Source organism: Lissotriton helveticus, chromosome 6 (assembly GCF_964261635.1).
Source record: "Lissotriton helveticus chromosome 6, aLisHel1.1, whole genome shotgun sequence".
Taxonomy (NCBI): domain Eukaryota; kingdom Metazoa; phylum Chordata; class Amphibia; order Caudata; family Salamandridae; genus Lissotriton; species Lissotriton helveticus.
The window spans coordinates 243,705,339-243,777,427 of NC_136067.1; the positions used below are offsets into that span (position 1 = coordinate 243,705,339).

Consider the following 72,089-nt stretch of genomic DNA (forward strand, 5'->3'; position numbering starts at 1 on the left):
AACCTCTGATCTACTCTGTCAACACCACCCATGTGCCTATTATAGTCTAAAATGCACACAGGTTTACGCACTTCAGCAGTCTCACCCCGAACTGGCAGAGCTTCAGTGCTTTCGTCATGGATAGTAGTCAGCATGTAAACATCTCTCCTGTCTGAAAACTTCACAGCTAGAAGCTTCCCACATCGCAATGCAGTAGACTGTCCCCGCACAAGCCTTTTGCAAACAAGTTCTATTGGAAAACCTTTCCGGTTACTGCGCATCGTGCCACATGCAACAGTGCCCACTTTGGCCAACTCCTTGAACAAACGCACACTAGTGTAGAAGTTATCTACATATAAATGGTGGCCTTTGTTAAATAATCGTCTACCTAGTTCCCACACAATTTTCTCAGTCACTCCAAAAGTGGACGGACAAGCAGAAGTGTTAATGCTGGAATCCTTACCGGTGTACACCCTGAAATTATAAACATATCCAGTCTCACTGTCACACAGCATATACAGTTTGATGCCATAGCGTGCCCTCTTACTAGGAATGTATTGCCTAAAAACCAAGCGGCCCTTGAACAATACCAAAGACTCGTCCACAGCTATTTCTCTTCCAGGTGCAAACATCTCAGGAAAACGATCAACAAAGTGATCAAGGACAGGCCGAATCTTAAAAAGACGGTCACAATCAGGGTGATCGCGTGGCAACGCTAAATCATTATCAACAAAATGCATCATGCGAAGAAGAAGCATATATCGATCACGAGTCATAACTGCTGGAAATATAGATGTTGCCATCAAGGGACTAGTGGACCAATAAGAAGACATTGATGGCTTCCTTAGCAAGCCCATCAAAAAAGTTAATCCCAAAAACTTCTTCATCTCTTCAACATATGTGGGAGACCAATGGGTAGCTCTGGAATGGGGCTTAAGGCTGGCACTGTGGTCCCTCAAATACTACTCTGCATACAAATTAGTTTGCTCCACAATCTCCTGCAAAAACTCATCGTCAAAAAACAACTGAAAATATTGAATTGGCAAAAAATTGTCAGTATCCACTCTACACCCTGGAACACCAGTGAAGTCTGGCAATTCCGGCTGCACCATGCCAGGGGCAACCCAGACGTCATCACTAACATGAGGAGAAGAAGCCACCCTAGCCTGCAGGCCAGATGCCTCTTGCTGCACTACATCAACGGGAACACTAGCATCCCCAGATGCCTCTTGCCTCACTACACCAACAGGAATACTAGCATCCCCAGATACATTTTGCATCTCTTCACCAACAGAAGAACTCACATCCCCAGCTGCCTCTTGCATCTCAACATCAACAGAAGAACTCGCATCCCTAGATGCCACTTGCTGCTCAACAACAACAGAAAGACTAGCAGCACCAGATGCCTCATGCTGCTCAACAACAGGAAGACTAGCAGCACCAGATAACCTTTGGCGCACCACAGCAATGTGAAACCTTTTGGGCGCAGCCTTTACCACACTTGCCTGTTCCCGACGAGAAAAAAAGGGAAACCTTGAGGACCTAGGCTGCCGCTCACATGGCTCTTCCCTCTCTACCGGCACATCAATGTCCCTCTCTACCACAGGCACTTCATCAGCACTAGAAGAAGAATCATCATCCGATGATACCATGCGAAGAGAAAACTCACTGCCTGAATCTTCTGCACCTACCTCATGCTCCGAATCGGAGTCAGTGTCTGGACCATGGTCAGAGGAAGACTCAAAAAGCAAACTAACAACCTGCTTAGCAGTAATCCTGCGAGCAGCCATTATCCTTACAAATCAAGAAGACTACACACACAAGTGAACAACAACCTACACTGTGCAAAGGAAGAAGTAAACAAGGTAGAGTCTTCACACAAAAATCAATACACTCAAAAACAATTCAAATCTAACCAAAAATAAAAAGACTCACCAGCACCTACTCTGCTGAAACACAGCAAAAAGAAAGGAAATCCCACTGGAAAGAAAAAAAAAAGTATAGATTAGACAAAGTACACATCAAGCAGCAATACAAAAAAAAAGTTAACAATCAAGAAACACAAAGCCACACAAACAGCAATAACTTCACTTTTCATAACAACACATTTATCTAGGAAAAATAGTACAAAAAACATTTACTTACCAAGCACATGCAACTACACAAGCTGCAAAACCAACATTAACCGAACCACAACCTACACCAATACAAACAGCAAAAGCCTGGATCAAAAACAAAGAAGAAAAAAAATAATTTAATACTACATTTCACAAACAACATAACAAATGAATAAACAATACACAAATTTACCCCCAAAATCACATCCACACAGATGGGCCATCAAAAAGGGCAAAACGGACAAAAGTACGGGTTGATTTGCCCACCGGGGGGGGGAGGCCAGAAAATATAAATTTAAAATCCGACCCACCTGAAAGCGACCCTTGCACAATGGGTCACTTCCTACAATCTAAAATAAAATCCCTGGTGCTAGTGGGGGCATTTCCACCGCACAATCGCAATGCTGTGCGCGACCGTGAGCCAGATATGCCCTGCAAAGAGACATCAGAAGAGAGGAAAATCACTTACCTCTCCCCTGATGCCTCTTTGCAAACCCCCCCAAATATCTCAAAACCAACCTAACACCTCCAGGCACAGGAAGCAAATGGCTTCCCGACCGCCTGGGAATCCCTGAAGATGTTGGCGCGTGCTGTGCGCGCTGACATCATCAGGGATTCTCATGGGGAGGGGGACAACAGAATTACTGTGGTTAACTGCGATGCTGGACAGAGGCACTTGCATCCTTGATTTTCACAAGCGCAATCCTAAAACAGTTCCTATGACCAGGAGCTTCTTTCTCCCCATCTGCTGCTCTCAACAGTCTCTGACCATTTATACACATAAGAGGCATGTGAACTCACACAGAAGATCCCCTATTGGCAACGCCCACCAACTAGCGGAGTGCACCATCTTTCCTAAATTTACCCACTTAGATGGACAGCTCACTCAAGGGACCTGTGCACACATTGGTGCGATGGCATAGTAACACACACGGACACTGGAGACAAAGCAAGCGCTCGAGTTGCAGCACAAATTCAGGAAAACATTCATCAGCCCAAAAACATTTGTGACCTTCCCACTATGATTCACAGCTCACACAAGGGACCCCTGCGCACATCTGTGCAATTGCATAGTAACACACACATGGACACTGGAGACAAAGATGGGGCTCGAGTTGCAGCACAAACTCAGGAAAGCAATCATCAGCCCAAAAACATTTGTGAACTTCCCACTATGATGAACAAATGGTCTCTGTTTCCAGATACCTAAGAGCCTTGCTAGTTTATTCAGATAACAACCAACACACACTGGGGTCGATTGTGAAAATATGGTATTGTGTACAAAAAAGGGGAGAAATGCTCCTCTTTTAGGTGTCCCCTCACTCACCAGGGTTGCCCCACGGTGACATGCTTCATCATTGGGGCCATCCCAGTCCTCTACGGGCTGGGGCGTGCTGCGACTTGCGAAAGTTACGTAGGAGCACTTTATTAGACTATGTGTGGTGCATGTGTATTTGAGGAGTGGACTATGTGATGTGTGAAATACCTGCCCAGTAGGTTTACAATAAACTTTATTCTTGCCTCTAGGTGGTAATAAACGGGGTGGAAAGATAGGCTGCCCTAAACGTAATGTGTCCAGATGTACCTATCAACTCCTATCGTCGACATGTTTCGTGCATACCCCAAGCACTATGATGGACAGCTCACACAAGGGACCCCTGCGCACATCTGTGCAATTGCATAGTAACGCACACATGGACACTGGAGATGGCGCTCGAGTTGCGGCACAAACTCAGGAAAACAATCATCAACACAAAAACATTTGTGAGCTTCCCACTATGATGGACAGCTCACTCAAGGGACCCCTGCGCACATTTGTGCAGTTGCATAGTAACGCACACATGGTCAATGGAGACAAAGATGGCGCTAGAGTTGCAGCACAAATTCAGGTAACAATCAACAGCCCAAAAACATTTGTGAGCTTCCCACTATGATGGACAGCTCACTCAAGGGACCCCTTCGCACATGGCATAGTAACACACACATGGTCACTGGAGACAAAGCATGTGTTTGAAAAGCAGCACACAAAAAAAAACATTCATCAGGCCAAAAACACTAGTGAGCTTTGCCTAGGCAGCACAGGTGTGTTTTTTAGCCACTTCAGAAACACACATCAGTATAAGTAATGAAGGACAGAGGCACTTGCATCCTTCATTACAATGAGCACTATCATTTTACTTTATAAATGACCCCCATCAGCATTTTTGTAGAAAAAACGGCCTTTCCACAACATTGCAGCCAAGAGAAGACTTCATAGATAATGTTCCCCCAACAAGGGGAGCGACCCTTCCCCAAGGGGCCGCTCCCCGAACTAAGAAACTGATCACAAAACCCAAAAAAAATCCCTAACATTCCTGCTGCACGATCGCACGATCGTGCAGCAGGAAACCTCTAAAATGCCACCGAGGGAAAGGAAAAGCCTTTCCTTTCCCTCGATGCAAGTTGCATCACAATCCCCCCCGCCCCAGCCGCAAAACGAACCTCTTTGTCCAACGACGCGCAGGAAGCAAATGGCTTCCCTGCGCGTCTGTACACAAAGGAAGCCTCCGGTGACGTCAGCGCGCCTCGCGCGCTGACGTCATTGATGACGTGGGCGGGGGAGGGCGGGGGGAGGCAGGGGAAGGTCTTCCCCTGCCATCCCCGCAGAAACGAAAAAAATCAGGCAGACTCGGAGGGAGCGCTGGCGCTTCCCCCGAGGGTGGGGCTCATGACGAGCTGGGCTCGTCATGAGCGTGCGAGGAGGCTACGCCATGACGAGCCCAGCTCGTCATCAGCCCCGAAGGGGTTAATATATACGTGATTCCACTGGAAAAATTCATAAGGACTTTTTGTTTTTCCACCATCTCCTATGCTGGGGATACTCAAATAGCAGTATCTATTACAAACAGCATGGAGGAAGTGGAAGACCACTTTGTTAACTGTATGAGAGCAGTAGTTGGCTGGATTTGTAGCTATTGTCTCAAGCTAAACTCAGAGAAGATGAAGGTGCTTCTTTTTTAAAGTGATACATCTTTCTGAGAAAATGCTTGGTAGCCACAGACCCTTGACCCATTGCCTTCTCCTGTATCGAAAGTGAGAATTTTGGGAATTATATTTGATTCAAAATTTACTTTCATCAATCCTGACTAATCAGTTTCTGTCTTCTTTCTTTCTTATGTTTCTTTCTTCTAAAGACACTGAAGAAAATTATGTCTTTCATACCATACGTTCCTCTGAAAATAGTCATCATCTCTCTGGTGTTGTCGAGGCTGGATTATTGCAATGCCCTTTATTTGGGCATGCACCAAGAGATGCTGAAAAAACTTCAGAGGTTACAGAATGCAGCAGCTATCTGCTCAAAAACATCAAGAAGTTTGATTCTGTCTCGAAAATTTCAGAGGAATCACAATGGCTCTCAAGTAGAGGGTTACGTTAAGGCTTTGTTTACAGCTTACAAAGCTCTCAATTTGTCTGGCCCTGCGTACTACAGGAGAAAGTTCCCTTGGTTCTCACAGAGTAAACATTTATGCTCGGCAGGCTCCAAGGAAGTGGCGCAGCCAATTACCTACAGTACCTCCTGGGGAGGCAGATGCTTTGTTTACTCTACTTCCCAGCTCTGGAACTAGTTGCCTGAGTTTTTCAGAGGCCAGTCTTATCTGCAGATTTTCAGAAAACATCTAAAAACAAGCATTGGCATAGCCAATAGGTCTCGCTGTTGGGACCTTATATGTGTTTAGCTATGCAGCACATTATCCTGTGTGCTGTGCACCAAGGATTGACGAGGTAGAAAATTGCTGCATACTGTGTACCCTTTATAAGCAGTAGCCATATGCAAATTGGCTGATTTAGCAAGGACATTATTTGAATGTTGAGTTGTAGACTCCTTGTCAGTGCCGGCTTTAGGGAGGTGCGACTGGTTCAGTTACACCTGCTACTTTCCTGTTTCCCAAATAGTTCATCCTCTCTCCCCCCTCTCCTGGTCTCCATAGATTTATAGCGCGGGGATGCCTACGGGTCACCAGGCGCTTTAGGAATCGCAAAAATAAAAAAATAAAAAAATTTAGAAATAACAGGTTTAAAATTCACATGTTGCAGAGTTCCTTGTCTGTCCAACAGTTTTCAGGCAACAATAAAAATGTCAAGATAACTCTAATGATTAATGTTATTGCTGGGGAGAGATCAGAGTTTAGTCTATTGGCAGTTTCCACTTATGACAAAGTAGCGCAGAGAGTTAATCTGTTTGCTGTAAAGAACGTGTACCATGAAAATTACTGAACTGTATTACATGTGTATCACACAGAAGGTTACTGTTTTTGGAAAAGAGATCCTTTTGTTCCTTCAATTTTATATGTTAGATCCTGAATACAGCAAAATAAGCTATGAACTGTCATCAAGGATCTGTATGCAAGCTGCATGCTATAGGTAGACTCTTGCCCAAGAGGGCTATATAAAAACAACAAAGCAAACCATGAATAACTAAACTCAAGTCACGCAAAACCATATGGGACAGTACAGCGCCTGCTTTTACGGTGTCACTATAGTAGCAGGCACTCAAAGACAATAGAATAATCTACAGAGGGAAGGCAAAAACCAGATGGTACTATCTGACTTACACCTCTTGTATTCACTCAATTCTAAAGTGCACTTAGAAATTGCGACAACATGTTTGAAGCACCCCTCCCAACCTCATGAATGATACCAAACTGTTTACCAGAGATTATTATTTAAACCCACAGCCTACCAACAATGCATTACAAATTAATTGCCTCCCACTTGATTACCCAGAATACTAAGGGGTATGATGCACTGTGCCCATGATGCTATAAAATGCAGTGGATTAAAGGCGGCTCAAAATTGTAGGTCTTAATTTAAGCAATGAATTGCTTGATCACCAGTGAGAAACTCCCTTTTTCCAGACAATTTGTATGCATTGAAGAACCCTAGTGGTATCTACTACAAATAGTGCTCAAAACAAATATAAACTGTGCTGAAGGATATCAGTTTCAGAAGTTAGAACTAGTAGTTTGGTTGCAGCATTAGGAAATGATGGGTGTAGACGGAGACCAGACAAAAAATACACCAAATAAGCTATGTCTATTAATTATCCAAGAGGGTGGAGGCAATGTGGAAAAACAGGGACGGCGGCACAGTGAGAAAGGACATTGTGGACTTCAAGTTAGACAAGGTACGCTTTCAGGGAGATATTGAGCAAGGCTTGCAAGGTGAAAGTTAGAAGGTTAGGAAGCAGTGAGTTTTAGAGGAGGCAGAACATCTGGACGTGGCAAATAGCTGCCTATGTACGGCAATGAGGTTTTGATTGGCAAAGAGGACGTTTTCATTGGCCAAGAGTATGTTGTGGGTTGGAATTAATTGGCTAAGGGTTTTGGATAGCTATGTGGGAGCAAGACTACAGAATAACCTTAAGAACTAGTAGAGATGTTTGAACAGAACCTTGTTTTGGCCAATAACCAGGCAGAATGTATGTGCTTGAATGGCTAGGTTAATGAGGGTGGCAACATTTTTAACTTTCTTTGGTGGAGAAAGGGACTAGAGGTAGGCTGTTTATTCGATGTGTTGTAATTGATGTTACTAATGACTGATTAAGGCTTTGGCTGTGTGGAGGAGGGTGATTTCTACTTAGAGCTAGTAGCTGCTGCCCTGGTGGATATAAGCACTTTTTTTTTTAAACTGGCCTATAGGGGAAATGTTTGGAAGATTTCTCAAGGACAAAGCTACACTGGCAAATTTATAAAACGGGGTCAATGTTTCTCAATTCCATGGGCCTTCAGAAAGGAGTATGAACCCTCTTCAGGGTTTAATGACTTGCTCCATAAGTGCAAACCAAGTTCAGCAAAATTACCGAAGATTCTTGAGACAGCAAACAAGACTCTTCCAAATTAAAAGCATTTAGCCCAGATGCTGGGCTAAACATAATTTTTTTTTTTTTTTTTTAAACCTTTATTGTGCAGATATAGCTTACAAATACGGGCCTACAACCCATCGGGCCGGCCACCACACTGTATTAGCACGTAGGCCAGGAAAAAAGCTCCAGCGGGTCTCCGATATAACAGATGCAATAAGGCGAGGCAGAAAGCCACAAGGAAACCACCATGAGAAGGAAAAGTGAAGGTTAATTTTATAATACAATAGGGTGAATAGCAGGAATAGTGCAGTTATTAGGGTCCAAAAGTCCGTGGCGGGCTGTCAGCAAGCAGTAAAACAATACACAGCGAATTTCAAAAAGAACAGCTATATTATAGCAAAAGCAAAACGTAAGTCCCACATCTGCAAGCAAGTCCAACCACTGCCCAACGCCCACCCGTTACTACGAAAATACGCAGCAATACATAAAAAGGAAGTCAGGATTGCAATACAAAGAGCCATCCGCTACATCAACCCAAAGAAAGGGAGAAAGAAGGGGAAAAAAAAGGGGAAAGGACGTCAAGAAAAAGGGTAGAAAAAACAGGGAAAAGAGAACGCGGCACCACATCATGCGCCCCTTGGCAAGCAAAGCATACAAAAGAAAGGTCAGCCAATGGAACCGAAGGAAATAGGAGTAGTGGATGCACAATGAACATCGGTGGCAGGGAGGTCATGAGGCCCACGCTGGCAAAAACACCCCAAGAGGCCTACATGTAGACGCAGCGTCCAGAAAATAGGATACATAAGAGCCATAGAACCAAGAACAAAGAAAAAACAAAAAGACAGACCCCCCCACACCCACCCCACCCTGCACCCCTGCAGAAGGCTACGGCCTACCCCCCCAGCAGCGTGCCTGTCGCCCTAACAGGAAACCCGAAATATAGAAGATTCAAAAAGTAAGGAGGAAACCACATAGGCAAAAAGAGAGGAAGGGGAAAGGAAGGGAAGAAAAAAAAAATCTCTAGTGGGAGAGGAGACACATAATCAAAACTATCAGCTCCCAACCCCCCGTTCGAACACATTTTAGATCCCACGAGAAGCTAAAAGTCAATTAAAAAAACAGGCACCAGGAATATGAAGAGGAATCGATCATACACGTACAGCTGCAAGGTGGTCATCGGCCATGCCACGAAGCAATAGTCCGGCGGTACAAGTGTAACTCATCCCTGTCCTCGTCTGTCCAGTGCCGTGGGCACAGAGTGCACAAAAAACCAGAACATGAGGGGCCAGAGGTGAAAAGCAGGGATTCCAATCGTCGATACACCACACAAGTCATAACGGCTTCGGACCGGATGAACAAGAAAGGACAGCAACAGCAGCAAGCAACTCAAGCCTAGCTCCACCGACCAAGGGGAAAAAATCGCCCCGGTGAGACAGTTACAGGATCTCCGTTCGGCAGGGCGAGGCAAAAAACACCGGGAGACCCGGCTAGACAGACCCAGACAGATCTCGGCTGGAGGCCCTCCAGTACATCCACCACAGGGAAGAACTCCTGACGATACAAGGCAGTAGGCATCTGTACGTCCAAACAAGCAGTGGCCCCGGTGTCTTCAATTTCCAGGAAGGACCCCGCAGCACACTGAAGCGGTGGAACCGCACACGCAGGGGACGGCCCAACGAGCCCGGTACCAAGACCACCATCCGGCCCAGCGACAGGTACAGTCATGGAAGCACGCCAGGAACACAAGGCGGCGAAGACGTCGCAAACTGTAGGCTCACCTTTACGGTATTCAGCAAACGTGCCGTGCGGCCAGCCGATGTCGACATCTCCAACTGGGCGTAGATACAGGGCGCAGGCCGCCATCTTTTTAGCCCGGCGAGGCCTCGGTAATCTCCGACCCCAATCCGGCCACCGGCGGGGCTCGATGAAATCCAGCCGGCGACAAGCAATGGAACCTCCAGGGCAGAAAGGCGGGCCACCAGAATATTGAGGCAGCCGGCGCCACCGACCCACAGGCGCCGCCCGCCAAGACCGGGCGGAGGGTTTCAAGATGGCCGGACAGGAGAACAAAGGGGAGACGAGTCGCCCATGCGGTCAACCCCCGTCCGCGGAAGGCAGCGCTCCACCACCAGGTCCCCGGAGAGCCAGACCAGGCCCGGTCAGTCGCCACCGGTCCAACCGCACAGTGGCCGCTCCGGCCGACCCCACTCTTCCACCAAGGGGTGGCCCCGGCGCTCCGCCCCACCCGGGCGCCGCAGACGAGTCCCAGGCCCGCCCGCCCCGGAGGCTCCGAAGCGAACAAGGGCACAGCTCAAGATCCGCGGCACCTAGGCTCATCCGGAGCAGACGGTAAGTGCCAGCAAAACGTCATAATTCCATATTCCATCAAATAAGACTTCTCGGGGCAGGAGAAGGCGCAAGATAGATAGTTCAAGCAGGAAGGCTGACGGAGCCAAGCTACAACGCGGCCATCACGGTCGCGATCTTGGCTCCTCCCCATCTAAACATAATTTTTAAACAGAAAACAGATAATTGGAATATGCAAAATGTTAAGCCATTAAATGTTATAAAATGAAGCTAATAAAGAACATCTCTTTTTGTAAAGATGTCTTGGGCGATATGGACCCTATGCAATCCATAGTCCTACATATGTTTTGGTTCTCTTGCTTACCCCATATTAACTTCAAACACTGAAATGATTAAAGTGCACAAGCAGCGCATAAAATATTTTAGGACTTTGTAACCAGCTGTTTTAAATAACACTCGAAACGCTGGACATACGTGACATGTTTATTACTGTGTTTCAGGGTAATAGTTTGAAAGGCAATACTGAATATAACGGATGAAGACAACAAGGACCCCCTGGGTAGTATATAGACTCCTAGGGCAGGGTAGCAACAGGTGTGAAAAAATTCCTAGGACGTCTAAGTGGACAGTGTGAACAATCAGGTAAGGTCAGTGGTCAAGAAGGAATAATCGAAAGATTAACAATGTTTATATAAAATATATATTTTTAATAAGTATTCTTTAAAAATCATATTGTGTATGACCAGAAGGTCAAACCATATGATAAAGGTAAAAAGTATTTCAGTTACATACAGTTAAATCAACATCTAATATCAAACTTAAATACAATGAAATTCATACACAAGAAATATATACAGTAAATCCAATAATAAAAAAAGCATAAAAACTCGACGCGCGTTTCGGCAGTGAACCGCCTTCTTCAGGAGACACAGAATAGATCCTGAAAATATAAATATAAACAAGAGAGAAAAATACATATTAAAATATATCCTATATATATATGTTCTTTTTTATTTTTGTTTTCTACCATCTCGTATACAATTGTTACTCACAGGCTAAAAAACATGTTAGACACTATTAATTTATCAGTAACGACATTCCTAACTGGCTATCTGACCTTATGCCACAATTTGTTCACTCGGTGCCAATAGTTGGCATAATGAACTTTAGCGACTGTACAGTATCTGACTAAGCGGGAACTTATCACGGATTGATCATATGACATAAGCCCTTTTATTTATTACAAAAGAACAGAACTGATAACCTCTTTATTGATAATCATATATGTATTATAATCAAAAAATAATCATTTCGTCATCTCATTGGTGGAGATTATAAAAAGTTGGTGGATCAACTCATTATACAATATTAAAGAGAAAACGGTTAAAAAGACTCTCACTACATGGTGAATTACTTACAACATTAGACGCTCTATCCATGCAGTAACAATGATGGAAGGTGAAATCCTCTGTAATGTTTGATAAGACTAAAATAGATAAAGGATGTGGGTAAACCTGATAATGAAAAAGGGGGGGGGAAACCATTACTAACAGGGAAATAATAAATAGGATAAATGCATTCAAAGTGAAACAAAATGGGTCGTATGTACTGTGCAAGACATATGGATAGCCCTGCAGTTTCATAGGGTAAATACTAGTCTGTCTGGCAGGGAGAAAAGGGGAAATTAAGCTGTGGGAGCGCTTGTAGGTAATGACACATTTCGTTACCGATCGTTTAGATGGCTACGGTTATATAATTACCTGATCTCCACAATGATATTCTATAAGTAGAAACTGTTGTTAGGGTTAAACGATTTCTTGGTTTCAAAAAAGAGAGGGTACCCCACTTTCACCAGGGAACAGGGTAGGAAGACAGTTAGTCAAAGGGGAAATCCCTGGAGTCGAATAGTCTACTTATCACAAAAGGCCTTTCTTGTTGTACAAAGAGAGGTCACAGTATGCCATAGGTATTCGGACAAACATAGGAATGGGTTTCCACAAAGAAATAGTCTTGTTTACAATCTAGATTTATTCAAGTTGCATATAAAAAACAATAAAGACAAGATAAAATCATACAATTCTTCCAAAACAATTAAAATCCAAGATTAAGTATAATAAAAATACTTATTCAACAGTGTTACATAAACATAATATTACGGTACACAATAAATGGAAAAGCAATCAAAATATATTCATATTAAACGATTTCTTGGACAGAGGCAGCAAGCTCATTCCTGTTCCAGATGTAGCTGTTGTATAATTTCCATGTATATTCTAATGGCTGATAGATGGGTGAAAGCAGGCGATACGGGAAGAGAGAAGAGAATGTCGGGCGGAAACTGATTAATGTTAGGCTCATATTTATACATATGGTAAAAAATGCATATTACTTGAACTCAACCTGGTTATGGTATAATAATTGAGAATACAATGTCAATACCTGAATATTTCCAAATTGAGCCGGTAATGCGTATAGCGTAGGGATAGATTGCTCTAAAAACGTTGCTAGCAGTGTGGCTGGTAAAATAAAATAAAAAGGAACACAAAAAATATATATCTAATATGAGATAAAGAGACATACATATGCCAATTGCTACAAACGGTTTAGTTGTTGCAAGTTTATATCCTTTCACTAAAATTCTATAGCGGAGAAAAACGCTAGATTTCTATGTTACCTGTAATCTCCACATGGAGAATGGTATCAATCTTGGCACATATCGCCCGGTGTTTATGGATTCAAAACAAAGGAAAAGGACGTCTCTGAAAATTAGAGACACAATTAGGGGTCAGTTCAGTATGAATCTGATTCTGTAGTAAACAAATCTACAAGCACCCAGCAAACCGGGATTCTTACCTAAAATGAGAAGACACTATGCGGACAGCAGGGTGATGCTGCTCCGACGTTAAGGACTCAGAACAAATACAAACGACGTCTCTGAAAGATAGAGACACAGTTGGAAATCAGTTCAGTATGAATCTGATTCCATGATAAACAAAACTGCAAGCGCCCAGTCAAACCGGGATTCTTACCTAGAATCGGGAGACGATATGCGGACAGCAAGGTGGTGCTGCTCCGGCGCTGAGGACTCAAAACAAAGATAAACGACGTCTCTGAAAAATAGAGACACAGTTGGAGGTCAGTTCAGAATGAATCTGGTTCCGTAGTTAACAAATCTCCAAGCGCCCAGTAACCCGGGATTCTTACCTAGAATCAGAGGACGATATGCGGACAGCAGGGTGGTGCTGCTCCGACGCTCGTAGTGTGGGGACCCGACCTCCACACAAAAAGAAGATCACTGTCAGGTGATAGGTATCCCATTTAAAGGGAAATCTTGGCGCGAAAATACCGGCATCGTTGCCGATGTCCATAGACTTAAAGGAGGGACTACTGGAAAGATAGAAGTTACCAGCGTGTCCCAATCTAAGATGGCGCCCGAACTTTTCCGATTTTTAATCATTATCGAGTAAGCCGATATGTCTTAAATGAAAACGTTTCCCTATTTGATGGATAGTGTAGCTGTTGCAAGGCCAGATATTAACAGGCACAACAGGGAGATATTTACGATGATCATACAGAACTTTAATTTGTCTGGATCGTGCTGTAATGTTGATCATTATTATCATCAGATATATGTCCATAGTATATACATATAACCATCTATAAAGAGTGGGGAACTGGTTCAAAAGAGAAATAGATTGTTGCATAAATTTATCATCACTTAAGATGGATATCTATATATCCCTTTTAAAGATGGCGCTAAAAAGCGCTCAAGTGATCATTATAAAGAGGAGGTCGTCTCCATATAAGACGCCTAGGTGTTGAAGGAGACTGTTATAGGGAAAATTCAGCCTTCCCAACAGTTACAGGAGTTCATACTTTGCTGGCACATACGTATGATAGTGCTATCGCCAACTAACCTAAAGGTGACTCACAGTCCGGCATTAAATGATGGCATTCTCCCAGGGAATTTCGGCATTAAGGCCCTTCTTGAAAGTTCCCAGGGAGAAAATCCAGAAAACCTCCCTTTTCTTTCTAACTTGATCACCACCTTTGTTATTAGGGAGTCTAATTTTTTCTAAGATTCGCCATTTAAAATCATCTGGGGCGTGGCTATTTTCATTAAAATGTTTCACTAAAGGGGCTAGTTGTTTATTCGTACGAATGGCTGACCTGTGTTCAGTAAGTCTGGTTTGGACCGCTCTTGATGTTTCACCTACATAGCCAAGCTGGCATGGGCACAAAATAAAATAAATACAGTTCATGGTTTTGCAGTTCCACATGTCTTGGGCAGTAGTGTGACAACCATTATGTTCAAAAGACTCACCTTCAATGATGTTACTGCAGGATTTACATGATGAGCATTTGACAGTGCCTCTAACAGGGAAGTTGTTACTAATAGATCTTTGTACGAATTCTGATGGAACATTATTTGTCATGAAACGAGAATGTACTATAAGATCCTTGAGGTTCTTGTTTCTTCTATGGGCAAAGATAGGCTTATCTAGTTTATCACTGGTGGGATTTGAATTGAGAATATGCCAGTTCGAGTTGACAATGTGTCTAACTGTATTGTCAAGAGTGGAGTGTTTTGTGATACACACCAGTTGATCATTGGTTGCTGGTGGTTTTGTTCTCAACAGGTGGTCGCGATCGTAAAATCTTGCTCGTTTATACGAGTCTCTTATCAGCCTATGTGGGTAACCCCTATTTAGGAACTTCTGCCTCATCTTGTTAGCCTGGATATCAAAGTCAGCTAAATTCGAACAATTTCTCCTGACTCGGAGAAATTGGGAGAATGGAATACTCTCTCTTTGGCTCCGCGGGTGAAAACTTTTGAAATGCAGCAAAGTATTTCTCGCTGTCGATTTGATAAACAGGTCAACAATAAGTTTATTATTTTGATTCTTAATGATTATATCTAAGAATTCGACCTGTTTTTCACTATATTGAGCGGTGAACCTAAGGTTCACATCTGTCAGGTTGATCCATTCGAGAAATTCATTGAGTGAATCACTCCCATTGGTCCAGATAAAAAAGATGTCATCTATATATCTGGACCAATGGGAAATGGATTCGTAGAACGGGGCTACCTCATTATGAATAAATCTAGTCTCGAAAGCCGCCATATAGATATTGGCAATAGATGGGGCCACAGATGCCCCCATACTAACGCCTTTGATTTGACGGAATAGGGAATCTCCAAACTCCACAATATTCTCAGAGAGAACAATCTTTAGTAAGTCTAGGAGAAAGTCTTTGGGACATGGGATGTCAAAGGTGTCGATAAACCAACTCGTCGCTGACACTGCTTCCTGCTGTGGGATGTTACTGTACAGTGCCTCAATGTCCATTGTGACTAGCAGGTCTCTATTAGGATCAAATGGTAAGTTTTCTATTTTTGAAATCATTGAGCCTGTATCTCTAATGTAAGAAGTGATTTTGGGCACATGAGGACGTAGGTAGGAGTCAACAAATTTAGAGAGTGGTTCTATGTTGGTGCCTATCGTAGACACGATGGGTCTATAGGGTGGATCTGTTTGATTTTTGTGAATTTTAGGCATGCCATAAATGCATGCTGTTTTATGTTGATGGCTATTGAGGTAGTCAAACTCTTTTTGGTTGATGTCTCCCGAGGCAAGTGCTGTTAGTGTCAGGTTTTGAATCCTTTTTGTTGACTCCTACCTACGTCCTCATGTGCCCAAAATCACTTCTTACATTAGAGATACAGGCTCAATGATTTCAAAAATAGAAAACTTACCATTTGATCCTAATAGAGACCTGCTAGTCACAATGGACATTGAGGCACTGTACAGTAACATCCCACAGCAGGAAGCAGTGTCAGCGACGAGTTGGTTTATCGACACCTTTGACATCCCATGTCCCAAAGACTTTCTCCTAGACTTACTAAAGATTGTTCTCTCTGAGAATATTGTGGAGTTTGGAGATTCCCTATTCCGTCAAATCAAAGGCGTTAGTATGGGGGCATCTGTGGCCCCATCTATTGCCAATATCTATATGGCGGCTTTCGAGACTAGATTTATTCATAATGAGGTAGCCCCGTTCTACGAATCCATTTCCCATTGGTCCAGATATATAGATGACATCTTTTTTATCTGGACCAATGGGAGTGATTCACTCAATGAATTTCTCGAATGGATCAACCTGACAGATGTGAACCTTAGGTTCACCGCTCAATATAGTGAAAAACAGGTCGAATTCTTAGATATAATCATTAAGAATCAAAATAATAAACTTATTGTTGACCTGTTTATCAAATCGACAGCGAGAAATACTTTGCTGCATTTCAAAAGTTTTCACCCGCGGAGCCAAAGAGAGAGTATTCCATTCTCCCAATTTCTCCGAGTCAGGAGAAATTGTTCGAATTTAGCTGACTTTGATATCCAGGCTAACAAGATGAGGCAGAAGTTCCTAAATAGGGGTTACCCACATAGGCTGATAAGAGACTCGTATAAACGAGCAAGATTTTACGATCGCGACCACCTGTTGAGAACAAAACCACCAGCAACCAATGATCAACTGGTGTGTATCACAAAACACTCCACTCTTGACAATACAGTTAGACACATTGTCAACTCGAACTGGCATATTCTCAATTCAAATCCCACCAGTGATAAACTAGATAAGCCTATCTTTGCCCATAGAAGAAACAAGAACCTCAAGGATCTTATAGTACATTCTCGTTTCATGACAAATAATGTTCCATCAGAATTCGTACAAAGATCTATTAGTAACAACTTCCCTGTTAGAGGCACTGTCAAATGCTCATCATGTAAATCCTGCAGTAACATCATTGAAGGTGAGTCTTTTGAACATAATGGTTGTCACACTACTGCCCAAGACATGTGGAACTGCAAAACCATGAACTGTATTTATTTTATTTTGTGCCCATGCCAGCTTGGCTATGTAGGTGAAACATCAAGAGCGGTCCAAACCAGACTTACTGAACACAGGTCAGCCATTCGTACGAATAAACAACTAGCCCCTTTAGTGAAACATTTTAATGAAAATAGCCACGCCCCAGATGATTTTAAATGGCGAATCTTAGAAAAAATTAGACTCCCTAATAACAAAGGTGGTGATCAAGTTAGAAAGAAAAGGGAGGTTTTCTGGATTTTCTCCCTGGGAACTTTCAAGAAGGGCCTTAATGCCGAAATTCCCTGGGAGAATGCCATCATTTAATGCCGGACTGTGAGTCACCTTTAGGTTAGTTGGCGATAGCACTATCATACGTATGTGCCAGCAAAGTATGAACTCCTGTAACTGTTGGGAAGGCTGAATTTTCCCTATAACAGTCTCCTTCAACACCTAGGCGTCTTATATGGAGACGACCTCCTCTTTATAATGATCACTTGAGCGCTTTTTAGCGCCATCTTTAAAAGGGATATATAGATATCCATCTTAAGTGATGATAAATTTATGCAACAATCTATTTCTCTTTTGAACCAGTTCCCCACTCTTTATAGATGGTTATATGTATATACTATGGACATATATCTGATGATAATAATGATCAACATTACAGCACGATCCAGACAAATTAAAGTTCTGTATGATCATCGTAAATATCTCCCTGTTGTGCCTGTTAATATCTGGCCTTGCAACAGCTACACTATCCATCAAATAGGGAAACGTTTTCATTTAAGACATATCGGCTTACTCGATAATGATTAAAAATCGGAAAAGTTCGGGCGCCATCTTAGATTGGGACACGCTGGTAACTTCTATCTTTCCAGTAGTCCCTCCTTTAAGTCTATGGACATCTGCAACGATGCCGGTACTTTCGCGCCAAGATTTCCCTTTAAATGGGATACCTATCACCTGACAGTGATCTTCTTTTTGTGTGGAGGTCGGGTCCCCACACTACGAGCGTCGGAGCAGCACCACCCTGCTGTCCGCATATCGTCCTCTGATTCTAGGTAAGAATCCCGGGTTACTGGGCGCTTGGAGATTTGTTAACTACGGAACCAGATTCATTCTGAACTGACCTCCAACTGTGTCTCTATTTTTCAGAGACGTCGTTTATCTTTGTTTTGAGTCCTCAGCGCCGGAGCAGCACCACCTTGCTGTCCGCATATCGTCTCCCGATTCTAGGTAAGAATCCCGGTTTGACTGGGCGCTTGCAGTTTTGTTTATCATGGAATCAGATTCATACTGAACTGATTTCCAACTGTGTCTCTATCTTTCAGAGACGTCGTTTGTATTTGTTCTGAGTCCTTAACGTCGGAGCAGCATCACCCTGCTGTCCGCATAGTGTCTTCTCATTTTAGGTAAGAATCCCGGTTTGCTGGGTGCTTGTAGATTTGTTTACTACAGAATCAGATTCATACTGAACTGACCCCTAATTGTGTCTCTAATTTTCAGAGACGTCCTTTTCCTTTGTTTTGAATCCATAAACACCGGGCGATATGTGCCAAGATTGATACCATTCTCCATGTGGAGATTACAGGTAACATAGAAATCTAGCGTTTTTCTCCGCTATAGAATTTTAGTGAAAGGATATAAACTTGCAACAACTAAACCGTTTGTAGCAATTGGCATATGTATGTCTCTTTATCTCATATTAGATATATATTTTTTGTGTTCCTTTTTATTTTATTTTACCAGCCACACTGCTAGCAACGTTTTTAGAGCAATCTATCCCTACGCTATACGCATTACCGGCTCAATTTGGAAATATTCAGGTATTGACATTGTATTCTCAATTATTATACCATAACCAGGTTGAGTTCAAGTAATATGCATTTTTTACCATATGTATAAATATGAGCCTAACATTAATCAGTTTCCGCCCGACATTCTCTTCTCTCTTCCCGTATCGCCTGCTTTCACCCATCTATCAGCCATTAGAATATACATGGAAATTATACAACAGCTACATCTGGAACAGGAATGAGCTTGCTGCCTCTGTCCAAGAAATCGTTTAACCCTAACAACAGTTTCTACTTATAGAATATCATTGTGGAGATCAGGTAATTATATAACCGTAGCCATCTAAACGATCGGTAACGAAATGTGTCATTACCTACAAGCGCTCCCACAGCTTAATTTCCCCTTTTCTCCCTGCCAGACAGACTAGTATTTACCCTATGAAACTGCAGGGCTATCCATATGTCTTGCACAGTACATACGACCCATTTTGTTTCACTTTGAATGCATTTATCCTATTTATTATTTCCCTGTTAGTAATGGTTCCCCCCCCCCTTTTTCATTATCAGGTTTACCCACATCCTTTATCTATTTTAGTCTTATCAAACATTACAGAGGATTTCACCTTCCATCATTGTTACTGCATGGATAGAGCGTCTAATGTTGTAAGTAATTCACCATGTAGTGAGAGTCTTTTTAACCGTTTTCTCTTTAATATTGTATAATGAGTTGATCCACCAACTTTTTATAATCTCCACCAATGAGATGACGAAATGATTATTTTTTGATTATAATACATATATGATTATCAATAAAGAGGTTATCAGTTCTGTTCTTTTGTAATAAATAAAAGGGCTTATGTCATATGATCAATCCGTGATAAGTTCCCGCTTAGTCAGATACTGTACAGTCGCTAAAGTTCATTATGCCAACTATTGGCACCGAGTGAACAAATTGTGGCATAAGGTCAGATAGCCAGTTAGGAATGTCGTTACTGATAAATTAATAGTGTCTAACATGTTTTTTAGCCTGTGAGTAACAATTGTATACGAGATGGTAGAAAACAAAAATAAAAAAGAACATATATATATAGGATATATTTTAATATGTATTTTTCTCTCTTGTTTATATTTATATTTTCAGGATCTATTCTGTGTCTCCTGAAGAAGGCGGTTCACTGCCGAAACGCGCGTCGAGTTTTTATGCTTTTTTTATTATTGGATTTACTGTATATATTTCTTGTGTATGAATTTTATTGTATTTAAGTTTGATATTAGATGTTGATTTAACTGTATGTAACTGAAATACTTTTTACCTTTATCATATGGTTTGACCTTCTGGTCATACACAATATGATTTTTAAAGAATACTTATTAAAAATATATATTTTATATAAACATTGTTAATCTTTCGATTATTCCTTCTTGACCACTGACCTTACCTGATTGTTCACACTGTCCACTTAGACGTCCTAGGAATTTTTTCACACCTAATACTGAATATAACCCCAGTGTATACAATGAATGCAATAGTTTTAAACCTAGTTACCTACTATAGCAGTACATTCAACACCTTAAGGTTTTGGTGCAGTTTAGGAAACCTATTTGACACCATATATAAATCACACATATAATGTAAACATGTTATATATGACACCCACCACCCTAAAATATAACAATGCAGCTGATAAACACATATCAGCAATACAAATGAAATGCATGTTTATGTGAAACATTTATTACCTGGGCTACTATGAGGGATAGAGAGGGCTACTGGGAGGACATGATGAGCATCGCAGAGGGCTATTGAGGGGGACATGAGGCATAGAGTGGGCTACTGGGTGATATCAGTGGGACAGAGAGGGCTAAGAGAAACATGATGAGGGTCAGTGAGGGCTCGTGTATAAATAGATGGTTATAGAACGGGGTATGTGGATCACTAGAGGGTGTGAAAAGGAAACAAAGATATGATGAGCAGCAAAGAGGGCTACTGTGGGTGGCGTATGGGATAGAGAGGGCTTTTAGTTGACATGAGAAGGATATAGAGGACTGCCGGGAGACATGATGAGCGTCAGAGAAGGGTACTGAGGGTGAAAGTAGGGTATGGAGGGAGTATGTTGATGACATGAGGGTGAGAAAAGTACACTGGAAGACTTGGAGCAGAGAGAGTGCTACTGTGAGTGACATAAGCAGCATTCGTAGTACTGCTCTGGTAGGAAAGCTTAGGGGGTGAATCACAGAAGTAACTTAAGACAAAATCCTAAACTTACTACTTTTGGTATTCACAGAAGGCATTTAGTAGTAGTAAAGTTAGGATTGTGTTTTAAGTTTGACTTAAGACAAACTTAAGACAGACTTAAGACAGACTTAAGACAGACTTAAGACAAACTTAAGACAAAATCCTAACTTAAGTCTGTCTTAAGTCTGTCATAAGTCTGTCTTAAGTACGCTCACTAATACTACAAATAAAGGGAAACGCAAAGCAGCACTAGGTCAAGGGCCAAAAAATAAAAAACATTGTGCAAATAACCAGGCGGACCAGATGAACCAGTAAAATCAAGGGATAAAACTCAAATAGACAATACAGCTGTAGAACGTACAATGTGGGTAGGCAATCTAATGGCTGACCTTTTAATTAAACTAAGAGCCACCATTCAAGAAGAATTAGCACCCTTAGCAGCCCGTTTAAACAGAATGGAGAGAGCTTGGGAGGGTTTTGGTGCCCGAGTACGAAGAGACCCCGGGCCTAGCAAATTTGGAGGAGGAGCCAAAACTGGCAGACATGATGTTACTCAGTGTTCAGCCCATGTACAAGGAGGGGGGACTCACACAACCGAGACACACACAACCAGTGGTTCTCAGAGGGAAGTGAACACCAAAACCACAACAGCTACCCAAGAGTCCAGTCGCAGAAGGAGTACCATGGAAGCAGGTGGAGGGGCTAAGGTTAAGACAGCGAGTAGGGAGGTTACTAGTAAACAGACTGCACTATCAACTCAGGTTTCCGCTAGCGAGATCAAGGTGACTTCCCTCCCCAGTGTAAATCTCCCCCCAGCTTGTGCTCCATATGTCGCTATTATAACAGGTATCCCCTTAATTGCACACAACTCTAAGGAATCCCAGCTTGAATTAAGGAACAAATGTTTATTCTGGTTCGCAAGGGTTAAGCACTTTGAGTATGCTAGGGCGGGGGAGAAAATCATGGTCCGCAGAGTGAGTTGGTTGGGAGATGCCCGAAAGACCGAAGCTGGGGAGTGTGTTATCAATTTCAACAACCCCAACACTGTTAACAGACTGCTATACACTCCTAATGCAGATCATCACCCACCCACAGGAATAAGCCTCCGTGCGTTGGAGTACTTTTATCCCCAACCTAGCTCTGATCAGAGAGGTAGTGCATTTTCGTCACTCCTCACTGTGGGCCCTGGTCCTCTCATGGAAGGAAGGTGGAGCAAACCTTGAAGGCGCCCTCTGTATAATATTCCAACAAGTAATAGATATGAAAATCTTGAGGAGGTTGACTGACTGGGGGTCGGTCATCTCACGGGCGACACTCGGAAGAAACAGCCACCCGATCATTCCATTAAAGAAGGCTGCGCTGTCAGCAGTGTGAACGGAACTTGCGGTCTGGCACTGGATCACTGGCACGGCATTCAAGCAGTGGACAGCCACCTAAGCGAGGAGGCTGTACTTATCTCTCCTGATTCCCATTCGGAACGCACTGACAGGGGTGGACCTAGTGTAGCACCTGCAAGACCAGATAGGGTCCATCAGGCTGTATATCCCCCTCCTCATTCGTCTTCCAGGGAGGCACCACCGGGGGCAGGATTGGGGAACAGGGAGCTACGAATTCTTTCTTGGAATTTAGCAGGTCTAAAAAACAAATTACCATGTCCTAAATGGGGGTCTTTTGTGGGTAAATAAGCTATTTGCTTATTCCAAGAAACCTGGGCCTGCGAAGAAAATCACAGGGTAGGATTCGCCCCCTTTAACATCCTGGCTACAAAGGGCAGGAGAGGGCGCCCGTCTGGTTGACTCACGATCTGGGTGGGGACACATCTTGGGTGCAAGGCAGAGCAGATGATAACTCCCAACAACAACATTCAATGTGTCTTGCTGTCATTTCCCGACAAGACGAAAATTGCCCTTATTAATGTCTATTCTAGACCTGTAGCTAGTAGACTAGAATCTGACACTATAGACCACCTTAGCCAATACCTCCCAACTTTGGATCCAGCAATTCTGTTGATTGTGGGAGGTGACTTTAATTGTCAATTCGAACTTTTAACTGACAATTCCCATGAAGACCCCTCAGAAGAAGACCTCTTTTGGTCAATCCCTGAACCACAGATCACCCCTATCAAAGTCTGGTCACCTTTAGCCGTACAAATCTATTAATTTACGCTGTCCAATTCATTAAGGGCATGCAATGGGTGGACCAATTCTGACCTCCCGGGCAAATTCACATTTAATCGCGATGGTCACCCATCGTTAATCGATTATATCATGGTGGAAACAAGAACTTGGGAGAAAGTCGTAGACTTCAAGGTACAACAGAGGCAGGACAGTGACCATAATGCTCTGATCGTAACATTGAAGCTGAGGAATCTGGGCGCATATGCCATCTGCACAAACCCGGCGACCAGCGCTGATGATCTATTAATCACTAACAACCGGAGGAAAATTAGATGGAACCATGTCCGGCATTCTCCCCGCAAATTGGCAAAGGTGTAGCAGCTTGCAATACCTAGAATAGACAGAATGAGAGTGTTGGGACAGGTGGAGACACCTGAAGAGGACATAGACAAGGCTAGAATAATTCATGAAGAACTAGTAGCAAACCTTACAGATGTATTCTACCCAAAAACTTCTAAGAGGGAAATAAAGCGACCTAAATGGTCTTTGGTCAACAGCAAATGCCGTAAAGCAAAACAAGAGCTTCTAATTGTGTTGAAAGCCAAAGATAGGCTAAGCATCAAGTTAGCCAGACTAAACCATAGGAAAACCTAGCATCAGGAAAAGAAAGAGTGGGAAATAGATAGGTGGGAGGCCTTGGGGACTGCCCTTAAGGCTAACGATTTTAAATCATTTTGGAGGCTTGTTACCTCTGGCGAGGAGGGGGGACGAACAGCTTTAGAGCCCAATATAGAGCCAGAAGTTTGAGAGTCACATTTTGGGGCTCTGTATGACTGCGAGGCAGAAGGCAAATCAAGCCCAGAAATTTTGAGTCACATCATGGAGGTTTGTCAGGAGAGGGGTGGGGACATCACGTTAATGGAGGTTCGAAATGCCTTAACCAGCTTACTCCCCAATAAAGCCCCGGGTCTTGACAAACTCCCGGGGCATCTCTTTCGGGAAGAGCCTACTGTTTGGGCCCCATACCTGTGTGCCTTATTCAACGCAATCCTGAAGGGCATGAACCCCCCAGATACTTGGAAGGGTGCGGAGATAGTACCCATATTGAAAAAGGGTTGCCCTCTCCACCAATTATAGACCCATCGGCTTAATTGATAACACCCAAAAGCTGATGGGCAGGGTTTTATTGTTCCGCTTACAGGGGTGGATGGAGGAGAAGGGAATTATGAGCCCCTATCAGGCTGGCTTCAGATCAAATATGTCCACCATGGACCAGATATTTCGACTTCAGCTACTCTTCTGGAAAACGGTGAAGATGGAGGGTGGCAGCCTCTATCTCATATTTGTCGATCTGAAGTCCGCCTTTGATCTCATCCTGAGAAAGAAGCTGTGGGAGGTGCTTGACAATCTTGGGTGTCCATCATACCTTCTTAATGTGCTGGTGAGGCTACACGTAGACAATTATGCACAGGTTAGATGTGGCAAATTTGGTGAACTTTCCTCACGCTTCCCTGTCAGAAAGGGGGTTAGACAGGGCTGTGTTCTAGCCCCCACATTATTTTGCCTGTACATTAATGGGCTTATTGCCTTCCTAAATATTATAAAGGATACTGATGCACCCAAACTGGCCACTGGGAAAATACCTGCGTTGATGTTCGCAGACGATACCTTGTTATTGTCTAAGTCACCTTTAGGTATACAACGCATCCTGGATGGGTTTGCCCAGTTTTGCAATTTGAGAGGTCTAGAGATAAATGTATCCAAGACCAAATTCATGGTCTTTAACCCTCCAAAGAGTATGCGCCCAAAGCCCTCTCTAAACTGTATTCTCCTTGATAAAGTAAGGACATTTGACTATCTGGGCATAACATTGTCCGAACAATTTGGGTGGGGCCCCCAGATGACTAAAGCACGTCTTAAGCTCACCCAGACATCAGGGGGGATATTGAAAATGCTCAGAACATTCACTTGGAAGCCAGCTGCCCCTGTGGTGGAGATATACAAGGCTCAAGCAAGAGGGGCCACCTTGAATGGGGCTGAGCTTTGGGGGCACAGTTGTACCATAGAACTCATGAAGCTAGAAAACAATTTCATGAGACAGGTCATAGGCCTACCACGCAGCACTCCACTGGTTCCACTCCGCATGGACTTGGGTATGAGGCCAATTGATCAAGGGATCACAGCCCCTTGTCATTTTGGAGGAGGTTATGGGTAACTCCTGAGCTGAGTGCGTTTAAAGAAGAGCTGAAAGAGCTACTCTCGAGACTCAATCCCAGTAAAACCCCATGGCTGGCCCATATTAGAAGCCTTGCGAATAGGCTTGGGAGACCGGAACTCTGGTATTCTCTTGAGCTATCCTGTCCCACGAAATCCAGGGTGGATCTCGTGGAACAGTTTAGGCAATCCAATCTGCTACTACTACAGGAGAGCACTAAAGGGGGTAGGTTGACCAGGGAGTTTCTAAAAGTAAAGGAGATGTATATGAAGGAACCGTACCTGGATCCAATTCAGCCACCTATGGCGAGGAAACTGTATGCGCAATTTAGATGGGGGAGCTTACCCATGGCAGACTACACTAGTTCATGGGCCCCGGAGAATTCGAGTATGTGCCCTAGTTGCAAATTAACGGCTGAAACAGATATGCACGTCCCTTTTTTTTGCCCGGCATATGAGCTACCCCGTAAACGCTGGGTAACGCAATTATGTAAAAACGTAGGGTTTACCCGCTGTGCCGAGGCTTTCAGAGTTTTAAAATATGATACCGATCCTCCAATTGTATTCACGGTATCACGGTTCTTAAACGCCATGTGGCACATTAGGAGAAGTCTTTTAAAGTATGCATAGGGGAGGATTAAATAGAGACACCCACTTTGCTTTTTATTTTCAAAGTGTATTTTAATGATTGTCCGGTTTATTGTGTTTTTTTAGAAAATGGTATCTGTAGTAAGTGTTTTTTATCCATGCATATACTATGACAATGTAATTGCTGTATAAATTGTGTATATATGTGGGATTGGTTTATTATGCACTTTTATGGCCTGATCGGCCAAAATAAAGTTTTTAGAAACAAGCTTTTGTTAGTTGTGGAATTGTGTGTGGTGGAATTGTGTGGTGTGGAGTGGATTTGTGTTGTGGAATTATGTGGCATGGTGCGCAGTGGATTTTTGTGATAGTAATGATGTGGTATTGAGTGTCCTGGAATGATGCAAAGTGGGATTGTGCGTTATTGAGTGCAATTATGTGAAATTGTATTATGTATTGTGGAGAGGTATGCAGTGGAGTTTAATTATGCGGTGTGCTGTTGAATTTTGTGGCATGATGTAGGGTTTTGTGATATGGATTGGATGTATGTGGTGTGTTGTGTAATTGTGTTGTTGAGTTGAATTATGTGGTTTCTTGTCGAATTATGTGGTGTGGAATGGAAATGTGAAGATTTGAATTGTGTGGTGTGGAAGTGTGTGGCGTTGAGTGAAATTATGCTGATTGTATAGGGAAGAGAAGGGGATGAGCATGTAGATGTGAGGTAATAAGCGATGGAGATGTGAGGGAAAAGAAAAGAATGATGGTAGAGAAGTAGAAATGATGCAGATTGCAGAAGGGGGTGCAAATAAATAAAAGAAAGACAGAACTTGTAAGGGGACTGGTAGAGCTAAAGGGTGAGGGAGTAGGAGAGTCAAAGGTAACAAAGAAAGGTGGGAGATGGTGGAGAGAATCTGCAGGACACAGACGTGGGATGGCGACCGGAAGAAGATGAGGAGAAACGCAGGACAGTGGAGCTTGGAGACGGAGAAACAGCTAAGAAATGTGGAGAAGCAGAAGTCAGAAACTCAGGTGCAAGAAAAAGGGAATCTGGAAAATATGAGCCCACAGTGGAAGAGTGGAGGTGGGAGAAAACCAGAGCATGAAAGTGAAGCAGAGGGAAATGGGGGAAGAGGGGTAATGGCCAGACCTGAAGTGAGAGCGAACAGTGAAGCTTACCTGTTTGTTTTTTTATGGGTGATTTGCTTCCCCTGTTGTTTGTGTGCGGAGTAAGTCACTGAGGAATGTGAATGAGAAGGAACGACAGGGGAGAGCGAGGTAGGGAAGAGAGGGGTAGAGTTAGTGGAGAGAAAGTGAACTGGTAAAGATAGAGATGAAGAATGAGTGGTGCAGGTGGTGGTAAGAGAGAACTAGAGACGAGGGTGAGAAAAAGAGTGGCAGAAGTCAGCAAAATTGTGAAAGGGAAGTATGAGAGAACAGTGAAAAGGGAACTGGGACGCAGCACCGAAATGAAGTGCGGCGCCGAATAAATGTGCATCCCCGAACGTATGTTCCGTGGTTAGTACAGAGCTGGGCAACTGTGTGTGGGCTCAATATGCCCAGATAGAAAGCATGCCTGGCAAAGAGAATACGCACAATCTAAATTATGTCCGTCACAACATATAGTAAATGCCTGCTGTAACAAGTGTCTGAAGGCCATGTCCCAAAGACCGTGGAACAACGGGTGGCAATGGTACTTAGTATAAATGAGATTACAAAACTCAACACAAGCCCTAGCAAAAACATGAAAGCGCGCGCTACAAGGCTGCTATACAAATCATGAAACCATCAAGCTACAATTCTTTGCTCGTTTGTGTGCACCTGAACAAAAAAAATACCAGGAAAAAAAGTGCCGCAAAAAGATCCACACTGTACAGCGGCACAATGAGATAAGTGAAATATTATTGCGGCACGGCGAAAAGCTACGCACTAACGCACTAACCGGAGAACAAAGCTCTGAGATATCGCCGCACAGATGCCGGTACCAGATAAAGCCCAGCATGTGATGCCGCTAGTACACAATTCAGTCCACATGGGCATGCCAACAAAGAGACAGGGCTTAAACAAACAAGTGTGAGCAGACGAAAACTGTAGTTAGGCGCTGCTGCTTCGGGTCTACACGGAAGTTCTTAACGGATCAACAGCCAATAGAAAGCAAGATAAGAACAGCAGTGCTACAGTTTAATACATCGCAAGCGGCATGACAAATTACATGGACCTAAAAAACACAAAGAGCGCGTGGCAGGGTAAGGAACTCTGCTATGAAATTAAGTAAACAAGCCAGTTATGCGTGTGGAAATATAAAGCAGCCCCGTGGTGAAAAAATAAGCACAAAGATATACTCGTTATGCGTGTGGCAGTGGTAAAGCGGCCCGTGGTGAAAAAATAAACAGCACAAAGACATACTAGTTATTCATGTGGCAGCGGTATAGCGGCCCATGGTGAAAAAATGTAACAGCACAAGGAACACTGCTATGGACTGACAAAGTAGGCCATTAAAAAAAAATAAAACACTTACCAGTGTTAGGAGACTGTAGTTGGCCGGTGATCTTAGTCTAAACCAGAAGTGAGGTATCGGAGAAAAAACCAATGAGGAGCCTGGAAATGGGGGGCTTGGGGGGGGGCAGCCGACCGCAGGGAGGTCCCCACCCCCGGGCTGATTGGGAGGGGCTAGTGGGGGGGGGTTGCATCAGGGCACCGGCCTTGGGCTGGTTTTGGGCTGGTTTTGGGCTCCCTCGGTTCCTACTGGGGGAGCCCAGCTATATATCCCTCTGGCCCCTCCTCCCGGCCACCATTTTAGGTTGAATGACCTGGTGGCCGGGAGCTCATTAGATATTGGAAATTTTGAATTTTGTTATCTGAAATATTTGAATTTTGTGTTTTCTTTGTCATGTCTGGCGAGGATTACCGTGTTCTTGAGGCGATCCGCCTTCTTAGTGAGGCTGGACGCCTGGACCTTGTGCTAGGTGACGTGCCTGGAGCGGCGCGTCCTCGGCGGCAGGCCTCGGCGCGTGTGGCGGCGGCGGTCGCGGCTTGCGCGTCGCCGAAGAAATCTCGCCGGGAGGGGGTAAGTGAGAGGGGCCGCCCGCGCTCTAGAAGAGCGGCCCCTGGTACCGTGCCGCATGCGGGGGGGGAAACTGATGCGCCGCGTGAGGCAGGATTGGGGGAGGGTGTGGTGCCGGCTCCCCTGGTGTCTGTGGGGCTGCCAGTGCGTTCGCTTTCGGTCCCCGCTGCCAGAGGCAAGCGGGCCGGTAAGCGCGGAGGCAGGAAGCGCTCGGCTTCTGCCTCCGTGTTTCCTGACACAGAGCAGTTGAGTGTCGGGCTGGCGGTTGGTGCGCATGCGCACGTTGACGTTTTCGCGCCTCGCGCTGACAGTGAGGTTGTGTTGCCGGCTTCTAGGCTGGATGGCCCGTTTATTGATGTGATGGAATTCGGGGCTTGTAAGTCTGGTGGACAGGTGGCACTTCAAGTTGGGAGTGAAGGGTCTGGCGGTGCACGTTTTTCGACGCCGGCCCGTGATGGTGGGGGTTTTGTACCTGCTGATGATGTTGCATGTGGTGCAGTGCAGTCTGGGCAAATGGTGTATGGGCCTGCTTTTGTGCCTTATAGCCCCCTGTTGTTTTCCCCCCCTGTCTCAACCCGGGGGGAGGTACTGTCGGTGCTCAGTGGTTCTGTGGGGGAGGGGGAGTGGGCGCAGATGGAAAGGAGGGCGGGGGCAGGTTTGCTGGGACAGCAGTCTGGTGGTGTTTTGTTGGGTGATCCACAGGATGTTTCTGGGTCTGGCAGGGGGTTCATTGAGCCTTGTGAGGGTGGTGCTGTTACTTTTCCTCGGCAGGGGAGTTGCGATAGGCAGGTGGGTGTTAGATCTTGGGAGGGCCTAGATGTTTTTCCTTCTTGGGCTGAGGGGGTTCGTGATGCGGGCAGGGTTACACCCAGCCAGGGCACTGATATGCGGAGTGGTTTTGGGGGCACTTTGAGTTTTCCGGGTTTGCCTGTTGGGGTCAGATCACTTGGGAGGTTGGAGCAGCCCCGCGCTGATATCCAGCAGAAAGGGCAGGGTGGACTGGCATCGGGTCCTGCGTCCAAGATTGTTCAAGAGTTGCTGGACTGGAGTAGTGGAGATGAGGTGGTGGAGCCTTCCCCTCCTCGGAGGGGCTTATCGGTTCAATATAGGGGGTCTGTTGCTAGGGAGGTTGGTAGGGTGCAGTTTCAGGATTCTGGTTTTTGTATGGCTAGTGGTGTTGATAGCTTTGGCCGTTCTGGTAGTAAGGGTCCCGGCACATCAGTTCAGCCTTTTGCTTTGCAGGTCAGGGAGCGTCGTGGAGAGGCAGACTTGGTAGGGTGGAGTGCGGCCCAGTTGCACCGAGGAGAAGGGAGGGTGGAGCCTGGCGCGGCATACCCCGTACCGGCGAGGGACCCCGGCGCGGTCAACATAAGCAGGTCAGGCGCGACCTCGTTGGCCCCAACGTCTTCATTACAGGATCTCGGCGCGGTCAGCAGAAGCAGGTCGGGCGCGGCCTCGCTGGCCCCAACTTCTCTTTCTACAGGTATCGGCGGGGTCGGCAGAAGCGGACCCGGCGCGTCCTCGCTGGCCCCATTGTCAGGTTCTTTGGATATCGGCGGGGTTGGCAGAAGCGGGACCGGCGCGTCCTCGCTGGCCCCACATGTTTCTTTTCATCAGCAAAGGGATTCATCGTTGGTTCAGTTGCACAAATCTGGTCAACGTTTGGGGGAGTACAGACGGGTCCAGTCGGCTCCCCCGCCTCAAATGTCAGTACGGGCTGGTAAGGCCCGGGTTGGTTTCAGAAGTCCGTCAAAAGAGTTGGCCCCTCCGAGGTTGGAGGAATCTTTGGTTTTAGATTATGATGAGGAGAGCCCCGAGGAGGGCGAGATACCTGCTAAGGGTGCAAGGGGGGGCTTTTTCACGCTTCTGATGATGTTTTACAGGCACCGGTGGTGGTGCGTCCGAGAGCTACAGTTTCCAGACCAACTCGAGAGAGCGGCCCCGTGGTGAGGGTTCCTCGGTCAGGCGTTGATGTTGAACAGATGGCATGGAGAGAGAGGCCGGCCCAACTGCCTTTATTGAATCCAGGTGAGCTTGCTGGGCCGCGGAACAAGCCTTTGATGGTTTCTGTTGGAACGGGGGGGGGATCCTCCTTCAGAGGGTGTGGATTTTAAGCTCCAGAAGGGTCGTTATGTTAAGGATCAAGGAGTGGGTACGAGTGACGGGGGGGTGGGTTCTAAGGTGGATTCCGGGACTGTTACGGAGCCCATGGAGGTAGGTAAGGACCCCCCACACAGCAAGGAGCTTAAAATAAAGAAATTGCCTTACATGGGCGTCACAAAACCTTTGGGCGCTCATTTAATGCTGTCTACTAAGGAAAGGATTTGGAAAGGGGAGTACGTTGAATTATTGAAGCTTTTACACAGGGAGGTTAGGTCTAAGGAGGGGTCTAAGGAGGAAGAGTATGAGTTGGCCAAGCGCCCAAAGGTTCCTTTGACCATAGAAAACTGGACAGCGGCATTTCTTATATACGCTAGTGTGTATTGTGAGAAATTCCCTGAGCGCTGTGTGGCACTTTTTAAGTATATGGATGTGATCAGGAAAGCGCAGATTACTGGTAGTGGTTATGCCTGGTCACAGTATGATGAGGAATTCCGGGCTCGGATGGCTTGGGATCCTGCAGCGAAATGGGGGGAGTTGGATAATGACTTGTGGCAACACACTATGGGTGCCTCGGCGGGTGGTAAGACAATTTTCACAGCTAGTGGGTATCCATTACCTTCACGGCCCTTTCAGGGTAGGCCCACTCGGGGAGGGGTGGGTGCAGCTGTGTCAGTACAATCTGCCAATGGGACATGTTGGGATTTTAACAGAGGATATTGCCCAAGAGACTATTGCAAATTTCGACACGAATGCTCCCAATGTGGTAAACCGCACCCACTGTCCAAGTGTTGGGGGCCTCGGGTTACAGGGGGTAGACAGTGGTCACAACAGACAGCCAATGCCCCTGCTCCTGCACAGCAGCCTCAATCTTACAGGGGGGGGAAGAACACTTCTGGAACTGGGCCCAAAGGCTCATACGCCAGTTAATCCTTTTCACTTGGCTGTGGCTCTGAGGGGCTACGGGAATGTCGAGGCTGCTAAGTTGTTGTTGGATGGTTTTCAGGAAGGTTTTCGTTTGGGTTACACAGGGCCGCGGTTGCGGCGTTGGTCAAAGAATCTAATGTCGGCCAATGAACATCCAGAGGTGGTGCAAGACAAATTGGATAAGGAAGTGCGGGAGGGAAGGATGGCGGGTCCTTTTGATGATTGGCCCTTGGAAAATCTTATTGTCTCCCCAATTGGTGTGGTGCCTAAGAAAGAGCCTGGGCAATTTCGTTTGATTCAACATTTGTCATGGCCGGAGGGCTCATCAGTTAACGATTTCATTGATGGTGAGGCTGCTTCAGTGTCTTATTCTTCAGTGGATGTGGCCATGGCCCTGGTTGTATCTGCCGGCACTGGTGCGGCGATGGCAAAATGTGACATCAAATCGGAATTCCGTTTATTGCCTGTACATCCTGGGGATTGGGATCTTTTGGGGATTCAATTTCAGGGGAAGTGGTATGTGGATAAGGCTCTACCAATGGGTTGTTCCATATCCTGTGCGTTATTTGAGACCTTTAGCACATTTCTCCAATGGTTTTTCACCGACACGTCAGGACATCAGCTTGTGACTCACTACCTGGATGATTTCTTTTTTGTAGGTGCTCCCAATTCCTCAGCATGCCAGAATGCTTTGCGAACATTCCAAACTCTGATGGAATTTTTAGGTGTGCCGTTGGCACCGGAAAAGACAATGGGCCCCTGCGCGACCATGTCTTTTTTGGGAATCGAGATTGATTCTAATGTTATGGAGGCACGTTTACCTGTGGATAAAAAAGAAAAAATGTTGGACCTCTTACATGTCATGTTGAACAAGGCAAAGGTGACAGTGAAGGAAGTTCAGGTGCTGCTGGGCCATCTTAACTTTGCTTGTAGGGTGGTCAGGGCAGGTAGAACTTTTTGCAGGCGTTTGGGTAGAGCTCTGTCTGGTCAGTTTTTACCTCACCATAACGTTCGCTTGTCAGCAGGTGTTAAGGAGGATCTGCGGATGTGGGTAGCCTTTCTGCACTCTTTCAATGGCATTCCTCTGTACAGAGAAGAGAATTGGATTTGGGACGTCCAAATTTTTTCAGATGCTGCAGGCAGTGATGGTTTCGGTCTTTACTGGCAGGGCAGATGGTGTGCTGAACAGTGGCCTGCTGCGTGGAAGAACGGAGGCAGGAGTATTGCCTTCCTGGAGCTTTTCCCTGTGGTGGTGGCGTTGACTTTGTGGGGTCAGGAGCTTTCTCACAAAAAAGTGCTGTTTCGAATTGATAATAAGGCTGTAGTGGACATTATCAATCGGCAGTCGGCCAGGGATGCTCACATCTTGAAGCTCTTGCGAGTCTTTGTGTTGGGGTGCTTGACGTATGACATCAGTTTTAAGGCCTTACACATTCCTGGGGTGGACAATGACATTGCGGATGCTTTGTCTCGTTCACAGTGGGAGAGATTCCATGGGCTAGCCTCGGAGGCGGACAGGACGCCGACCCGCATGCCGGAACATCTGTGGACTGTAGGCGAGACAGGGTTTTGCAGCTGGTGGTAGGTTCGCTTGCAGTTTCCACTAGGACAGCGTATGAATTGGCCTGGAAAGAGTTTTTAGAATCTGGGGCCGGCTGGCGCGCTCCGGGCTGGAGACGATCTGAAGATGTGGTACAGTTCATTCTTCACTTGATAGACAGGGGGCTGACACGTGTGACGATTGCTGGAAAATTGGCTGGTATTGCGTTCATGGGCAAATTGCTGTGGGGCTATTCTCCTTCGGCAGGGGAGGTGGGTAAGCGCATGCTAGAAGGTTGGTCTAGGGAGAGGGGTAGGGAACATATGGTTCGCCGACCTTTGTCCTGGCAGACGTTAGCCCGAGTTTTGCAGGTTTTGCCCTCTGTTTGTCTGAATGGGTTTGAGGTTTGTCTGTTTTCTACTCTTATGGTTTGGATGTTTTTTGGTGCTTTCAGAGTTTCTGAGTTACTGGGGTCGAAAGTTACGTTTGGGGTGGGGTGGGAGAATGTTCGATTTTTGGAAGCGGGGTTGCACATTTGGTTGGCTCGAGCAAAAACTGATCAACACAGCAAAGGGAGGGGCATCTGGCTGGAAGCTTCTTCCCCTCCTGAGACGTGTCCTTTGGGGTGGGCCAGGCGTCTGCGGGACTGTTCGGGGGCCGCCTTGGAGGGCCCTGTTTTTCGACATGTGGATGGTTCCAGGGTGACGGAGTACCAACTGCGCATGGTTTTGCGTAAAGCGCTGCGCTTCCTGGGCTTGGATGAGACACAGTATGGTACACATTCTTTCAGGATTGGGGCAGCTACAGAAGCCCATAACAGGGGTTGGTCGCAGCAAGACATTATGTCTCTGGGGCGTTGGTCCTCCAACTGTTTTAGGCGCTATGTGCGTACTGATCCTGTTATGGCGCCTGCGGATGATAGTTTTTCTTGAGTTTGATGCTGCTTTTCTTTTTCAGGTTCAGTGGCCGGCCCCCGTTCTACTGTCATGACGATCTGGATAGTGGGACATTCCTTCATTAGGCGCGCGGAAGATCAAGCTATAAGAAGCTATTTTGGTTCCACACTTGGTTTTAATTCTCGTCTTTTTCATGTTGTATGGAAGGGGAAGGGAGGTATGATCTGGAGGGAGCTTATCCCGGCCTTGAATTCTTGGTTGGTGGGAGGTGTTTGTCCTGACGTGCTGCTCTTACACCTTGGGGAGAATGACCTTTGTGGGGTGAAAGGGGTGGTTTTATTGAGAGCGATGAAGAAGGATCTTTCTCTTATTCGTCAACAATGGGCGGGTTGCCATGTTTTATGGACAGAATTGGTCCCTAGAAGAACCTGGAGGGGTGCGATCAAGCCTAGGGCGGTTGATAAGGCGCGAAGGAAGTTGAATCTGGAGGTTTCCCGTTTTTGTAGAGATCTGGGTTTTGGGCGGGTGTCCCATAAGGACATCCGTTATGACAATGTGGAATTCTTTCGCGGCGATGGTGTTCACTTATCTCGTATAGGGATGGATTTATATCTATTGGAATTGCGAGAGGTGCTCTCCAGGTGTTTGAAGATTCAACATTTCTTGGGTTGAGATTCTAGTTCCTTGGTTGGTCGGTTTTGGGGGGCAGAAAGAGAGGAGGGTAATTCCTTCCCCCTCTTTTCTGGGTGGCGGAAATTGGGCGTTCTTGGTCAGCAGGGACATGAAGCTTGTTGGGTTTTTGCTAAAGTTGGGCTATGGCTGGAAAAGTTTAAATAGTTGTTTCGCGGGGTGGTTACAAGGTTTTGGGTAATGTAAGTTGTTGGTGGGTAAGTTTTGCAATGTGATGTTTTGCCGTGGGTTGGGATGATATTTAAATGATTATCAGGTTTTGGTATTGTTTGAATTGTAATTATGCTGTGCTGGGTGGGGGCGGGGTTTGTGACGTTTGGGGTTGTAAGGTAACATCTTATTTAGTGAGGACTAGTTTTGTGAGGCGGTTGCCAGGTTGGTATTTTGTAAATATGCACCTGTTTCAATAAAAGCGGCCTTTTGCACACTTTCAATTTGTCTGGTGTCTGCTCACCCCCCCTCACCCCTCCCTCCCAAGGGGGGCTTGGGGGGGGGCAGCCGACCGCAGGGAGGTCCCCACCCCCGGGCTGATTGGGAGGGGCTAGTGGGGGGGGGTTGCATCAGGGCACCGGCCTTGGGCTGGTTTTGGGCTGGTTTTGGGCTCCCTCGGTTCCTACTGGGGGAGCCCAGCTATATATCCCTCTGGCCCCTCCTCCCGGCCACCATTTTAGGTTGAATGACCTGGTGGCCGGGAGCTCATTAGATATTGGAAATTTTCCCTCCCTCCCTCCCTATTCTCAGTTAGGTTTTTCTCTTACTTTCCCCGGGTCTTTTATTTATTCATTTATTTATTTATTTTCATTATTTATTTGTTTATCTTCCATAATTTTAGGGTCTTTTGTCGGAACAGGTGGATATGGGGTAACAAAACATGTTGTTCATTGTCGCTTGGAACAGGTGCCGTGCGGAAATTGGGCGTTCTTGGTCAGCAGGGACATGAAGCTTGTTGGGTTTTTGCTAAAGTTGGGCTATGGCTGGAAAAGTTTAAATAGTTGTTTCGCGGGGTGGTTACAAGGTTTTGGGTAATGTAAGTTGTTGGTGGGTAAGTTTTGCAATGTGATGTTTTGCCGTGGGTTGGGATGATATTTAAATGATTATCAGGTTTTGGTATTGTTTGAATTGTAATTATGTTGTGCTGGGTGGGGGCGGGGTTTGTGACGTGGTAGGGGCGGGCCTGACGTTTGGGGTTGTAAGGTAACATCTTATTTAGTGAGGACTAGTTTTGTGAGGCGGTTGCCAGGTTGGTATTTTGTAAATATGCACCTGTTTCAATAAAAGCGGCCTTTTGCACACTTTCAATTTGTCTGGTGTCTGCTCACCCCCCCTCACCCCTCCCTCCCAAACAATGGATGGAGGAGCCAACCAATTGCAGGCAGCAAGTGGGATTACACTCAGTTGAGGGATTACATCAGGTCTTGCAGATAGTGCATGCGCTGATGCTCGACCTAAAAGTGGCGTTTTGCTCTCTCTTTGTAGATTCTGATAGCAGACACTAGTGTGGAGACGCCTTCGGACATTTGTCACACTCTTTAAAATTAAAATTAAATCAAAATTTAGAATTGTTTGAGAGTGAACAAATCATCCAATATCAGGACAAAGCGCTTAAAGTGGGGGGGAAAGTCAGCATAAATCTGTTTCACCACAGGTATAAATTGATGGTGGAAGCCCACATGTGAATTTTCCTTTGCGTTGCCTTTGGATTTCGTGCTTCCTTCAGAAGTTGAAGCAGTTTCTAATACAACCCAACTTTAAATGAGGACCTTCAATAGGAGTGCAACATTACGACATGTGCACATTTAGGCACCAGAAGATTAACACAATCAAGTATGTTACCATGCACTTAATATCCACATGCTAAATACTGACATGGGGCTTTTATCAAATATTCCAAAGCCTCAGAAATTAAACTGTATTTATCGTTTAATGAGATGATAATAAGTAACTGTCGAAGTGGTCGCATCCCAGATCTGTGTTTATGTTCATGTCATGGTGTGGCTTATGAGCAGAGACATTGACACTGAGTGCTCAGATTCGCGAAACATGAACATTTAAATGGGTGATTTGACAGAATCCTTGGATGGATGTGCAAGGGACGCAGGAAAGGATCAGGAAGAGATTAATTTGTCATACGTGTGGGGGATGAGGGTGTACGACAGTAGCACCCATGCTCCCCAAATCAATGTCGATCAGAATTGAAAAATAGAATAATATTAATTTTCCCTATTTCTGGTCAAGCAAGCTATATGTGGTTACTTTTTTCAGTATTAGCTCTCCATAGTCTTATTATCACTTTAGAAATGCTCTTCTGATTATGGCTTCTAAACCTGAATCTACTTTTAGTTTGTGCAGAACACCAATAGCTCTTTTGTTTCCTGAAGTGAAGCATTTCAGTGATGAATTGGCAATCATATGCAGAAACTTACCCAAGGATATGTAACACTTTGTACTTTGACTACAGTGATACCGAAATGACTTGTTATCTTATCAACACACACATTGAAGAAAGAAAGAAAGGCAGAGGGGTATTAATGAAAAGAAGTGGAGAGCACACATTACAGACACAGACATTCAGGTCTTTCTGGGAGGATGTCAAGGTGCCAACTTCCTTGTTGTGAAGATTCTTAAGTAGTTTCTTACTTATGCTAAAACATACTAAAACGAAATAGAACGTTGTATTTTTGATCCTTAATGTGGAATAGAATAAGGCCTTTGTTTGATGTCAAAATAAGATGCCTGTCCTCTGGGCCGGTCACCCCCACGCACCTCGCACACTCCTCGTGAGTGCGACCAGGCTGCCCCTTGTTCCCGCCTAGTGCCGCCGCTGCCCGCAGCTGTGACCCTGTGACACCGCTGATTGCTGCTCCTGCCCTGCCTGCGCCGCGTTGATATTGCATTTCCATTTGTTTCCCCCTTGTGTTCTCTGCTCTCTGCTCCTTGTTACGTTGTACCTCTGTGACTCCGTTTGTTGTATCCCCCGGTGTATTTTCAGCCCCCTGTTTATTTTTTGTATCCCCGTTCTGTTTAGTATTGCACCCCTGTGATTTTGGCGCCCCCGGCCCCTGCCGCGCTTCCCGTCACCTCCCCACTCCCCGCCCCTCACCTCTGCAGCCCTTCCCATTCGCCGCCCCGCTTCCCGCCTCCCAGCTGCCCCTCCCTCCCACAGGACCATATAGGACGAGGTGGTGAGCAGTGACCTCTGTCTCTCTGGGCTGGTCACCCCCACGCACCTCGCACACTCCTCGTGAGTGCGACCAGGCTGCCCCTTGTTCCCGCCTAGTGCCGCCGCTGCCCGCAGCTGTGACCCTGTGATACCGCAGATTGCTGCTCCTGCCCCGCCTGCGCCGCGTTGATATTGCGTTTCCATTTGTTTCCCCCTTGTGTTCTTTGCTCTCTGCTCCTTGTTACGTTGTACCTCTGTGACTCCGTTTGTTGTATCCCCCGGTGTATTTTCAGCCCCCTGTTTATTTTTTGTATCCCCGTTCTGTTTAGTATTGCACCCCTGTGATTTTGGCGCCCCCGGCCCCTGCCGCGCTTCCCGCCACCTCCCCGCTCCCCGCCCCTCACCTCTGCAGCCCTTTCCATTCACCGCCCCGCTCCCCGCCTCCCAGCTGCCCCTCCCTCGCTCCGCCCCCCACTCTCCACATATGGCAGAGTGGCCAACGCGCAGCCTGCATGCGCAGCGGGGGCGCCGATTGTGCGCCGAAGGCGCGCCAAAGGTAAGCCAGTCTGCGCCCGTCCGCGCCTGGACCGCGCCCAGTGCCAGGACCCCTGGCCCCCACCGACGGAAGCCGACCCGACGGACCTACGACGCCACCGAACTCAACGCACTCAACACCGGCCGAACCCCGGGCTGCTATCGAGCCTCACCGAGACGCACCCACGGACCCTTCAGCTGCCACTCCTGCAAGTTCTCCTGCAACCGGACCCACGACACACCAGCACCCACCAAGCCGAACACCAGCAGCACCCACCTGAAGTGCATCCTGCACAACACCCGCTCCGTCCACAGACACGCCGTCGAGCTCTGGAACCTGCTCGACACCACAGCCCCAGACGTCGCCTTCCTCACGGAAACCTGGATGAACGCCTCCTCAGCGCCCGACATCGCCATCGCCATCCCGGACGGCTACAAGATCATCCGGAGTGACCGCGTCAACCAGACAGGAGGAGGCATCGCCATCATCCACAGGAACACCATCCGCATCACGACCAACCCCGACGACACCCTCGCACCCGCCGAACACCTGCACTTCCAGATCCACGTCAACCCCAAGACCACCCTCAGAGGCACCCTCATCTACAGACCCCCGGGACCACGCACACAAATCAGCGAAGACATTGCCGACTTCATCAGCCCACACGTCCTCCTCTCCGCCGACTACATCCTCCTCGGGGACCTCAACTTCCACCTGGAGAACAACAACGACCGCAACACCACCACCCTGCTGGACAACCTCGCCAACCTCGGACTCAAGCAACTGGTGACCACCCCACCCACTACGCCGGACACACACTCGACCCGGTCTTCTCTTCCAGCAAGGACATCGCCTTCAGCCACGCCACGGGACTCCACTGGACGGACCACAGCTGCGGCCACTTCAGCTTCAGAAGGACCACGCTACACCATCACCAGCAACAGGCTCCCCGCAGAAGCTGGAACAAGATCACTGCAGACCAGCTCACTACTTCCCTGAGCAAGAACCCTCCCACCAGCACAACGAACCCCAGCCAAGCAGCCACCAACCTCACGAAATGGATCAGCGACTGCGCAGACGACCTCGCCCCTCTGAAGACCCAACCGAGCAGACCCGGCAGCAAGAAAGCCCCATGGTTTAACGACGAACTCAAGAGCTCCAAGAAGAACTGCAGAGCACTCGAGAAAACCTGGCGCAGAGACCCAACACCGGACAACATGACTGCCCTCAAGCTCGCCACCCGAAAACACCACCAACTGATCCACGCCACCAAGAAAACCGCATTCAAGGAACGACTGGACAACAACGCACACAACAGCAAGGAACTCTTCAACATCGTGAAAGAGCTCTCCAACCCCAACGCCAGAAACAACTATATCACCCCTTCGCAAGACCTCTGCAACTCCCTCGCCACCTACTTCCACAACAAGATCGCGGACATACACAACAGCTTCAGCACTCAACCGACGCACGCCACGACCGAACCACCGCCCCCCCACCACCACCCTCCGCGCCTGGACTCCGATCAGCACCGAAGACACCGTCCGCACGATGAACTCCATCCACTCCGGATCTCCGACAGACCTCTGCCCTCACCACGTCTTCAACAAGGCCGACGCTGTCATCGCACCCCACCTGCGGGACATCATCAACACCTCCTTCGACACGGCCACCTTCCCGGAGAGCTGGAAGCACGCCGAACTCAGCGCTCTACTAAAGAAGCCATCAGCCGACCCCACCGACCTCAAGAACTACCGCCCCATCTCGCTGCTCCCGTTTCCGGCAAAAGTCGTCAAGAAGACCGTCAACAAGCAACTGGCCGCCTTCCTCAAGACGAACGGTTCCCTCGACCTCTCGCAGTCTGGCTTCCGGGCCAACCACAGCACCGAGACCGCCCTGATCGCAGCTACCGATGACATCCGAGACCTGCTCGACAACGGAGAAACAGCGGCCCTCATCCTCCTGGACCTCTCCGCGGCCTTCGACACTGTCTGCCACCGTACCCTAGTACAGCGCCTCAGCAACGTCGGAATCTAGGAGAAGGCACTGGAGTGGATCACCTCCTTCCTCGCCGGAAGGACACAGAGAGTCTGCCTCCCCCCGTTCAGATCAGAGGCCACCGAAGTCATCTGCGGCGTTCCTCAAGGCTCCTCGCTCAGCCCAACTCTCTTCAACGTCTACATGAGCCCCCTCGCAGCCATCGCACGCCAGCACAACCTCAACATCATCACCTACGCCGACGACACCCAGCTGATCCTCTCCCTCACCAACGACCCCGCCACCGCCAGAGCCAACCTGCACGAAGGGATGAAAGACGTAGCCAAATGGATGTCGAACAGCCGCCTGAAACTGAACTCAGACAAGACGGAAGTTCTCATCCTGGGATCCTCACCCTCCGCCTGGGACGACTCCTGGTGGCCCCCCGCCCTGGGCAGCGCACCCAAACCAACAGACCACGCACGCAACCTGGGCTTCATCCTGGACTCCTCCCTCTCCATGACCAGACAAGTCAACGCCGTCTCCTTGTCGTGCTTCAACATCCTGCGCATGCTACGTAAGATCTTCCGATGGATCCCCACCGAGACCAGGAAGACGGTCACCCAGGCCCTCGTCACCAGCCGTCTGGACTACGGCAACTCCCTCTACGCCGGAACCACCGCCAAACTCCAGAAGAGACTCCAACGGATCCAGAACACCTCAGCACGACTCATCCTGGACATCCCCCGCCGCAGCCACATCTCCGGACACCTGAGAGACCTGCACTGGCTCCCGGTCAACAAGAGAATCACCTTCCGGCTCCTCACCCACGCACACAAAGCCCTACACAACCAAGGCCCAGGATACCTCAACAGCCGCCTCATCTTCTACGCTCCCAAACGCCAGCTTCGATCGACCAGCCACGCCCTCGCCACCGTCCCCCGCATCCGAAGAGCCACCACAGGAGGAAGGTCCTTCTCCTACCTGGCCGCCAAGACTTGGAACTCCCTCCCGACCCACCTCCGCCTGACCCAGGACCACCTTGCCTTCAGGAAGCAGCTCAAGACCTGGCTGTTCGAGCAGTAGCGGACCCCCTCCCCCCAGCGCCTTGAGACCCTCCGGGTGAGTAGTGCGCTATATAAATGCTTTGATTGATTGATTGATTGATTGTCTTGGAGTTTTTCCTTCTGAGGAGCTGCCGGAGAGGTCTAGCCTTGGAAGCAGAAGTAGCAACACTGAAGTCACAGCAATACCAAGTATAAAAGTGTTCTTTTGAGTGGAGTGTGGGCATTGAGTGAGTGTGCCCTCTCCATCCTGGGAAAATAAGTAGAGATGTTATGGAATAATGAAGTGCTCCGGTCCTAGCTGTATGACCATTCATCTGTGGGTACAGTGCAATAACGGGGCTGGGAGGATATTGACTTAAAAAGGAGGCAGGTCCTGGTGACCCATAACATAACTCCATTCATGTGGAGTGGTGTGGCTCACTGGTTAGAGGCGGCAGAGGACGGACGGCCCGGGACGAGGGTTCTATTCCCGACGCGGCAGGGTCGAGGACCAGGGTCAGTGGACTCGATAATTCTCGCCTCGGTGCCTACTCTAACCAGGGATCACACTCGGCAACTCTGGGCATTATTTATTTCTTTATTTTATTTAGGAATTTTATAAAGCGCATGGAATTACGCACACCGGCATGTCCCCGCGCTGAGAGAGAGAGTGAGGAGACCAAACATGGAGTTTACATCAGAGCTGAGCGAAAAAGATAAGTTTTTAGAGCTCTGCGGAATTTTGCTTCAGAAGGTTCGAGACGCATCTCCATCGGAAGCGTATTCCAGCTCTTAGCCGCCAGTAGCCTGAAGGATCTACCTCCCATTCGGGTTTTATGAATTTTGGGGACTACAAGTAGCCCGGTACCATAGGATCTAAGCCTGCGACCTGGACTATAGGGAGTGCATTAGCTTGCCTCATCTCCACAACGGCCCCCCACACACGCCGGGGATGCCTGGTTTCACCTTGGAGATACCCAGTAGGGACCATCTCACAGGGAAAGCCAGGACGGGTTCCCCAGCGGTCTACAGCGCAGAGATACTCCTTCGGGAGTCAATTCTAGCGCTTTAGAAACCCACAATTAATTAAATGTGGGAGGAAGGCAGTGGTGAGGTGGCTGCAGTGCAACCCTGCCACTGGTGGAACCTTGGAGTCTAAGGTGGGGCACATTGATTGATTTTGGCAAAAATTTCCACAGCAGGGTTTGGGTATTGGGCAGGGAGCAGGTCAACCCAGGAAGCAATGTTATGTCATGTTATTCGTATTTATAGGTCACGGCTATCACTAGTGAGGGTATCCTTGCACCTGGATGTTCACCTCAACTTGGAATGGTAGCACATCAAGTGGGGGTTATTTTATCTATTCTACCCTGGTACACAGTATATATAGGGAATCGTAATGCTTAGGTGAAATAGTGTAGTGTCACTTGAGTTCTCCTTAACAAGAAAAACATTAATTGGTGAGCATTGGGTGACCTGAATGAGTCTGCGGCATAGAGAATAGCTGCACAAAACGACAAGGCAGCAACACAGATAATGATACGCCAATCACAGCACATATAAAGAAACAACTCTACCTGAAGACACACACGAAAATCCTGTAAAGGGAGAGAGCTCGGAGAATGTTAGCCACAGAGGCACTGAAAACAGATCAATCCAAGCTCGGAAAGTGTTAGGAATGGTGAAGTAGAGGAAAAGGTGTCTGAAAACAAACATACTAAAGAAGAGAGACACGCTGGAGGCTCCGACTGAAGATGCCGATGGCTGTTTTCCGGTAGGACTAATATCAGGGTGCTTGTAAGTTAAATGAAGGGTGTGAACTGACAAGCTGTAAGTGGTCCAATAACATCACCCTCAGGCTACACCTCTGTTCATTGATTAGTCAAACCTAAGTTGCTATAATTGAAAAACATCAATTCAGGGCTGGACAGAGCTTGCATAGTTTTCATAGAAAGAGATATAGTACTATGGTGGATGCAGTCGCGGCCGGCATAACTCACGGGTCCGGTGGCGGGTGGTCATGCGGGGAGGGGGCCGCGCGGGCACGGGCGGGTTAATTTAATTTAAAAAATCAAAATGAAAACTTACCTTCACCCACGGTCCTGCGTTGTGTCTCCTCTCTCTGCTCACAGGAATCAGAAGCAGGCTCCTTCCCTAAGCCAATCATAACGCTGCAATGGCAGCGTTGTGATTGGCTGGGATGCCGACCACACAGGCGTGTATGGGAAGGCCGTTTTCTCCATACAGGTTGCATGCAGCCTACATGGAGAAAATGGGAGATTGTCCATGACTGGTTTGGTCGGCCCTGGGGCGGACCAAACAGTCTGCGCCCACAACATTGGGCTAGCCACTCCTTCCAGGACCCGAACCCGCACCCAGCCAAACCCTTCTTCTGCCTTCGTGCGGTGCGAGAAGCAGAAACATAAAATTATATTTATACCATTTTATGTTTCTGCTTCTCGCACTGCGAGAAAGCAGTGGGGAGATGCTCCTCGGCCCATGTGTAGGAGCCACCCCTGGGCACATGAGAAGGGATGTTAAGGCTGGGTGTCTTCTGGTGTGCCATGAAAGAAGGTTTACAAGAATAATTAACTGGTCTGATGGTCGATGGCGTGCACACAAAGGGATGTCCATGATGCATTTCATGGCTAATTGAAGGCCCTCTGTGCCCAGCCATGATAAAATAACTGACCAATCCCTTGCCCCGACAGAGAGGGACAGAGCATCCTGGCATACCCTGCCCTGGTGTCCTGCAACTCCCGCTTCAGGCTCGGGCAATATTACTGCGGTATCTTCATTTCTTTGCCACATATTCTCCCCTCAGTGCTATGTCCCCTGCTGCTCAGCCAGAGTGACTGTGATGTAATTAGGATGCTGGTGTGTGCCTGGTTGAGTGAATATCAGCTGGAGTGCGTGGGCTGAGCAGCAAGGATGCTGCTCCCAGTGGGGCTTCCTACATCCATCCATACCTGTAACCTGTGACGACTAAAGAATAAACTCAATCAGGTTTTACCTATACTACTAGCTACCCTGTATCTTTATTTACCAAAATTACACACTGCATAGGGCTTACCTCACCCCGAACAAGATCAACAGCTACCTCCACCTCATGGATGCCGCAGCAACTGCTGCTACTTGCCTGGCACTGATTTCCTACACATGTTCTAGACATGGCTTCCGCTTGTCCAGTGCTGGGAGTCACCATCTATTTAGCGAGCTGCACGGGGATGCTTTGTCAGACCAAAAGAAATAGGGTCACTAAACACACGGTTCATTGACCTGGCTCTTCTCCTTGCTCAGCGCTGGATCACTGTTATAATTGACTTGTGTCTTTCCTTACTCTGACTGTGTCTTCCCTGTTGCTCAGCTAGTATGTGTGTTGGACTGCCTGATGACCTCATGGAATGTTTGAGTGCCTGGCTTGAGTGTAGAGTGTCAGGCAGGGTGAGCAGCAGTGAGGCTGCTCCTGGTGGGGTTTATTCCATCTACCTTACTTCCTCTAATGAACCTAACCTGGACCTAAGCTTTGAATAAATCTAACCTATTTCATACACCTGGCTCCAAGGACTTTCAATTACCACAATCACTTATGGATGGAAATCATACAGTCCGCATGCGATCTCTGCCTGGGTGCACTCCATGGGTGCTTGGGCCCAGGCTCAGAGTGTGGTCTTGCACAGAAAGGCCATCAGGAGCCAGCAGGGTCGCTTCACTGGCTGAATTCCAGTCTGTCTTGTGGGATGGTGCCCTCCCTCCCCAGGACATGCCTCCGACCACTGCCTAACTGTGATCCTTCCCTCCGTCTGCTAACAGGTAATACATTGTGTGAATCTCCCTTGATCCCCCTTCAAGGAATCAAACAGGATAAACATTTCCGTGCTCTGTAGCTGAGTTGTCCTTTTCTTGCATAATATGTGTGTGCAGGCTCGTTCCATTCTTTGATGTTCTGAAAAATATCATCTTTTTGTTGCACATGTAATGGCATGCTTTTCTAAGCTTTGTCAGATTAACACATCTATACCTGCTTTTGGCCAATACAAAATGTTCAATAAAAAGATTAGAAAAAAATATAAACAAACTGACGAAATGGCAGACCTACTGTACCAAGAAACATCAGACTAGGTTTGCAAGCCGCTGGCAGCACCGGAATAAAGGTGTAAAGCCGATTCATGGCAAGGGGAACTCTCAGAGTGGGCTGGGGTCTCAAGATGGTCCTAGGAGGAGTGTATCAAACTATTAAATAATAGGTTATTTTGGTAAGGCACCAGTCGGGTACACGCGGATAGACTGTATCTACGCACTCTTTTCACAGGGTGGACAGCAATTGGGGCCCCACTGAAATATGCTGAACTCGCCCTAGTGTAGTTTGCAGACATTGGGACACATTCAGCGCAACATGCAGACTGAGTGTGTGTGGGGAGGGGGCAGTTGTTATTTTAAATTTCAGCGGGGCTCAAACCAATGACCGTCAGGTCTCCATTTGCCCTATTATCCTGGCTGGGAACTACCTGGACCCTCACACCTAGATGTAAATGCAGTGGAGGGGAAACAAAGGCACACATCTTGTTATAAATTCACAAGTACTTAAGTAAGGCATGCTTTTGATTTTGCTCAGTCCCTGTATACAAGAGAAGTGCAAGCACAGCAAGAATATCAGACGTCCCAGGGTTTGCGCAAATCACAATTTAAATACCACTATTTTGTCTTATTTCTTTCATAGTGCTACTCATCCCAATGCAGGGTGCCAGAGCGCTTTACATCACATGTACACTAAATACATTGACAAAAATCATATGAGTATGCACATCAATGTACAGGACGTGTTACATAAGACAGTGATGGTTAAAAGATGTATAAGTCACATGTCCTTCATAGTTCACTGTGCAACATTAGAAGGATTACAATTTATTAAGTGCGAGTAACAAAAGGCTCTCTGTGTTAAAAGCAGCAGCCCACTTACCGATCCAGAGAAAATAAAAATATGTCATCTTCATGTAACAATGGGCTTTGTAGGAGACATATTATACTCTCTGCTACTTTGATTCAAAACCGGGACTGAAAAAAACACAGATCTCGCCAGAAAAAAAAGTTAACCTCCAGAGCTATTGTACCATCATTGTTATTCCCTGAGATTTACTGTGTAGATAAAGATCTCTGCAACAGGTACCTTGAACCCATATAATATTTTGAAAGGCACACTTTGCAAACAATTAAGCAGAACAGATTTACTGCCACATTTCTGCTTGTTGACAATTTCTTTGTGGTATAGTTCCAAATTTTGAGTCCGGGTGCGTCACTTTTTTGACTGAGCAATATCTGATTTTTGGAATTATTGTAATGTCCCCAAATGTACTCATGATAGACCTGCTAAACATTTGTGTGCGGTCTTCCTGTGATGCCACATGTGATGTCACACACTGTGATGTGATGTGCTGTGATGTCACGTGCAGTCATGTTGGAGCTTACATGCTGCCTAATTTAATTAGTCCAGCCACTTTTTTTTTTAGGACCTGTGTCCTGAATGTTGCTGTTAGAGGACAGTGAACACGTGGGGAGGGTCTGATATCGATGGGGGAGCTGGAGTGGAACTATTGGTAGAGCCAGATAATGACCCAAAAGAATGCATAGGATGCCGACCACTCTCTTTTGTTAACCGCATCCACGCTAAGCGTTTTACCGCTGTGCGCTGAAGATTGCGGAATCCCGCGGTTCATGACGGGCTCAGCTCGTCATGAGCGTACGAGAGGTGTACCTCGTGACGAGCTGAGCTCGTCATCAGCGTCGAAGTGGTTAAAGCAGACTCAGGAGGGCATCATTTATGAGGCTGTGCGTCACTTTCACGCCGCCGGTGCGTCACTTTTTGTGACGCACCAGTGGCGTAAAAAATGCGCCTTGTTGTGCCATCTTTACAAAGTGACGCATCTAGGTAGATGCGTCACTTTGTAAACCCCTGCGCCACATTATACCTGCGCCAGGTATAATGTAGGCAAGGGGGGCGTATTGACGCAAGAAAGGGTCATGGAAGTGACGCAGTAAAATCTATGAGATTTCACTGCGCCACTTCTAGGACTCAAATGCGTCAAAATCTTGCGCCTGCCTCACAGCAGGCGTAAGACTGATGCAAGCCCTTTCACATGGGGCTTGCCCCATGTGAAAGGACACATTGCTGGAGTTGCGTCACTTTTGTGACACACTCCAGCAATGCGTCACTACGTATCTGTAACTTCTTGCGACATGATGCGTCATACTGTAAATATGACGCATCATTGGTGTCGCAAGGAGGGCGCAATGAAAAGTGATGCATCGCTGTTTTCACGCAGTTATGCCTCACTTTTCATAAATGAGGCCCAGGGCCTCATTTATGAAAAGTGACGCTCTCCCCTCTTTGTTACCACTGGTGGCAGTCAGGAGACTGCATTAAAGACATAGCATCATAGTCATAACAGCACAAACCCACATTTATGTGTGTTGTTGAAAACAGAGTACTCTGTCTAACGGGGTACATTTTTGTATTATAAATACTGCTTTTTGGAACTTCAACTAAGCTGTAGTGACCATTCCTTGTGGCCCTGACGTTTACTTCAGTTATACAATACAGAACTCTATAAAGCATTCTCTGGCGTGCTTTTTTCTAAAGTACTTTATCCGAGTTGCAAATGCATTTGATTTATTTATTTGACTTATTTATTTGTAAAGCGCCTGAATCACCCCCCAAGGGTTATCTCCGCGCTGTCTAATTGCTACTGCCAGTCACAAATAGAAACGGATTAGAACAGCAGGGTTTTAAGGAGTCTTCTAACCTGTAAATGATCCGAATAGTGACTCAGGTATACAGGGAGGGCATTCCAGAGGTATTCCTAATCAACGCAAAAAATCGAATTGTATTCTCGAAGCATAAAGACCAAACTAGGCTGACTTTTAAAAAACTTCCATATTTATATAAGCAGGTCAGCACCATAAACATAGAGTGGAAATGAGTAAATCAACCAACTTACAACATTAAATTAGGAAGAGCACGTACACATAGTCCTGTTAAACCTGAGCTCAGTCTGGAATTCTTATACAAGTCCAGCACCGAAGTCCATTCCTTCATCGCCATCCTATACTTATTGTATACTTAGCCTGATACCACCTTCTAAAGTTGCTTTAATGATTGGCCAAGATCTTGAGCACTCAATAGCTGAGGTCCTCAAGGGTACAGGTGGCAGTAAAGCTATTTCAATATAATTGTCACAGATTTTCGATAATTTAGTTTCTAAATATTTGACATTCTCACTGGAGACCCTGACATTAAAAGTAATGGTGAAACCTGTGAGAATCTCCTTGAAGGTGGGTTGGTCAGTCAGCTACATACCTTTAGATACAGCGATGTCATTCTTTGGAGGACTATCTCATGTATAATGCGGCATGGGTGCGGTAAAAGTAAATTACTTAATAAAATTCCAAGGTGGTCTTCCCCATTCAGCAAAAAATAGAAAGATGTAAACAAGATAGACGTGTGTAAGTTCTTCGTGGTGTTCCATATTCAGGAAATAGAAAAAATTGATCACTGGACTGGCATGAGGACCAGCCCAAAGAGAGCCATTTTTCAAATGTGAAGTCTTTCTGCTGCTAGGCATGATTGTGTCCTGAAGATGCCTCTTCTTTTGGGAGACATGCAGGACTGTACGCAGACTGGATAAAAGGTTCTACAAAATCATCAGTGGTACCCCAGTTGTTCGGCAACTGATAGTGGTTTCAGAGCAATTTCAGCCAGATGGTTGAGGATGTCACTATCACTCACTGGAAAGATAGTCGAACTTGTTCCACCTATATTAGTTTCATAAGTGTTAGAAATTGGGTGTTTGATTGAGGGGTGAAAACCTTTCTCGAACAACCATCATACTTGTCAGGGTGAACCACAAAAGTCACTACATTAACATGTGCTTAACCCACTGGTAGCTTGTCACAAAAGCAGTCAAGCTTAATTTAGAGGCACTGTGCTAAGTATTTTTGAAGCACACAAATGGTAACAAAGGTCAAACACAACACAAGAAAAATCCCAAATTAATTTAGAAAAATAGAGTACAATTTATTAAATAAATAATTTGACAATGAAACAGCAAAAATCTGTAGAACTGAAGTTATGAATTTTTAAAGATTTTAGTAAACTAGCACCGAAAAGATCAAAGTAGCAACCGCTGACATCTAGTTACATGAGACCGGGACAAAGTTATGGCCATCCGTGGTGGAGTGTGGTTCGGATACACAATGAGAATTGGGCCCAGTCACACTTACCTTCAGACTTAGAAGAATTTGGAAGACAAATGTCTGAGATGGTAAAGTTCATCTGGGTAAGGCAGCTAGCGGTGTCTGAGGAGGAGGCATCATTGTCCGGGAGGTGCTTGACGAAGTAACTATGATGTTTTCTACATTTGGATTTAGTAATTTGTTTGGCATTTGAAAGGCTCCAGCGGGACAAAGCTGCAAGCTGTGGCAGACAAGGGCTCCATGAGGCAGGATACCCCTTCTGTGAGGGACCACTCTACAGGATCTGCTTTTGGGAGAAGAACGTAGTGGGAGCTACTCTGAAGTCAGGAAGACCAGCGATATAACTTGGGCAGATCGGCGAGCAGTTTGGTCCAGGTCTTCTGTCGATTCTCAAGGCATATTCTGGCCCAAGTTTCGATTTTAGGCTGTTCGAGGACCTTTGACACCACTTCCATAGGTCCAGGGCACCACTTGGAGGGTAGGACTCACTTCAGGCAATGTCCAGGTGCAGAGTTCAAGTTGGTGGAGCTTATTGGAAGTTTGTGTCCCTGTAGCTCAAAAGAGGATGCCAGCAAACTGGCCCTTGGAATCACTCTGGTAACCCTGGGAAAAAGCAGCAGGGCAGTTGTCTGAGGGTTAAAGGCAGGCGCCCAGCACCAAGGCAGTCCTCTGAAGTACAAAGCAGGCCTCAAGAAGCAAGACAGTCCTCTTATTTGCAGGGCAGGCTTTCTGATTGTCCTCCGCAGGACCAGATGTGAAGGTCCTATTTTTATAGCTGGTGCCAGCTTTTAAGTGGAAGAAACTTCTGAAGATTTTCCTCTACAGCTGTTTCTGGAATTTCCTTCCTCCCTGCCCAGTCTCCAAGGGGTCAGGGTTCACAAAAGGCTAGTGTGAAGTTCTTTGTGTGTACTCTGGACAACTCCTTTGAAATGAAATTAGGCAGGAAACAACTTTGTACCTCCATCCTGACAGCATGGCTCATCCTGCCAACACTAGCCCCACTTGGTCTCACTATCTGAGAGAAATACACACAGGCCAAGTGCTATTCTAATCACAGTCATGTAACCCAGGTCACAGGCTGCAGGCACCAAATGGTTAGGACAAGAAAATGCCAACTTTCTAAAAGTACAGTTATGAAAGGGGGGATAGGCCCAACAGACAGGAACCAGGTAGGGCCTTAGTATATATTGTAAAGAATGATTTACCTGGTATCCTTTGTCATTTAGAATTGTCTTACTTAGAACAAACCACACTATATTCCTTTCGTGATTGGGTTATTTAATCACCCTGTTTTTTCATGATTTCATCATTTTTTATACAGGAAGGAATCTGGCCTTCACATAGCAACTCCACCAGTTTAAAGACATATACAACATACATTTATATACAACACAATTTACATTTATATTTACAAAAAAACAAATTATATCAATGAAAGAAGACTGTTACAATACTTTTCACAATACAAACACATAAACACCAAAACCAATGTGGAACAAAGATTAAATTCTTTTTGATACACAATAAATGGAGCAAAAGTTCTTTTAATTTGAACGATGTTGTGTATTTATCCAGTATGAATCCTATTCCTTTGTTTTGATCCTTTATTTAAACCAGCGAGAACAATCGCTGAACCAACGCGTTTCAAGCCTCACTGTTGTCTCTGTGGGCTCTCATCAGGGCATCTTATTTTCCCACATTGGACTCATCTTTGAACACAAAAATTAAAGCACCTATCACTATTTTGCCTTATTCTTTACACTCTTTGCTATTTACCTTCGGAGAGTTAAAAACATACCTGCCAATATGGTGAAGCTTTTTTTTCCGTGTTAAAACTTCTGTGGTCCTCAAGTATAACCTATTTTAAATGGACCTGTAATCAATGAAATTTTATTTGATGTGAGCCACCTAGACATAATACTATTAGTTTAAAGCAGCCTTAATGTCATACTAATTAGACATACCTGCACTCCTGATTATTCGGTAGGGGTTATGAATTCGAATTTGTTGGCATTCTCTATAAGAGAAAGAAAAGGGGCGCACCCTTAATGGGTGTAAATTTTCGGCTTTAAAATCTGTTGTTCTTACGTGTGAGCATGGGGTACACATACCTTTAGGCGTTTTCCACTATCCTCCGCCTGCTCACTTTATTCAGCCCGCTCCCTTCGATTGACTGTCTCTTCTGAAATAATAATGCATACTAGGTATCAAACTTCCATCGTCTGTTTTAATTCTGCACTATTTGTTAATTTTTGCAGCCCGCTTACCAGCGTGTATTTTCTTTCCTGCTTGCCATTCAGTCTCGTTACCGTATTCAAAGTCGCACCTTTGCTGACGCCTAAAGAAAGCGTCTGTTTGCTGCTGGGAAATGTAGTTCTTTGGACTACAGATACGTGTCGTGATGACTTAATATGTTTTAAATACTATCTAAATTTCAATTTTAAGCCGTCTTACCCTCAGCACAATATGCGTTTCATTGTGTATCATTTAAATACACTTGACAACCCATTATTACTTAGCATATGGCTCAGTCAAAAAACTAAAACTTTATAGTTCCCGTGTTGGGAATTGTTATTTCTTATCGTATAGCACACGACCCACAGCTTACATTTTAAGCAGGACATTTTTTGTTTTACGACAATTATTTCATAATGTCATACAGACAATAGGGATTTTATTGATTTTTCGACTAGATATTACCAAAGATAACACCAATACCCCGACTTTCTCTTATTCTCTATCAGTAATTAATGATGAACAATGTGCCTCCCGTATTTTATATATGGTGGCTCAGGACAGTTTGAACTCATTTGTATTTTCTCCAACCTTATTAGTGCGGCCATACTTCAAATCCTCGAGATTTCGGACATTTCATTTAGTCCTGTCTGCACGCTATTAAATTTCATAATCAAGTAGGCTTCTTTTTTAAGTAAAAGAGACTCTACATTAACCACTTTTTTCGTCACATTCAAAGCTACCAGCACTGTCCATTTCAAATCCCTCTCAGAATGACCGGCATTTGTAAAATGCTCGACCATAGGGGCCGTCAGCACCTTTTTTTTTTATTCGGAACCTGTGTTGGGTTATCCTTTGATTAATCTGTTGGCAGGTCTTTCCAATATATAATTTCCCACACGGGCATACTACTGCATATACCATGTGCTTGGTTTTACAATTACTGAACATGGTATGTTTCCACTTCAAGTCATTGTGGGCAAATTCTGTGCCTTCAATTGTGAACTCACAAGCGACACAGCTCCCACATTTTTGGTGACCTTCTACTGGCTTTAGGCCCCACTGGCTGCGTAGATCTGTCCTGACATCTTTTGGAAAAAACGTCTGATCTGATTATCTCTTGGCCTATACTTCTGTTTCTTTTCATGGCAAATAAAGGCCTGGGAAAACCGCATTCTAAATTCTCAAGTAGGTGCCAGTTTTGCAATACAATTTGTTTGTACTTGTTAGTGTCTGGTGCGAACGTTGAGACACACACTAGTCTCTCTAGAGGTGATTTAATCTTTTTTTGAAGTAATGTTTCACGAGGTGTGAACCATGCCCGCTTTTTTGCGTGCTTCAACATTTTTTTAGAATAACCTCTTTCTGCCATCTGATCGCAGAAATTCTTTGCATGGTACTCGAAATCCTCTTTTACTGTGCAATTTCTACGAATTCGTAGTAGTTGGCCGTACGGCAAATTCTCTTTTAAGCTCTTAGGGTGGGCGCTGTTATAGTGCAAAATAGAATTTTTATCAGTCGCTTTTTGGTGCAATACCACTGTTAATCTGCTCTCTTTGTTGTGCATAGTACAATAAATAAATTAGATGAAAATGGGATTCATAAAAAAAAGGTAGCAGATCCCACACATCCTTGGATGATTTAAAAAGAAAACTTCTAGTACACCACATAGAGAACAGGAATCCGGCAACTGAGTAAACAATCGGGATACTGAGGTCATACTACAGTATCCTAAACATTTCAAGGCAGTGCCTACTTCCAAAATTCCTGCAAATCTGGACCAACCAACGTTTCCTTACTTTATGGTAACCAGGGCAACTAAAAAAGACGTGGAGAACTGATTCTTCTGGGTGATCACATGCCGGACAATGTACGGTTTGCTGTTTTCTCCACTTTTATGTAAAACAGCGGAGCGGGAGAACCCCAAACCTAAATTGTAAGAAGAGCTTTCTTGCCTCTACCTGTTTAATGAGATCTAACACCAACTCAAAGCGAAAGGTGTCTTTTATTTCTAATAAAGCTAGAGTTAATTTGCCTGTTTTGGAACAAGAATGAAGTTGAGCCATTCTGTACTCTTCATAGTGAACCTTCATTTGTTTCCTTGTAATTTGAGAACAGACTAGCTCAGGTTCAGCCCAGCAATCGCCCAAGCCCATATTTATTAACAAATATTTGATATGGGCAAACCAAGAAAGTTTAGCAGCACCCTGTGCCATCATGACTTCAGACAACTCCTCCCTATAAGGTAAAAGTTCGGGAGTGGTCCACAGGCGACGCCAGTACATCAAAGGTTTAAGGCTCGTCACTTCTGCAATCGCCATTAATCCCGTGTCTAATCGAAGCGGAATTAACGGGGTGCCCTGTGGTAGCCTAAACAACTGTCTGAGATATTGATTTTCTACCTTTGATAGGGTCTCAAGTTTAAGGTGACCCCATAACTCGGCGCCATATAATGCGCCACCTCGAGCCTGGGACTTGTACATTTCTAATGGCGGGCTGACAGCTCTCTTGCTAGACCTACTAAATACCTTCATGATGCCACCTGTCGATTGTGCTAATTCTAGTGTCGACTTCGTGATATGAGCCCCCCAGTCCATGTTTTCAGTGATGGTAAGGCCTAAATAAATTAAAGATGAAACTCTTTGAAGGGGTTTGTCATTTAGTGAAGGGTTTGGGCATGTGCTTTTTGGGCTATTAAACGCCATAAAATTGGTTTTCTGTAGATTTATTTCCAGACCTCTTTCCCTACAGAATAACTCAAATTTATCTAGAACCCTGTGTATCCCCATGGGTGATTTAGATACCAAAAGAGTGTCATCGGCAAACATCATTGCTGAAACTCTACGGGAGGCTAACTTAGGGGCATCTAGGTCTTTTCCTGTTAGTAAGGCCATTAATATAGAGGCTGAATAATGTTGGCGCAAGCACACAACCCTGGCGTACGCCACGTTTAACGGGTATGGGTGCAGTAAGTTTTCCGTCCCTGCCATATCTTATTTGCGCATAGTTGTCTTCATGAAGTTGTTTAAAAAGTTGGATTAGATACACCGGAGCCCCCATCTCACCAAGCACTGACCATAGTTTTTCCCGTGGCACCAGATCGAATGCTGACCTCAGGTCTACAAATATTAAGTAGAGACTGCCCCCCTCCAGGCAGATGATCTTCGAGTACAACAGTTGCAATCTTAGTACTTGGTCCAGGGTCGACAACTTTTCCCTGAACCCTGCCTGTAGGGAGGACAGTACCCCTTTTTCTTCCATCCACGATTGTAGCCTGACGAGCAAAACGCGTGCAAATAATTTTTGGGAAATATCTAATAAGAGGATGGGTCTGTAATTAGTTGGTAGGAGTGGTGAACTTTTTTTTAAATCCGCACAAAGCCAGCTAGGAGGATTCTTCATGCCCTGCAGTATGGCATTAAAAAGTACCCAAAAATACGGGGTCCAGATAGATGGTTCACTCCTAAAGAGATCCCCAGGGATCTTATCCAGGCCTAGTGCTTTACCCTGGGCTATTTTTGCCAATGCGCCCTCTATTTCCTTTAAACTTATACAAGTACTCATATTACTATCGGAGTGAAAATTTAATTCCCTGTTGCTTGTAAGGCAATCCACTTTCAAATAACAGCCAGCAGTTGAGACACCCTCAGGCATCTTTTCCTCAGCATAAAGGGATTTAAATTGCTCCCGCCAAGCCTCTTCATCCAGGTTCGGTTCAACCGCTCTTTTGGGGATTAAAGAACCTGAATTTACAACACCCCAAAATGTCCTCATGTCTCTGTCCCCTGGGGCAATTTTCAGTGTATCCCTATTTTCCGTTTCCCACCTTTGTTTGGCTTCTTGAACTACCACTTTATAAGCCTTTCTTGCGACTTTCATTTGTGGGCGGTTGTTAGCTTTAATAGATACTACTAGTGCCCTTTTTGCCTTACGACAGAGAATATTGTACCAGGGGTGGGATGGTGGCCTACCCGACCTAATGATTTTGTTGGGATAGAAGAAGTTCAATGAGACTTCTCTTAATTTAGCATAATTCATCTCGACCACTTCTGAATCTAAATCATCCCTACTTTGGCGGTGTAAGGTGGAGACCTCTACAAACACAGGGATTAGAGCATCATATAAACTACTCATATTATCCTGCGTTTGATAAAAATCAGTCCTTCGCACTCTCCTCCTACAGTTCGAGACGGTCAACCTGGGGTCAAATGGGATAACTGAGCGCACATTCTCAGAATTTAATGCTTTTAGTTCTACTACTAGCGAATGGCGGTCACTATCTGACCGTGGGATAATTTTAAAATCGATCATCCTATCCCAGGAATTTGAATCAATTAAGATGTAATCTAATAAGAACCCACGATCCTTGCTATGAAACGTGTAACCATTTAATGTGCCCAAGAGTGATCGCCCATTGCATGCTCTTAGTGAGTGTTTTAAGACAAGGCAATTCATCTTGATCACCAGGGGAGACCATTTTTTAACTTTTGCACATCTAGACTCTGGGATTTCCAGAAAATAATCCTCATCATGTATATTGTCAAAGAACAAACCCTCAAGTGGCTCAAACTGGCAGGTAAAATCCCGGCCAACGATAACCATTTGTTTTACAGCAGTAGAACATAAAAATGTGGTTAATTCCTCCACCGTGTTAGACTCTTTGCCCCTAGGGGTAGGCCTCGAATATACATTTATTAGGGAGACAGGAGACTTAGAGGGAAACTGCAGTTGGACACATAGGATGTCAATAGATCCTGTATCAATTTGCACAGCCGTACAACCCAGGTGTACACCTATCCATATGGTAAGGCCCCAGATGGTCTCCCTACACCCCCTGATATTGCAGGAATACTAAAGGAGGCATAACCAGGATTAGTTACCTCCCCTCTTGCCCAGGTTTCCTGGAACATGCAGGTCTCGAATTGGCTAATAAAAGATACCCAATCAGGGTCATGCCATTTGTTATTTATACCCGCTATGTTCCAAGACAGGACCTGTGTTACCTGGCAATTATGTAAATTCTTTTTAGAGGACACTCTCTAACTGTTTTCTAACAGTTTCTAACTGGGTCAAATCACCTTCAGGATGGATACTACTTCAGGAGCCGCTCATGCTTCCTCTGACTAAACCTTCCTCACTTCAGGGATATAGCCCTTTACCCTTATTCTCATAGTCCAAAAGTGCAGGACATTTTTCCTCCTTATTAAATAGGGGGGCTTCCTTAAGTCAATCAACACCTTCTAGGGGACTAAACCTATTTTCAGTAGAAATGTTAAAAATGGGTTGGTTTTGCCAGTGCGGACCTAAATGTGGTGGTACAGGATTATTATAAATAGGTCTCCTTCCCGTCTCCTGATAGTGGCCATACTGATAGGGCCTGTTGGGTGGGTAGAAGTACCCTAAGGGAAATAATAAAATACTGCCCTTGTTCCTCCCTTGCTCAGTAGCTAAAACTCTTTGGGTTATCCGTGGATTTCTAAAATTAATTACTATGCATTCTCCTTGTATATCCTTATGTCGTCCGCCTATCCAACCCACCCATCTTGTTGTTAGGATCTCTTCAGAATTCTCATATCCAAAGTTGCTATGGTTCACTAACCAATGAACACGTTTATTCTTCAATTCTTGGTGAGATTCAGTTTGACCCTTTCTTAATTCCGGTACACCTGCAAGAATTACTACAAAGGCAGTTGAGGCAGGTGGTAAATTTATGATTGGGCAATAAATCTGGTTATTGCGTTCTAAAACTAATGAAATTCTTGCCACCTCCTGTCTAAAATTTTTATGTGCTTCCACTTTTGTTTTAGACAGAGATGAACTATTATTTGCTACATTTATTTGCGCAGGGGGAGGCCTAGTTTCATTTTGCTTCCTAGCCTGTTGTACGCTATCTGCGTTTAAGGGAGAGACTCTTTCATTAGAAATTGGACAGGATTTTACCAATTGTTGATCCGTGGTGACTTGCTGACATATTATACTATCAGAACTAACGATGTCCTTGGTTATCTCTCTAGATTTTATCCATTCATTCAAATTTACGGTCAGCCCTTTCTAATAAAGGTCTAAGGGCCAGATGTAGGTAAATAGTATTTACCGATTCTAAAATACCGAATTTTACAGATTCGGTATTTTAGAATCGGTAAATGCTATGAAGCAAATAATTCGGTAAAAATTACTGAATCGTTAAGATTCAGTATTTACCGAATCGGTATTTACCGATGCGGTAATTGCCATTCATTCCTATGGGCCTGGAGGCCCATAGGAATGAATGTCAATTACTGAATCGGTAAATACCGATTTGGTAAAATAGGGAAAGAGTCAAGAGTGGCAGAGTGTCACATTGACACCCTGTTGCATCCCTGAATAGTGCTTGTGTGCACATGTGGCACACATACCTGCCCTAAGGGCATGTATGTCTGCCACATGGCCCTGGTGTAAATGCACAGATTTGCATTTACAGAGGTATTCGTTATTTACCACCAACTAATAGTTGGTGGTAAATAACGAATCCTTAAAGCACAGAAGCACTCTTCAAAGTGCTTCCTACATGTCATTTACCGATTTGGTAAATACGGAATCGGTAAATGATGATTCAGTAAATACAGAATCAGTAAATACCGATACGGTATTTAACGAATCTCCCCTAAATAGCAAATGGCTCAATACCGGTCGGTAAACCTGAAATTTACCAAATTTCGGGTTTACCGACCGGTAATGGGCCACCTACATCTGGCCCTAAGCTCCTCCTTAACAATAGCTCTCATTTGCATATGAAGATTCATCACCAGAGATGTGACCCACCCAGGCAGATCGTTTATGTGACCTATAATATCCTCTGGGGTGTTACCATCTATATAACCATTTTCGGGGGTGGAGCCTTGCTGTTTTTTTCTTCTTACAGGCGGTTTTGCTTTGGGTTTTGATTTAGCTTTGTTATTTCTGCCCGATTGTTTTGGGGTGATGGCCTTAGGTGACTCTATAGATACTATTTGATCATTGGAGAACTCTATTGCTGGAGCCCCTGTATCCGATGTAGGACTGAGATCCATCGTTTCTATTTCTAAATTTGGGGTGATAGGCGTCTCTCAGTCCGTTCTATTTCTGTGGCCACAGCTCCCAGGGCTTTCTCTAGCATCCTGTCTATAGAAGTAGGTTTAGATCTTGTTTTAGGCAAGGCTAAAGTTTGTTTCTTCTCCACACAAACCCGTTTCCCCATTTTGCTGACTCTTAACAATTTTAGGGGGGTGATTTATACACTCCTCTACACCATTAGAATATGATCTAGACACACAATGAATTCCCCGCTAACATACAACACCTTTTTATACTTCTCGAAACACCAAGTCAATGTAGTAGAAATGGACAAATCTCAGGGGATATCGTACTTGGTGAAAGTCAACAGTACCTCATGTCCAGGATCCTCATTGTAAATATTATTTTGACGAGCGAGGCAAGATGGCGGCTGCCTGAGCGGCCGGTGCAGAGAGCTTACGGCGAGGACGCCAGTCAGCCAGTATGGAATCCTGAATCCTTAACAAACAACGAGTAGCCCATTAGTAATCTACCAGTACCTGGCATCACGAAGGGAAGCAGAACCGAGGTGGAGTGAAGCGGAGAGATATGCGGCAGACCCTCGCTCGGATCGGGTCCTCGAGACGCGTCTGTGGGCTGTACTGCGGGCGGTGGAGGCTGTCTTCCCTAGCTGCTTCGAGCCAAGAGGTGGGCAGAGTCAGCGGCATCAGCGGCTTTGGGAACAGCCGCGAAGGTCAACCCGGTGCAGGCAGAGGCGGGGGAGAAAGCAAGAATCCTGCTGTCCCGAGTGTGGTTGCAGTTGGGCAGAATTTAATCAGCAGAGGCAGCACGGAAGTGCAATGGCGCCCGTACAGAACCCCAGCTCTAAAACCGGCAACGCAAGGAAAAAAGCACAGAAAGACGAGGAGGAGGCGGAAATTACAGAACAGCAAAGAAAGAGACAGCAGGGCGCCCCCAAAACCCGTTTGGCTACAGCTACTGTTTTGGAGCTATTAGTAAAGGCCGGTAAGGAGAAGGGGCAGAGGGATCCAGATGAAAGTACACCTGAGGTTGATCATAATACATCAGAGATCCCAGCTACATCCCTCCCTATGCAAGTATTGGGGGAAGGAGCGCCCAAGGAGGCAGACTGTTTAAAAGAATCATTGCCTAGCTGAATAGAAAACGCGGCGATATTGTGTGAAGTGGGAATTAAACCGGCTGGAATAGAAGAAATCCCTGGTATTGTAGAAATGCTGTCAGAAGCCCCAGAGTCTGGATTTGAAGATAAGGTTGATGGGGCACTGGCAGGAGGTACTGGTGATAAAGAGAGTGAGCCCAGTGAGGCTTTCTTCTCGGTCTCCGGGGGAGAGTGGTCTGAAGAGGATGAAGAGCATAGCTCATGCGAGGAGACAGATACTTTCCCCGAGAACGATCTGCCAGCAACTGTTATGAAAGTTAAACAGTCTGCTAGGGGGCAAGAGCAGAAACAAAAAGAGTTAAATTGGGATCACTTCTCCGCCCAGCCCTTAATAGGAAGCCCCTTAATGGAACAAACACAACTGTCCCTGTTAGAATCCATTCATCAAGAAATATTGGCACACAGAGAGGAGACGCGGCAGGATAGCAGGAAATCGCAGGCGGCAATGAGGAAGATGCAGGGAGTGGTGCGGAAACTCTCTAAAGCCATTGCTACTACTGGGGATAGAGTGACTAATCTCGAGGAGCGTGTAGTGGTAGCTGAAACCGAGGTCGCGGGGGCTGTTTCGAAGGTGGATGCTCAATGCGCGCAGGTGTCGGATATCCAGTGGAAGCTGGAAGAGATGGAAAACAGGCTTAGAAGAAACAATCTGAGAGTTTTGGGTGTTCCGGAGGGGGCCGAAGGAAACGACATAAGAGGTTACATGATCAAATTATTTCAGCAAGCCTTTCCAGAGCTATCTAATTGGGATTGGCCAAAAGAGCTACAAAGAGTTCATCGCTTTCCCTTCAATTTAAGAAGGAACACAAAAGAAGGCGATAAGCCCAGGGCAGTATTGATTTTTCTGGGTAACTTTGTCCTTCGACAGGCAATTGCGGATAAGGCAAGACCTGATGCCAAGAGAAATGTAGACGGCGTGTCATTTTTTGTGTGCCCAGACTTTTGCCACGTGACCGTGGAAAGACGCTGGCGCCTTAGAGGGATGATAAAACCCTTGAGGATAAGAAACTTCAAGCCTACTTGATCAATCCTGCACAATTAAAAGTGATTAATGATGGGAAAACGCTGTATTTTTCCTCCGAAGTAAAAGCTAAAGAGTATCTAGATAGTTTGTGCAAATAGAACATTTAATTTGTCAATCTATAAAAAGGCTATGTGTGGTAACAGGGTTAACTCAATGTATCTCTAGATGTATCTCTTGAGTGCTGTTAAGGTTTCGTAGTGTGCAAGGTATTTAATTTATTTTCTTTCTTCTTTTTTGGATTTCTTTGGCTTTGAAGTTAAAAGATGGTACACTTTAATTGTCCTGCCGTAAACTTTGCATTTCCATCACATGCACCGACTAGCTCTGTGCGTCTCACAGCGTGGGGGGTGGGGGGTGGAGGTTGTTGGGTTGGGGTGTAGGGGTGAGGGTTGGGTGGGCAGGGGTTGGTGGAGGGGTAGGTGTAGCAGGCTAAAAATTGAAAATGGGAATATAAAATGCACTATTGTTTTGATGGGTATGTTCGGACGAGAAAAGCAGATAACTAAAAACAGTAAGCGACAGGACCTACAGGGTAGTCAAATCAAAAAATATGATGGCATATTGTAGTATTTGTACAATAAACGTGGGAGGTCTAAACGACTGGACAAAGAGACAAAGACTGGCCCACTTTGTTAAATTTAATAAGATTGATGTACTGTGTCTCCAGGAGACGCATCTTCCTTGGGCGAAGAGGCACCTTCTGTTCTTAAACGGCTTTGAGTTGGTCGCTTGTTCCTCACAAACTACAACGATTAGGGGGGTCGCTGTATTGGTTAGGAAATCTTTGGGCAAGGCTAAAAGAGTGAAGGTAGATAGTCATGGGAGATGGGTTATTTTAGAGCTGGAAATGGGTCTAACACTATGTTCAATTTACGGCTCTAATGGGGATGACCCGGAGATTTTCGACTTTTTGGAGATAGAGCTAGCTGGCTGGTCAGGACCTTTGATAGTTTGTGGTGACCTAAATATTTCGGCCAATTGGGATGATAACTCAAAATATGCAGGTCGGAAACCTAGAGTGTTCAGGGCGATTAAGGCACTTATGAGCTCACTGGCATTAGTTGATGTTTGGGGCACTAAAAACCCACAAAATTCTGGTTTTACATACTTTTCCAATCCAGCCCAGAAACACTCTAAATTGGATTATATTTTTATCTCCTCATCCGAAATCAATAGAGTCACCATTACTAGGCTACCAATGGTGCTGTCTGACCACAATCCCTTGGTAATCCAGTATAAAATGAGCGGGTTCAAAAGATCAAAACCTTCTTGGACTTTTGAGAGAAGACTATTGGCGGATCATAGGTTTGTAGCCAACTTAAAGCTTTAGACTGATGCTTTTTTCGATGCCAATAGATTTAGTGCCTCTCGGAATATAGTTTGGGAATCCTTCAAAGCAACTTTGAGAGGTGAGACCATTAGTTTTTCAACTAAATTGAAAAAAGAGGACAGAGTGGAAGAATCTAAACTACTCGAGAGACTATCGGAAATAGAAGAAGATCATGTTAAGACTATAGCATCTGGTGGTGATGGAAGCATTAGTTATAATACCCTTTCTGCTACAAAGGCAGAATTACAGAAATTGATCACACAAAAGGCATTAGGGGAGTATCAAGCTACAAGGGCCAACCGTTATGAAACAGGCGAACATGGGGGTAGAGCCCTCGCTCTCCGCCTGAGACAAGAGAGGTCCAAAAATGTAATCTCAAAGATTGTGGATAATGGTAATGAATATACAGAAACTAATGATATTTTACATGTCTTTAGAGACTTCTATCAAAGACTTTACGATGAGGAGAATAGAGATAGTGAACAACAGGATATTATTGAAGATCAAGGACCGCTTCTAGATACATTATTACAAGAAGAACTAGATAAAGACATCACCCAATTGGAGGTTATATCTGCTTTACATGAGCTGGCCTCGGGAAAGGCAGCAGGACCCGACGGCTTTCCTCTAGAAGTCTATAAGAGTATAGAATCCGAAATTATTATCCTACTTGTAGATCTCTTTAATTGGATAGTATGCTCAGGTCAAACCCCAGACTCATGGAAGGAGACGAATATTATCATTTTCCATAAAAAAGGGAAACCTAGTGAGAACCCGGGGTCATATAGACCTATCTCGCTGATTAACTCTGACACCAAGCTTTACTCGAAGATCTGGGCTAGGAGGTGGGGCAGGATCATAGGCGGTCTTGTTTCCCCTTGGCAGCATGGGTTTGTCCCCGGACGTGGCACGACGGATCACACCAGCAGAGCTATAGCTCTATTTGATGCCCATGCTGCTACGGGAGGGGAGATGGCCATGATCCTGCTCGACGCAGAGAAGGCATTTGACCGGGTGGTCTGGAGTTATCTGTGGGATATTTTAGCAGGAAGAGGGTTTGGACAGAAAATCATTAGGGCACTAAGGGCGATGTATCAAGATCCAGTCGCCAGTGTGACGGTAATGGGGGAGAAATCGACCTTGTTTCCTATAAAGAGGGGAACCCGTCAGGGATGCCCGTGCTCTCTGATCCTCTTCTCCCTATATATTGATCCGTTAATCCAGGCTATACTAGGATGTCCAAGGTTAAGACCTGTAATCTTTAATGGGTATGAAAACAAAGTTCTAGCTTATGCGGATGACATCGCGGTGTTCTCCTCTGAGCCTCAGCAGGCAATAGAAGTCTTGTCAGATTTGCCGAAAAAAATTGGCGCTAGGTCTGGATACTTATTAAATGAATCTAAGACCCAGATTATTTGCACAAAAAAGATCGTGAAGGTTGATCCCAGATTTGTAGAAGCAGCAGTTTATCTTGGGGTGACAATCAATGCCTCGGTTGAGAAAATTGTGGAGGAAAACTATACCCCACTTATCAAATCAATTAAATCTGAGCTGAAAAGGTGGGACGGGCTGCATTTGTCCTTGATTGGGAGGGTTAACGCAGTCAAAATGACAATGTTCCCTAAGATTTTGTATCTATTTCGAGCCATCCCTTTATGCCTGGAGGAGAAAATTATTGCAAATCTGGAATTAATTCTCATTAAATTTATCTGGCAATTTGGGAAGATAAGACGATCCACCAATCTGCTGTCCCTCCCGAAAGATAGGGGAGGTCTGGCTCTCCCTAATTTAAAGATTTATCATTGGACTTGTCTGCTGACACAAATGACAATGCTCTTCCGGTCTGAGACACATGAAAACGACCTAACTGTAGAAATAGAACGTCCTCCTCCCATTTTTTAATTACTGTTAGGCAGAAAGGCACAGGGGTTAATGTTATGTGAAACTAATCGTAAATTCTTCAAGAAGGCAAGATATAAGATTATTGATGGTGTCTGGAGAGTTTGGACGGCTTGTAGAAAGCACTGCAACATCCCAAAAAACAATTCATATTTACATATTTATAGATCCAGCCTCCTCTCAGCAATCGAAGCGGACAGGACCCTTAAAATATGGGGAGAGGTGGGTATTAAAACTCTGGGACATTTAATGGATGGAGAGGGAGTAGTAAGTTTTGATATTATACAAAGCAGATATGGAATCCCTGATAATCACTGGTTTGTTTATACACAAATAATTCGTATAATGAAGGCTCAGAGACCAAAATTGTTACCTCCTGATTTCTGTCCCTTATTGGAGGCGCTTACTAGAGGGTGCTGCAAAATTAAGATCATATATAATCTTCTTATATCAGAGATCAAAGATGATGTTGATAAGACCGAGGTAGCCTGGGCAAGAAAATTGGGAAACCCAGATATAGTTGATAAGGCCCTATTACTGAATAAGAAGATCTTCAGAGCTACTAACTTAAGGGCCCAGCACTATAAGACAGTATTTAATCTGTATTACACACCGGCGAAACTATTCGCATGGGGGGTCAGGACGGATGATTTGTGTCCAAGATGCGGGAATAGTCAAGCAGAACTACCTCATATGTTTTGTAATTGCAATCTCCTAACACCAATAAAGAAAGAGATCAAAAATTTTGGGAGGGGCTGCTAGGTCTTAGGATCGACCTATCCCCTACCCTAATGATCCTGGGCACGGATTCTAACCTAAAACTTGGGAAAGAGGAAGAAGCTTTGATCTTTATATCTGTGGCCGTGCTTAGGCTTTTGATTTCGGCCGGTTGGAAGGATAGTGTGGCCCCCTCTTTCCAAATGTGGCTCACTAGGTTGCTAGGAATCCATAATATTGAGTCTGTACTGTATGAACTAAAGGGAATAAGAACCCGTGACTTTGGAAGAAGACTCTGGGCCCCAGTCACAGACTGGAGGAAATCAAAGATGTAACAATATAATTGAAATATTGTCTTTTAGAGCCTATTAGCATTTGATTACCCGCAGAAGACCAATTTTTATGAATTGGCAATAAGATGTAATTATTATGAATTTGTTCAGTCGTATTGTATAACCTGAGCTTATATATTTTTTATTTTTTTTTAATGTCACATAACTTATTGTATTGTCTAGTCGTGATTTGTTAGTGTCCTTTTTAAGAACTACTGCTTTTATCTCCGGATTTTATCAATAATGTTTTCTATTAATTGTAACTGCACTTATATTCCCACAATAAATAAAATAAATTTAAAAAAAAGTAAATATTAGGGGGGATACCCAGCCCAGCCTCTTCTGGCCTCTGCCGGGTGCGGATGGCCGCTCCCCTCAGTGGTGTAAGTGGCGGCTGAGATGGCAAACTTGCACTGGTTCCCCACAGAGGTAAGTGTTGATGGCTGTTCCCGTCACGGCTTGGTCAGGTTGTGTAGCGTCCCGCGCTGCAGGAGGGCCGGCCCGGTTTTGAGGGCCTCTGGCACCATCCAACAGCGTCACTGGCTCTGTGCCTTGCAGAGCCCTCTGGGGGTTGTAGTTTAGGTCTCCAACTGAACCGGCATCCAAAGCTCCCCTCAGCGGTGTAAGTGGCGGCTGAGATGGCAAACTCGCACTGGTTCCCCACGGAGGTAAGTGTCGATGGCCGTTCCCCTCGCGGCTTGGTCAGGTTGTGTAGCGTCCCATTTAAAGGCCTTAGGTGCATGTGGTACCACTTTACTAGGGACTTATAAGTAAATTAAATATACCAATTAGTTGTAAACCAATTCTACCAGGTTAAAGGAGAGAGCACATGCACTTTAGCACTGGGTATAAGTGGAAATGTGTGCAGAGTCCTAAAGACTGCAAATGAACAAAGTCAACAAAACAGCTACATTTAGAGGGTCTGGGAACATGTGTTACTACTTTGCTAAAGACTTATAAGTAAATTAAATGTGCCAGTTAGGTGTGGGCCACTTGTACCATGTTTTAAGACAGGAGCGTGAGCACTTTAGCAATTTCAATTTATGGCTACTTGGCACTGGGCTTGGTGTCTGTGGGCTGTAAGTACAGTTTCACTGCAGCTGACTAATGTTTAGTTCTCAGAGCCGGAACTGAAATGCTCGTTCATGGTACTTGACATCTGCAATAAAAATAATTTGTATGAGTAAATGATACTAGTTAATTTAGTACACTGTTCCACAAAATTGGTGTAATAGTGCTCGCACAACCCCTCAAGCATAACATCAGGCACATGCTCCCTGCTAAAAAGAATCACTGCAATTTTTTTAAGCAATTGTTGGTCCTTAAAGTCAGGCCAGTGGGAGTTCATTCCACACATCAGACTTCTGTAATACAAATCCGACGCAAAGTGTTGTGGTGGGATTAACATTCTAATGCAAAGCGCAATTTGGAACTGTTTTTGTTTTTACCTTAATATCCACTACTACTTTGTCAGTATTTTAATGTAATTTACAAATACTTCGAACCCATTACTAAATCTAACGCAGCCTCTTAAGCTTTACTTATTTGAACTGCATTTAATTCAATCATATTAAATACATATAAATCACTAGCCCTGTTCCTAACTGTAGTGACGGTCTAGTGTTGCACGTCACGTCGGCGACGTGACGTGCCGGCGGCCAGGATAGGCTGCGCGCGCATAGCGCTCGGCAGTGGCGCGAAAGCAGCGCGAGAGCCGGAATGAAGGGCAGAGGCTCGGCGCTCTTTAGGGACATTAACTAATTAAATACAGTTAAAGGTTCACTGGCTCCAGCGTCTTTATTGGTGACTAACCAGCTCTACAATGGCGACGAGGATGGGATGACAGGCCCCCATCAAGGAAGAAACACCAGAGCGACAACAGTTACACAGGGAGCACCAGTGGCAAGCAGGACCACCAAACAAGGTGCCCAGAGGAACAGAGAGCCAGCAGAATCATCAATCACCTCACAGGTACCCTAGAGAGCGTGGCAGAGCCCAAGAACACCCGAGGGGGTGGCACAGAGAAACAACAGAGGGAAGATAGACCCCAGGGACAAGCAGCACAGCGCGCCAATCACGCCGAGCCCACAAAACAGGGGAACCTGCGCTGGATATCCCACCGAAGAGCGAGGGGGCTGACGCAGGTAGTCCCCGAGCCCAAACAAGCGAGGAAGAGCAGGACAATACACCGGGAAGCCCCAGAAGCCAAGGGAGTGCACAACCCACGGTCAAGAGAGAGATAATGAGTGCGCAAACTGGGTACGCAACGGCGCCGGTGCAGTTTTTGCCCCGTCCTGGAGAACCACTCATGAAGTGGGAGGACTGGAGAGAATACATTAATAATTTCATAGAAGTCCTGGAAGATGAGAATGAAGAGGTGTTTAAACCCGCGAGAAAAAAACGCATCTTGTTGCTGAACCTGGAGCCGGAAGGTCTAAGAATTTACAAGAGCCTAGTACCGAAACAGAGAACGTCCACAGACGATGACATATATGCCCATGCACTCGACGATCTTAATGAACACTTCAGGCCGGCAGTGTGTGTATCTGTGGACAGGTTCAATTTCCAACTGAGGAAGCAACGCCAGGGTGAAACGGTGGAGGAATACGTGGCGGCACTGAAGCGGTTGGCATCCACGTGCAAGTATGACAACTGGGAAGAGGAGTTCATCAAAGATCAAGTGGTGATGCACACCACGTGCACGGCAGTACAGGACAAACTGTGGGCCAGCGGAGACACCACACTGAAAGAAGTAATGGTCATCGTCAAAAGGGCCGAGTTAGCACGACGTTGTGCAGAAGCAACGAGGAAAGAAACAGCGCCCAGCACCATGGTGAACAAGGTGGACGACGAAACACCTCGCAGAGATTATCAGAACAAGAGATCAATGGAGAAGGGACCCAACAAATGGCAGAGCAACGCAGGTCCCTCGGGGAAACAGGCAGGAAGCAACAAGAAGCCATGCTATAGGTGCGGGAGCTGGTCGCACGAAGCGCATGACAGGAAGTGTCCAGCGTTCCGCGCCAAATGCCTGTATTGCGGAATAATCGGTCACTACGAAAAAGTATGTCGGAAGAAGGCCTCCAAGGGCACGGTCAGATATGTCAGCCAAGGCAGCGACGATCAAGACGATAGCGCTGAGGAGGATGTCGTCACTGTAATCTACATCGATGATGAGGTGCTGAGCGTGGACGGCCAAGTCCTGAGCATAGACGGGAAAAGGACAATGAAACCGGTCCTGGAAATGGCGATAGGAGGTATCACGATCAGCGTGGTGGCAGACACAGGCTCGCCCTACACCATTGTCCAGAGAGCGGTGTGGGAGGAGAAATTCGCACCACATCTAGGCCCGGAACTAGAGAAACTAGACATCCGCCCCGTCACGTACAACGGAGACCACATACCAATGGCAGGGTTCAGGCCATTGAACTTCGAATTCAGAGGGCGGTCCGCACACTGCAAGCTCTATGTGTCGGAGAAGGGCCCCTCGGTCCTAGGATGGCTAGATCAAGGCGACCTGGGCATAAAGCTGGATCCGGGAGGCAAGGAACAGATATTACTGACGGAACAGGAGGCGTCGCCTGATTTCGACAGATGGAAGAGTGAATACCCCAAAGTGTTCGGGGGCACGGTGGGAAAGCTGGAGAAGTTCGCACACAAAATCGTCCTAAAGGAAGACGCCGTGCCGGTAGCCCACAAGGCTAGAAATGTCCCGTTGGCAGTGAGGGAAGCAGTACGGGAGGAGCTTCAAGACTTGGAAAGGAAGGGGATCATCGAGCCCATCACATGTGCGGAATGGCTGGCACCCTTGGTGGTAGTTAAGAAACCCAGTGGGAAGGTCCGGCTGTGTGTCGACCTGCGTGAACTGAACAAGAATATTGTGGTGGAGAGGTTCCCCTTACCCAGAATAGAGGAGATGCTGGCTAGCACAAGGGGAATTAAGTGGTACTCCACTATCGACTTGACCTCAGCGTACCACCAAATAGCTCTACACCCGGAGAGCCGCAAACTCACATCATTCATCACCCCGTTTGGGTGCTATCAGTTCCGCCGAATGCCATTTGGACTGGCCTCGGCGGCAGCGGTATTCCAGAAACTAATGCACCAATTGTTCAAGGATATCGCCGGCGTCCAATACTTTCAGGACGATATCCTGGTGATGGGGAGAGACAGACCTGACCATGATGTGAAACTGGGGAATGTTCTGAGTATCCTAGAAAGGAAGGGACTAACAGCGGAGTGGTCCAAGTGCCGGATAGGGATGAACTCGGTGACCTACCTAGGGCATGAGATAGGGGTGCAAGGAGTGACTCCAAAGGTAGAAAATGTAAGAGCGATCTGTGAAGCACCCCCACCCACCAACAAGGAAGAGGTCAGATCATTCCTTGGAATGGCAGAGTATTACGGCAAATTCGTGCAGCACTTTGCCTCCAAAACCCACCACATGAGGCAGCTGACGAAAGAGAACACAGAATTCTGCTGGTCAGAAGAAGCACAAGGGGAATTTGAAATCATCAAGAAGGAAGTAGCAGGAGCAATACCGCTCCAAGGGTACGACCCTCAAGGAAAGACTGTACTAACCACAGACGCCAGTGATAAAGGACTGGGTGCAGTCCTCATGCAAGACCGAGGATATGGGAGACTGGAGACACTGAGCTTTGCATCACGCACACTGAGCGAAATGGAAAAAAAGTACAGCGTGATAGAGAAAGAGATGCTGGCAGTGGTGTGGGCTACCATGAGATTCAGACAATTCCTGTGGGGCACACGGTTCCAATTGCGGACGGATCACAAACCGTTACTGAAAGTGCTAACGTCGAGTGGGCATGCGGATGCCACGCCCAGAATATCCAAAATGACACTGAAACTACTCGAATTCAGGTATGATGCGGAGCATATCCCTGGCAGCAAGAACAGAGTGGCAGACTATCTGAGCAGAGCGGCGGCCATGGAACCGAGTGAGGAAGACAAGGTGGGAACAGAAGAGTGGGTAGCACTCACGGAGGACCACGAAAAAGTCATCAGTCTTCAAGAATGGAAACAGGCATATGCGGAGGATCAGACCCTAGAGGAAGTGAAGATGCACATCACCCAAGGATGGCCTGACAAGAGACACACCCGGGGGGAACTCAAACCCTATTTCGAAGTTAGAGAACAACTGTCCATGGACGACCAAGGAATATTTATGTATAGAGGAGAAAAGGTCATTCCCCCGACAAGTATCATTCCCAGACTACTGGACATGCTACACGAGGGTCACCTCGGAATCGGAAAACTAAAACTGAGGTCTAAACAAAATTACTGGTGGCCAGGAATGGATGTAAGAACAGAACGACACGTAAGAGATTGCTCACGGTGCCAAGGGGCAGACAAGACACTCAAGCCACTACGCCCAGCACTGGGCACATTCGAACCTCCGAAGAACCCGTGGGAGGAGCTGTCAGTGGACATCCTAGGCCCGATCCTAGACACACAAGGAGTCCAAAAGTACATGTGTGTCCTAGTAGACAAGTACTCGAAGGGGCCAGAACTGAAGATAGAGGAGACCATGGACACTGAGACCATAGTAAAGTTCCTGGCGGACACCTTTGTAAGGGAAGGCATCCCAAAGTCCATCCTCAGTGACAATGGCCCCCAGTTCAGATCGGAAAAATGGAACAATTTCATGCAAAGAAACGGTATCCTGGCAAAGCACACATCCATATACCACCCGGCTGGGAATGGTCAAGTGGAGCGCTTCAACAGAGTGGTGATGGGGTCAATTCAAGCAGCCATCTCGGACAACAAAGATTCGGAGAAGGACATATGGCACATGCTGTGGGCGTACAGGATCACTCCCACAGGGACCGGTTATAGCCCCTTCCAGATATTGCGAGGCCGTAAACCATTCACCCAAGACAATCGGGTGTGGAAAGAGAAAACAATTGTGAGCGAATGGTCCCCCGCAGTGGTGCGTGCCAACATAGAGAAAGCACAAGCTGTCTTCACAAAACACTACAATGTTCGGAGGAATGTAAGAGACGCAGGACTAGAAAAAGGGGAATGGGTGAGAGTAAAGTTGCCCACGATACAAAGGAAAGGAGAGAGCA

At 45.8% G+C, this 72,089-nt stretch overlaps 1 protein-coding gene across 1 annotated transcript; it reads left to right on the forward strand.

The window, feature by feature from the left end:
* Positions 1–31,010: 31,010 nt before the first annotated feature.
* LOC144761316 (integrase/recombinase xerD homolog) lies at positions 31,011–35,533 on the forward strand. The gene is made up of 2 exons (XM_078646755.1): positions 31,011–31,158; positions 33,638–35,533. The coding sequence occupies exons 1-2, from the start codon at positions 31,113–31,115 to the stop codon at positions 34,627–34,629; spliced, it is 1,038 nt and encodes a 345-aa protein (XP_078502881.1). The 5' UTR covers positions 31,011–31,112; the 3' UTR covers positions 34,630–35,533.
* Positions 35,534–72,089: the final 36,556 nt, after the last annotated feature.

Excerpts from the sequence above, each read along its gene's own strand:
- LOC144761316 (XM_078646755.1), top strand. The coding sequence starts at position 31,113 with ATGGCATGGAGAGAGAGGCCGGCCCAACTGCCTTTATTGAATCCAG. Across the intron at positions 31,159-33,637 it reads ACTGCCTTTATTGAATCCAG|TGGGAGAGATTCCATGGGCT; the intron begins GTGAGCTTGCTG and ends TCTCGTTCACAG.